This window comes from Rhyacophila brunnea, unplaced genomic scaffold, assembly GCF_057557595.1.
Source record: "Rhyacophila brunnea isolate RB1 unplaced genomic scaffold, BYU_Rbru_1.0 scaffold_21, whole genome shotgun sequence".
NCBI lineage: Eukaryota > Metazoa > Arthropoda > Insecta > Trichoptera > Rhyacophilidae > Rhyacophila > Rhyacophila brunnea.
This window is the reverse complement of record NW_028232871.1, coordinates 25665458-25732238: the sequence shown is the minus strand read 5'-3', so window position 1 is coordinate 25732238 and position 66781 is coordinate 25665458. Positions and strand designations below refer to the sequence as shown.

Genomic DNA, 66781 nt, shown 5'->3' with positions numbered 1-66781 from the left:
TCTGACAAAACAAAATTGTGTACCAATCATCTACACAAATATGAAAGACTAGCAGTATTACACATGTCTTATTATATTATTCAAACAATCGAAATTAGCTTGCGTCAACTGACGTAACGTTAATGCTTGCAATTCAATGAGTATTGTAGAAATACTATTGACACTTTTGCCTGTAGTGCGTCCATATAATATTCAATTAACCCCCGATAAATATTAACCATCAAATTATTCTTGTATGTAATATACCTACTTAATTATTCAATTATTATTTTGCAGTTTTCATATGTTAAAAAGATATAATAGTGACACATTATATTATAATGTGTCGCTGAAAACGACATTGACATGTTATTAATTATCTTCCTAAAATGTCATCTATGCATTAGGCCCTAAATCATTAATTCTTTTAATGCGTTAAAATGCCTTTAATCAGCATTCTTACCAAAGCTGAAATTTTAAATGATGTAAATTAATTAAGACTTCATTATTATAATAATTATATACATCATCATTTTACTTTAAAATTACAGCCACAAATATATAAATATGGAAATTTATAAAAATATCTTTCCTACCCAATTGGCCCCAAGTGTGATTTTTACGAAATTATTATGCGTGTTACGTGGACTATCGAACTAATGCGACCGATAAACATTCCGGTAATAATTTTATGAAATCACAGATGAAAACCTCACAAGTTGGACATATTGTCTCCCATAATTTATTCTGTGAATCATAATTTGTCCAAAAAGAACACTTTTCAGCTGTTTGACTGCATTGACTAAGGCTTTTATAGTTTTAGAAATTTCAAGTGTCATGAATAGACTCTCAACGTGAATTGCCTCTAAACGATACAATACTTTAGATTTGTACTTAACCTATTTTGAGCGTATATACAACACACTAGCTCTGAGGTACAGATATGTGATGTCCTTTGGTAGTTGTCAAATACAAGATTGTGTTCATTCATCTTAGTCAAGAACCATTCACACTCGAAGAAATATTCGATAGATTAATAAAAATCTTTAAAAACTGAGATCTTGAAGCATGTTTAAGTAAAAATAGTAGTGTAAATATTATTAATCATTATTATTGACATCACAGTTTTTTTATTACTATATTCTTTTTATATTGTATGGTATTTTATTATAAATCAAGTTAACAATGGTACACAGTAATACATGACATGGCGTTTTATTTAGTTTTTTTTTTTTTTATATATTTCATTATAAGTAAGCTTTTGGTAGATAGTATTATTTCGTAAACATTTATTTACGATTGTGGTGTTTTTAAAATGTTATATTGCGCCCTTGATGCAGGCCCGAATTATGGCTTAGGCAGACTAGGCAATTACCTCCTGCTCAGATTTTATAGGTCGCCTGACCTTAGACACAGTAAAAATAATAAAACACATTTTATTTAGTATTGAAAACAAAACACCTCTACCCATGAATTACAATTATACTACTTACTATATTTTTCTCAGAAACACTATCGGCGTAGAAATATCCAAAGAAATTATATTGTTAATAAATTGTACATGATATAAAACAATTCTTACGTCCGATTAATTAGTAATTTAATCGCTAAAGAAAAAAATTACAAGATGATCATTATTTTCTTATGAAAATATGGTCTCTAGAGTCTAAAGTATCGTTTCCATTTCTATGGTCATATCCATGGCCCCAAATTCTCTTAGTACGGCCCTGCCTTTGAAGACAAACAGGTTTCAGTGAGGTCACTACATATAATTTTTTGATAGTAAATTAACGTTAATTTTAAACTGCCTATGAAAGTAAAGTATTATTTTTATAAATAACAACAAAATAAATAATGTTGGGAATCATTGGACCTACATATACATATATATATATTCAAGATATTAGAATAAAGTGTTTTATTGCATCTGTGTGTAAAAATGTGTAAATTGTATTGTATAATATTATGAATGCATGCGCAGTCGCACATTGAAAATCGTCTTGACTGGGATAATAGTCATAAATGAAAATTGAGCGCAACATGAAACTTTCTTTTGCGCGGACAGTGACGTCACACGGCAAGCAAAATGAATGACGAAATGCGTCATTTCGGCATTAGTTGCATGTGACTCCGGCCGTTTTTTCAAACTAAAATGCCGCATTCCACCAATGTGCGTAGTTCCATTTGGCAGTCGGTGTTCGACACGTTGCAGATGAGACGAGCTTAGATGTGCGAGCCGGCTGATATTTAGATACAGACACAAGCTGAAAGCCTATATGAACATTTCTTGGCCTTACATAAATGTTTGTAATATTCAATGTATCTATATTTTACTGTGTAATATCCACAGTGCATGATGTGAAGAAACCTTATGTTTTAATTTAAAATCACAATACGTTTAAAATTATTTTTAAGTATATTTTTATACGTTATTTTATGCTTATTTTTAACTACTTATCGGTTACTTATTAAGTAATTTTACTAGTCAAGGAATAATTGTTTTGTCCGTTTCTTAAATAACCATAAATACAGCAAAACGGTGTTGGTGATTTTATACAGTCGATTATATAAAACTATTGAGCCATAACTGTAAGGAGACTGCATTTCTTATGAACATTGAAACGAGGCATAGGGCATCGTTAAGCAAAAGAGTTGAGAGCAGTAACATGATATTTGGTTTGCCTTTCGTAAAAATAGCCCACATGTCATTCTCCTTTATGTTATCAACTCGATGAATGATACAATGTTACCTTCATCTTTATTTTTTGATTTTTTAATGTTACCCTCTTCAAGCGTATACATACTTAACATAAATAATTATTAATGTTTGCTTAATTATTGTTGTAAATTAACTAAATAATTATTTAGCCATAAAAGTTGGAATATATGTAATTTTAAGCTGTGTGTAACTCATTTTTCAATTAAAAAGTTTTTATACAATAAACGCATTGTTTACTTGTGAAGTGGAGATTATGCTTAAAAATAAATAAATTTTTAAATAAATGTGATTTTTATTTCAAATTGACTCTTTCATCAGGAGCGTGACAACCCAGGGTGGGTTCTGGCTTCCTTCAACAACCCTCCATCTGTCCGTCTTTCCAGTTTAGTATCCCAAATATAAGGCAGTCATTCATAGTTCCATCTAGCCATTGAATTCTTAAGCCTGCCTCTCTGCATCCTGTTGGATTACATACTCATACTCGTGCATAAATTTACTGGTACTAATAGTCTGTAAATTAAACTATCACAATAATAACTGTTTACACGCAAGTGTTGACAGTCTCACCAATATCATTCTTCAAGCATAAGCGAGACACGTTGTTGTCACTGTATGGTTCTATTTGATAGGTTGTGAAAATAAGTAAACGTCAAAATGCTCTGCGCGGTGTAGTTTGTATTTTTTCCGGCAGATTCGCCACTAAGATTCTACTGTGCAGGTGCAGATATCACACAAGGTCCAACTATCACATGAAAATTCAAAAGGTGCTGACCTTTTTTGATCCAAACATGCAATCTTGCAACTTGCACGATGGTACTTGTTTACACGTGCATTTTTTTGTTATGTACTGTCAGCAGTAAATCCATGCACGTGTAAACAGGCTATTACTTTCTTTGCTGTTTCATTTTTGTTCATATCGTCGCTTAAGAAACAACACCGCGTAAGTCAATTAATTAAAATTTTCAGGGGAAACAAAAAACGTCTCAAAAAATTGAAAATTGATACCTTTTAACTTAATTTTTTTGTGTTAAGTTAAAAAAAAAAAATTTTCATTCAAAAAGAATTTTTCCGTAGAAGGAACACGGTGTAGGATTTTTTTACCTACCGAATGTTATTCAAAACTCAAAACCGCCAAATGGGGACTTACGCGGTGTTGTTTCTTAAACGACGATATGGTGTACCTATTAACAATGTTCATACAGAAAAAAGAGTAAGCATAAAAACTACATGGAAGTACACAAAATGAACTAAGTTTTAAAATGGCCATTTACACCTCACGCTAGAGGAATATATCAATATCTGAAGCAATTTAATTGAACACAATATGCTCTCCCAATTGGCATTACCAATGGCAGGTTAGTTCTGCATCTTACTAATTACTAATACTCAGGCCAACCGTCTGCCACAATCACCTCCGATTATGAAAAGTCACTTGAGTCGTACCCTGAAGTCTACTGTAGTTGTGACCGAATTGGAACAATTTCTATTTTTTTGGGCACAATCATGTCGTAGATTACCAAGAACGTATGAAAACATCTGAATTAACCTAGAGCTTCCAAAAGTGGCCGCACGAACGTGTACTGATTGCGTTTGATATAACAACACAAATTTGACTTTTACATATTGACAGCTGCCTGATTTTATTCACTATTTTAACAGACAATAATACCCCAGTACATACAATCAGCAACTCGTTATTACTTGTCTTAATTTCTTTTGTTACATACTTTACTTATAATTGTTTACACTAACAACTGAGCGTATATTATGAACCAATCAAATCAATCACCAACATGATTTCATTGGCAACTGAATCATTCCGTGTGATTGCTATTTAAAGTCGACGATCGTTGAATCTGGTTGGGTCTGCGAATTTGCATAGTTTAATGGCATAATTTAGGATATTTTATAATATAAGCGAATGTGTTTTTACTATTATCTACTATGGCTTGGATTACACAGGGTTTAATTGAATTTTAAAAAGTAACAAACACTATCTACTTATTGTAGTCTTTGTTCAATGAAAACAAATACGTTTGACTGATAAAGTTTAGTGTGCTCTACTTATGTCGGATCTTAACAGCCTACCTCCATCCTTCGTGACTGGCACTCGGCTGGTCGCGACCGGTGATGCAAGTCGATGCTACGAGGTACATCGAAAGTCTAAAAAGCTATTTTACTAGCATGATGACGTACGAAACCTTCAAATCAATTTTATAATAGTGTTTTGTATAAACAAGCCAAAAATATGCACCAAACTGATTTGAATGATTTTTTAATAAAAAAACAATTTAATTTTTTATTACCTACCCCATTTACATTTTTTTGCTATTTATGTTTTTTTTGTCAGCCCCTTTATCAATGTTATCAAAAAAGGGGTGTGTAGGTTCTTAATTTATAAGCAAGTGGACATTAAATAAAATGTATTATTTTTTCTTGTATTGCTTGTCTTATCTATATATTACTAGCTGAAGTACCCGGCTTCGCACAGGGTCGCTTCGTGGTTATATTTATCTTAGATATTTTAAAAATAATAAGAGGTAATTATTTTTTTAATATTAAAATATCTGTGTAATACAATATGGCAATATGAAAATAATTCTAATAGGAGTAAAGGTCAAACATAAGAACACTAAATTAAAATCGAATCCAAAATATGAAAACGTTATTAATGTTATTAATATGTAGTAAAAAAAAAAAACAAAATTGGATGGAACAAACAAACAACAAACTTTGTATTTTATATAATAATAATTTAGAAACCTTCGCAGGTGTGCGCACAACAACTGACAAAAGTTTCATCGCTATCGGATGAATAGTATAGGAACGCATACGAATAGTAGAAGAAGATGATTTTCTAAATCAGAAATCTTCGTGGGCATGCGCATGACAACTCACCAAAGTTTCATTGCAATCGGATTAATGGTATAGGAACGCATACGAATAGAAGAAGATGGTTGTACTAATTCAGAAACCTTCGCGGGCTTGCGCACAACAACTGGTCAAATTTTCATCGCCATTGGATGAATGGTATAAGAACGCATACGAATAGAAGAAGATAGAATAGAAGAAAAAGAAAATGGTTGTATCAATTCAGAAACCTTTGCGGGCGTGAACACAACACTTGATCAAATTTTTATTGCAATCGGATTAATGGTATAGGAACGCATACGAATAGAAGAAGAAGAAGATGGTTGTACTAATTCATAACCCTTCGCGGGCATGCTCACAACAACTGGTCAAAATTTCATCGCAATCGGATGAATGGTATAAGAACGCATACAAATAGAAGAAGATAGAATAAAAGAAAAAGAAAATAGTTGTATCAATTCAGAAACCTTTGCGGCGTGAGCACAACAACTGACGAAGGTTTTATTGCAATCGGATGAATGGTATAGGGACCATACGAATAAAAGAAGATAAAATGAAGAAGAAGAAGAAGATGGTTGTACTATTTCAGAAACCTTTGCTTGTGTTAACACAACAACTGACGAAGGTTTCATCGCAATCGGATGAATGGTATAGGAACCATACGAATAAAAGAAGATAGAATGAAGAAGAAGAAGAAGATGATAATTTTTCTAATCCAGAAACCTTCATGGATGTGCATACAACCACTTACCAAAATTTCATTGCAATCGGAGGAATGGTATAGGAACCATACGAATAAAAGAAAATAGAATGAAAAAGAAGAAGAAGATGATGATTTTTCTAATTCAGAAACCTTCATGGGTGTGCATACAACCACTTACCAAAATTTCATTGCAATCGGATGAATGGTATAGGAACGCATACGGGACAGACAGACAGACATTCATTTTTATATATTAGTATAGCCTATACTCTTCCCGCAAGTGCAAGCAATAAGTTTACAAAGTTTTATCGCAATCGGATGAACGGTATGGCTGCGCATTAAATACGAACAAAGAAACACACAAACACACAAATATTAATTTTTATATATTAGATATACTTTTTTATGTTTTTCTGTTTTTTTTAATGATTTTCAATAACCTGATCTAACTATGATCTAATTTAATTTGATTTATTATGCTTTTGGGTCCGCCTGTTATTGGGACCATCACATGTTATTTTTTTCTATATTATTTCTCATATCTATCCTCTGTGATTGTTCCTGTTGGTCGACGTAAAAAAAAAAAACAAATACCGGTATTCGATAGGAAGTACCGAAATACCCTTATTGGTATTTTCATTTGGTATTGCAATCCCTAAATATATGCCCTCAAAGTTATCAATAACATTATAACAATGTATTATTATTTATGTTAGAAACAAGATTGTTTTTTTATATTAATTAGAATATTATTATCATCAAAATAATAAGTTATTTTTTCAGTTTAATTGCGTCATTACAATAACTTATTTCTCTTATTCTTATCTTGTTACCAGTGAACACATATTTATTGTATATATAGAAAATCACTTCAACTTCGTTCCGATCGATAATTTAATGGTAACATAGTTAGTAACACCAGAATCAATAATAATTATATAGATTTTAGAATGTTAATATTCATATATCATTCTGTATTTTGATATTTAAATGTTACAATGATGACAAATCAGGGCTGTGCTCAACACAATATGAATTTAAATCATAATGTGCTGACAAAAATCAATGTTATTTATGCGAGGAAAGATAGAGAGTGGCAGAGGCTTTGTACTGCTTTTTCTCCAAAGAGAAAAACACCGCAAAAAGATAATTGATGTGTCTATTTTCAAATACCGATGATTCCGCAATTTAATATCTGTGGTAACAACTTATTAGTGTTATATTGTTGGTTTGTTTAGATCCATTGTGTTATATTTTCAAATTAAAACAATATACCCATTTATATTAGCAGATAAACCATTAATTATTGCAATAATAAGCAAAATAGATTTGGATATATCAGCATTTATTTGTTTCATTTTAAATACTTAATCCATTTTTAAATTTTAAATTTTCAAATCTTTTTTGCAAGATACAGATCATTACATAAATTATTACATGAAATTACACAATTTAATATTATGTATCTACATATTATATTTTATTTTAGATTTTGATTAAATGAGGTTGTATCGGTATCTAAAATAAATGCCTTAATTGTCTATCATTGAAGGAATGTTATTACATTGCACTAAGAGATGAACGATGAAACACAGCAAAAGTTTTGAGATGGGGATGTTGCCAAATGTTAACCTTACCCGTTCTGTGCTGTCAGGCCATGTTACACATTTTTTATTTTCTTGGAATTATTTGCAAAACAAATAACAATTAAGGGGTGAAGAAATATTAATAATTCTCTAGGTATATACTATCATATCGTGAAACCAGTTCCATAACTTGATTTGACAGTATAGAATTTATTGGCACATTAAAAAAAGTGTAGGTATACATTCAGTAGGTGGGTACCAAACTAAACATCAACCAGTGCTGAGGATGGATGATAGGTGGGTAGGAAGTGCAGATGCCTTGTTAGTAGACGTCATTGAATATTTTATTTTTAATATCTTCTATATTATTAGTTTTTAGATGGAGATGCCAATACAAAAAAAAAGTAATATGTAATCGACAATGTCATAAAGTTTCATCACATGTAGGGCACATTTATAATACGGGCATACCAACCCTTGATGTCATTTTTGTGTTATAATTTCTATTTTATCTAATCCTTCATACCTAGGCGATAAATAGGTGTCATTGTCAAGGAGTTTAGTTTCGTTTTACGCATAAATATGCAAATGGTATGAGATTTATAGTGGGACTCCTGTAAGAAATTTGATTTGCGTACAGACTGCTGACTTTATCAACTTGACCTGGAAAACACGTTATCAGTAACTAAACACAGTGTCTGTCTGTGATGACATTAAATCCTGTTTATGTTAATTTGATAATATTTTATAGTAAGTCAAGAAAAAAAATATTTGTTATGTTTATATATCAATGAGGTCATATCAGAGGGGGTGTAGGAAAGGTAGCCGCCGCTGCCTTACATTTTTAGTGGCATAAATGCCTCTAAAACTTGGACTCTTATTGTAAGAAAAATCGAAAAATTACAAGTAGTGCAACGTAGCATGGAATTGTGCATGTTGGGCATAACACGTAAATATCACATAAGAAACCAATGGATAAGGAAGCAGACAAGAGTGCGTGATGTGATAGAGATCGCTAAGCAGATGAATGGCAATGGGCTGGACATGTTGCTCGGCTAGTAGACAACCCCTGGACAAATGCCGTCATTACAGTGGTACCCAAGGGCCGCTAAACGCCCACAGGGACATCATAAAACCTGCTAGATAGATGAGCTCATAAAGTTCGGTGGATGTACGTGGCAACAAAGATTTAGGGACCGAGAAAAGTAAAGAGAGCTATGGGGAGGCCTTCATCCAGCATTGGATGAGCCCCGGCTGATAATGATGATGTTAACATTAAGAATACTTAATAAAAGAGTAAAGTAAAATACATGACAAAAGGTGTGAAATTACACGATATATGTGCATAACTACATATTATAATATATAAACCAATAAAATAATAATTATCAAAGTATTGATATATATACAGTACACTCTCAGTATTTCGCCACTCGATTATCTGACAACTACTATAATCCGCCGTTACTTTACTAGTTGAAAGCACAAAATCAAACTCTATAATTCGCCAGTATTCGATTGTCAAATTCAGTAGTCCGCCGCGTACAAGTAAGTATACAACACAGATGAGACGGGTTTATTTTGGAAACTTCTCCTTCGTAAAACGTACGTTCATCGTGAAGAAAGTAATTTACCAGGGAGGAAAGTGCCCAAAGACCGCATCACAATTATGCCGTGTTCCAATGCAACCAAGACACACAAACTGAAGTTTTTGGTCATAGGGAAAGCCAGGAATCCTAAGCCATTCAAGAATATCTGCCTCACTGAACAACTGGTTGTGTCAAGTGATTTACTCTTTAATATTTAGTTAATAAATATGTATACTTGATTTTAATTATAAATAAAACCGTAATTTGGTAGGAAAAATTTCTCGAAAAAACTATTTTTACGAAATACCTTTTTTAATTTTTAGCATATTTTGTATGTATGCAGTATAATCTACCGCTTTCACTAGTTGGACAGTTGTCTGGTTTTTGGGGTGGCAGATTACTGAGAGAGTACTGAACTAAGTTTCCCCAAGTACCCAAATTGCCTCCTCCAGTCCCTTGGATACGTCATAAATACCTAAAACAGCGACAGCATTACATATTTCGATTTCTATGCTTATTCGCTGTCTCCGATACTCAGTTGAACGGCACTTACCCGTTTTATCAGTAAAGCGACGACTGATCTCAGCCACCGTCTTCAAAAAAGACGGTCCCCAGGATCCAAATGTCTTGAAACCCAGGCAGTCATATTTTTTGGCTTCGTTAGACTCAACTAAAAGAGCCGCTGAACCTGACAATTGAACTGATTTATTCAAGTGAGATGCTACAAGTGTATCCACCAAAGTGGCTATATTAATTTTGTTTTTAATAATTATTATCGAAACCATTTTTTTATGTAAAAATATTTCTCCCCTACACTGCACATCTTATTTAAGCAACATTAATCCAATAAACATTTTCCGTTGTAATAATATTTTGTACAACAACAAAGTATCAAAGGTGATGCAATAAAAAATATTTAAAACATTATTTAAGGCTAGCACAAATTACATATCTCCAGTCTTCACTTTGCCGCGCTCAATATAACTTGAGACATATATCAGCTGTCATTAGATTCATTCACATTCAACAATGGCAGATGCCGTATTTCATAGCCGATCACTCGGTATCTCGGCCGAAGGTGTGAAGGACCAGTATGCTGATGGAAAGGCGGCCAAAGTGTGGGAAATCTTTATCGGAGACCGAAATTCCAGAACACAAAATTACAAGAATTTCTTGGTAGGCTTGCTAAAGGAAAGAAAATGCAAGAAAATTCTGGATATCGCCTGCGGTACAGGGTAAGAAAACATTATTATTTTTTATTCTTCTTCTCAAAGTGCCGTATTCTATCGAAGATATAGGTAGTCTATCACTTGAATACGTGTATTAAATAAGGCTCTAAGTACCAAAAAGTAGTATTGCCTGTAGTTACAAAATACCGAGTCATTGCAGTAAAATTTCATGAAGCAGACCTTTTGAAAAATGTAATTTTACAGTGTGAAGCAATCACGGCAGCTTCTATAATTTTAGGTATTAAGAACTCGCAAGTATCAACACACCATCGTCAGCTATTTTATATTGAATACCATTGACCACTGCAGTGCTACTTACACCATTATAAACAAAACACGCCTTCGGACTTACAACGTCGACAGGTTTAATTATTTTGCTGTATTTTTTTGACTTGCTTGAGGCACTTAGATTATAGTTGAAGTTATTGGCGTTGGTATGTAGAACATTTTTCTATAAAAATGTCAGTTTTTATGTTTTTGGTACTTAGCGCCTTAATTAATACAGGTATTCACTTAGTGACAGTAAGATTTATCCAACAACTAATAAAAATATTTTTCGCCAAGGTTGACTATATACAGGTTGTGGCACTGAATTGCGAATTACGATGGTCGTGCTAGTTATTGATTATCTTTAAAGGCAATGCGGTAACCTGTTTGCAATAAATAAAGATTTTTCATTGAATATTTCATTCAAATTATTACCATTTATTTTAATTTGCAACAATCGTCATTTTCTACAGACAGGTTACCATATTGCATTTGAAGTATGAGTAATAACTATCACTACGATCGAAGTTTACAATTTGGTGTCATGGCCTGACTATAGCGGAAACAAAATCGTCCTTTAGACACTACTTGTTGAAACACAGTTATCAATAAATTGATCCAATCAACGCAAGCACCTTAGCAAGCAATTATTGTAAGTAACCGACATGTTTTTTAACACCAGAAAATTCATATCTCAGACTAGTCATATTAATTCTCCAATATCCCCCAGGTTTAATCAGCTCCACAGATTCATTAGTCAATTAAACCCTTTTACCGCATTACTTATATGTTATTTTATAATTTAGAATTTATCCTAAATTCTTTCAATTTATGCCGGTTTAATTAGTATTACATCTGTTTTAATTGGTAATAATTACAAGATAAAAAGAACATTTTATGTAAGTACGTTTTTAAATTTTCTGTTGAATTATTATGCTCAATATGCTCAAACTTGTACTTGATATGAAGTAAATAAAAACAAACAAACAAATATAGAATACTGAAATGTCATTTTGATTTCCATAGTAACGCACGTATATATTAATAATTTTGTTGCTAGGACCACCCCCTTAGCAACCAATTATAGTCTTTTACTTTTTACGGATTTTCTGAAATAACTTTCCATACAAAACAGAATTAACTGAAAATGAATTCAATTCTGCTTAAAGATGTCTAAAAGTATTAAAAGAATGCATTGGCATCGTGTTCTGATATATTCTAAAAGTTTGAAATGTCCGGCTAGTAGGGAAGTTAGTTAAAAATCGATTGCAAGATTTGTACTGGAAAAAAACAACCACCGGACAAACAAGAATACGAGATAGAATAAAAACTTTCTAAAATAGATTGCCCTGAATACGATAGATATAGGCTCACTAAATATGGAACAAAATGTGATGTTCTTTTTTTCTATTATTACCTACCCTACTTGTTAAATCGCCTGACAATAAGTAATCTCTCCATTTTAAACAATATATTAGTGAGAAGACTTAATAATATTCCTTTTTTCCCTGACAGTGTGGACTCGATGTTATTACTTGAGGAAGGATTCGATGTAACCTCTGTCGATGCTTCAGACAAAATGTTGAAGTACGCTCTTAAATCCAGATGGAATCGCAGAAAGGACCCAAAGTACGATCAATGGAGTAAGTTATAGTTTCCATAATATCTACAAAGTTAATATATAACGAGGATACCTATTTTTCTTAGTTCCATAATTGCATCAGAGGAGCTTCCATCAAGATCTCCAGTGTGCTGAATTAGTTAAATTCGTGATACATATTAGAAATCATGCACACTCCTTAATTCAACATGTTTGTATGTTACTCCTGGCAAAATTTTAGCACAAACATTTATTCAAAGGTTTTTATTGATTCATTACTCCCAAAAAATTTGGACCATAAAATATAATAATAGAAGGAGTCTTATACATTATTGTAAAGTTGGTAAAGTCCAGAAATTTTATCATCGTTTAGTTGCAATTCCTATTCTTATACTCTATGTAAAATGGCTGTAATTTTTTATGTTCATTTACTCGAGTGCTATTATAAACGTTTTTATACAAATTTTTCAACTAAATAATAATGTCGAATTGTAGATTTTTGACTACTTATTTACTCACCGTAAAAGTTGGATCTTCTTCTTATTGTGCCATCCCCTAGCGGAGGTCGGCCACCATCAAGGCGATCTTATGTTTGTCGTCTGCTACCCGGAACAGTTCAGTAGAGCTGCACTCGTACCAATCACGGAGGTTCTTAAGCCACGAAATGCGGCGCCGTCCTCTGCTACGCTTCCCATTGATCTTTCCTTGAATGACAAGTTGGGGAATGCTGTATTTTTGTCTTCTCATAGTGTGGCCGAGGTACTGTAGTTTCCTGGTTTTGATACTACTTAGAACTTCTCGGTCCTTCCCCATTCGATTGAGAAATTCAACATTTGTCACCCGGTCAGTTCAAGGAATTTTGAGGATGCGCCTATACAGCCACATCTCGAAAGCTTCAAGTCTCCGTGACGTCTCTTGGTTTAGCGTCCATACTTCCATACCATAGAAAAGTATTGAGAGAACATAACAACATACCATACGCAGTCTCAGACCTAAGTTAAGATCTCGATTGCTAAGGAGGCGTCTCATTTTGAGAAAGGCACTCTGCAATCTCAATTCTAATCTAACAGTTGGATAATAAATGTTATTTATAACAAAAGTTTGAAATTCTCTGCAATGTGCAGTAATTTGTAGCCAACTTAACTAGTGGTAACCATGACTAATGGTTCTTCTTTTTGCTTCAATTTCATTCATTTAAGTGCCCATCTCTATAAAAGAAGGTTTTTTCAACATCTTTGATTATGCCAGAGTAAACATTATATCGTCACTGTTCTGGCAGAAGACACTAATTCGAAAACATGACATATTGAATTAGTTATACCAAAATGTACCTTATTTCAAACTTTACCATCTGGAAACTTTCTTAATAAATAAACAGTCCTTATTTTAAAGGCATCCTTTTTACGATTACTTAATAAACTCACATGATAGACCATTTCAAACATTTTAACAACTTCAAAGTCAAATTACTCAAAACTGGTATTCTCCAGTTAGTGTGTTCTGCCAGAACAGAGACGATATGTAGTATGTCAAGTAGTAGTAGAGGTCAAAGCGTTACCTCAAATTATACAGAACAGAATATATTTTAACTGATTTTAAATAACCTATTAATTTGTAATCAAATATTTTAAGATTGATAATAACTACCATTATAGAAAACTGGATTGAACTTCTTTAGTTGTATAAATAGAAATGGCCTTTGTGAATGACAGTTTTATCTTTGTTAATAATGAACTTTGATAAGAGATTTATTTTCATTATGAAAGTACACACATACTATTTTTCTACACGTGTGTAATATGCATGTTATTATTCAGATTTTTGTATACTATAAAAATAAAGAATTATATTAAAATAAACATAATACATATTATGAAGTAATTTAGAAGTAAAGTTTCTCATACTTAATGTGAATCTTTACATTAATAATAGAATATACAGGCAGTCCTCGACTTTTGCACATAATTGGTTCCTAAAAATGTGTTTGAATGTTGAATGTTTGAAATTAGAGGGATGTAAAAAAGAAACATCTAAAAGTGTATTTTATCAATGGGTAAGTAAAGTTAACAATTCATATTAACAATTAGGTTTTTTCTTTATAAACTTGTCAAGAGATAGTTAAATACCACCCTTTTACGTATTTGAGAAGGTGACAAGGAGCGGAGAAGAGAGGAGCGACTGCATAGAAGTGCACAATTTTTGCATTATATAATGTTTGAGACTTTCACGGTTGTTTTGTATCGTAAAAGATTTTTGCGTTTCCACCATGTGTACTTCCTCCTTCATTCCACGACGTTTCGGGCTCTTTGCAGAGGCCATTATATCATGTCTTGATAATGGCCTCTGCAACGAGCCCAAAATGTCGAGGAAAGAAGCAGAAAGTACACACGGTGGAAACCCAAAATTCTATTACAATAGTTTTTGCATTATCAACAAAAATCTAAATTTTAAGAAATGTACGAAATAGCGAATTGTGCGAAAGTAGTAAAATTCGAAAGTCGAGGGCCGCCTGTATATTTATAACTTTTTGAAACCCAATGACAATAGTGTAGTAGGTAGTTAAAGTGAAACAATCACATAAACACCCAGGTTTTAAGAAAATCATGTAAATGTATCGTGACCTCACCAGGAATTGAATCCCCGGAGCTTCTGGATGAGACCCCAGTGTCAAGCATTGCTTGCATTTAGCCTAAAGTTAACATAGGTCTTCTTTTCTCTGAATAATCCTCTTGTAGTGGTCGGTTTTTTCTTTTTTACCTTCTTTTTGTTGTTGGTAAAATCGATGCAAAGGTCTACCAGTTAATTATTGAAAGGTTGCGTGCTGTTTATGACAAACGAGGAATTATATATTATGTTCCTCCTGTTGTGGTAACCTTATTTAACCAGACAATGGAATGATAAGATTTCCCAAATACCACCGAATATATTAATGATACTATGCTTAATCTTCACATTTTTCTCTAATATCCATATATTTTTGCCTTCTCTTCAGTCATCGAAGAGGCCAACTGGCTGACCCTGTACGATGACATCAAACCGCTGCTTAAAGACGGTGGCTTCGACGCCGTTATCTGCCTGGGAAATTCCTTTGCCCATTTGTTGGACTCTTACGGAGACCAGAGAGAGCAGAAGCTGGCTCTGGCGAACTTCGAGAAGTGCGTAAGGCCCGGAGGTTTGCTGCTGATCGATCACAGGAACTATGATTTTATCACAAGCACCGGATCAACTCCCACTAAATGTATTTATTACAATGTAAGAAATCAACATATTTATTTAATAATATGACATTGGTAGTTTTAAAGTCGGTAACTTCTATATTCCATCATTTTGAGATAATCGCAAAGAACGGCCAACCTCATTAAATTTAGGACTGCAAATAGAATATTTTCTTTTTGAAAACATATAGGTAGTGAAATAAAATGTTTTTAACTTCATTAAAATTAATATAAAATCATGTTTAAAGTTAGTCGTAAAATATTAAATATGAATATAAATGATTTAGCAACCAACCTTCGGTTTAATTCTTTTTAACTGTGACAAATGGGGCTGGATTTTATAATATATGTACATTAGATGGAAAAGTACCTACTTATAGAATCAGAAACCAGGAAAATTGGAGGTTTACTGACTTTGAAAATAATAGTCGCATATGTCAATTACGCAATTTCTATGTTGCTACTTCCTAGTTACCTTGGAAATAATTAAATAAATATACATTTACTTTTATGTATAAAATAATCTGTTTATTGAAATGTGACATTGTAATCAATACAACAGAGTAATTAAATATAGCAACAAGGTATGCGCCGCTATATATAATATATTAATTAATTCTTACTACAGTGTGTTACTATCAAACGGTGCCTTAAGCGTCTGCCTATAGCATCGTAGGTCCCAGGTTCGAATCTTGAGTCTGGCAAGTAGGGAGGCCCATATAATCTTATTAGGATTGGACATGGTTGAAAAAAAAATCTTTTTACATAAGCTTGGTCTTATAGGGGCTAATCGGTCTTTGTGCTTGGCGAGAAAAATAACACAAGAACAAGAACAAAGTTAATGAGAAACTTGATTTATTATAATCAAAATGTATTCCTAGTTAATAGATATTGTAGGACGCTGCTTACACGCTCCAATCTGGAACAAAATTTGCTAGGAGCAAACATTTGATACTGTCCCTCCATGTTTAGTGAAATTGGTTACATGCGACAAGCAATGGACAAATTTGAGGTGTTGCAATCAAGACGAGTTTGTATGTGTGACCTGTCCTGTAGAATGAATATTTAGTCTATTCTAATCAGTCTCAATGTTTTTAAAATTGTCTTTAACCATTTCAGAGCCAACACACGACTGACATCAAAACATCTGTTCTAATGGTCAGCGGGGAATCTCGCTTAGTCACCCTGGAATATGCAATCGATACATCAGATCTTCGACATGGAGAAAATACTGAAAACGGAAGTGTGAGGTAAATATCTCTTGTCTCTGTTAAATATTTCGAGAAGCCCAGATTTTTTGATCTAGATATGTATTTGGGTTATCACTGTGAGCTCCTTCTTCTCTCAATACTTCGGGCTTGCTACAGAAGCCATTTTCAAGGGAAATATATAGTGAAATGTACGTGTGAGAATGCAATGAATCCCAAAACATCAAGATAGGAAGAATACACATAGACAACCTAGATACCACAAAGTTAAATCACTATTGAAATGCCTCAAAGCCGTGTCCACAAAAAACAAGTTGCTGGCAACCTTGTTAAATTTTGATAATTATCGTGAAATTTAATGGCCAGTGTGGACACGGCAATGGCAAGCCAAATTCAGATTACTTAGCTAGTAACTTAGTTTTAAAACAATTAACTATAAATTCTACGATTTTCAAGTTATAAATGTTGTATTGGGCTACAAATCCATACATACTATTATTTAACTATAAGTTCAGTAGATTAATTTGTAGCGTGAAACACCTGTCACTACAAAACAAAATATTGCAAAACGACAATGGAGCCGACCACATTAATACAAATTCAATTAATATTTATATTAGATTTGTCTTTAGAAAATTACAAAGATGTATTGTGACCTCACCGGGAATCGAACCCTGAATCCCGATTTGAGAAATCAATGCCTTATGCATTAGACTACGAGGGTCGTTATGGTCATAGATAGGGATGTAAAATTGAGATACTTCTCTCGTCTCTTTCAAAATCCTTAGATACTGATGTTTATCAATAGTTTCTTTCAATATGACATCCCAAACCATAATATTAATATTTATTTTATCAATTACTTTTACGAAGACAATTATTTCATTTCAGTGAATTCCGCCTGTCATATTACCCCCACAAATTCGAAACCTTCAAGAAGATGCTCCAAGAAACTTTTGGCAAGAAAGCCACCTTCGATGTGTACGGAGACTTCAAAGAACTGAAAGACATCAAAGACCCTGCATTTTATATCCATGTTGTTAAAAAGAATATGTAAATAAACCTTATTTATTAAATATATTTGGTTTTTCATTTCTTCCTAATTAAAGATAAAACAAGATATATCGTCAGTGTTTTGTAAAAAGGGCGAATTAATCAAAATGCTATTTTACAGGAGGATTTTTAATTTATGATATTTATTTATTAATTACCTGTGAATGATTATAAATGTCTAACAAGTTTATAATAAAGCTTAAAAAGAATACTGTCCTTATAATATGATATTTTAAAAGGCAAGGAATATGTCACGTTCGCTTTTTTAATTCCTGTGGAGATACAAATTTGCCATTTTTATACAACATAGCAGCATGCAAGTGAAATACATATTGATTTTCATTAAAATCTCGATTTCGCCATAATGGTTGATTCGCCCTTTTTACAAAACACCGACGATATCATAGTTGCTTTATTAGAAACAGTTGAAAAACAAAAGGTTCCTCATAAAACTAGTCTGTCAGGGTCAGTGGCAGCCGATAATTTTTTGGATTGTAATTTTTGAGGGTGCGCTGGAAACTTACCTTATTGAAAAATGAAATCAATTTGGCGTTGTTTCTGATTTGACAAAAGGTTATTGACATTTGGGAAATTACCTGTATATTGTATATTGTATATTTTTAAAAAAACATGATGCGAGTTACTTAAATATTTATTGGATTAGTTTTATGAAACGATTGTATCTCTTATAGTAGATAAATACCTCTTACTTTTAACGGAAGCCATCTTATTCTATATAAGTACATTAGGTATCTTTAGCAATTTGTACACTGTATAAATCAGTGGCGAAGGGTGGAGGTAGGCTGTTAAGATCCGCCATAAACAGTGCACATTAAACTTTTTCAGACATAGATATTTGTTTTCGTTGAAATAAGACTACAATTTACAGATAATGTTGGTTAGTTTTTAAAATTCAATTAAACCCTGAGAAACCAAGCCATAATAGATAATAGTCAAAAAATACATGTATATCTATAAAATATCTAAAATTATGCAATTAAATCATACATAACTTTGAATATTTTATAAATAGAATAATATTTTATATATATTATAGTTTGGCGTAGGCAGGGCTTAATGAATTTAAAAAAAATAACCAAGAATATGTGCAATATGTATTTTTAATCCAACAAAAACAAATAACTATGAATGAAAAAGTGTGCACAATTTTGTCGTATTGCCCAAATTAGACTAAAACTATTATGGTTTCGTTTAGGCAGGGTTTGGTTGATTTTTAAAAACTAACTAACACCATCTGTAAATTGTAGTCTTAGTTCAATAAAAACGAATACATATGACTAAAAAAGTTTAGTGAGCACTATTTATAGCGAATCTTAACAGCCTACCTCCACCCTTCGCCACTGGTATGAATAATGATTATTATGAAACTGCACTTTGTGAAATAGTATTAAGATTTATTAGCTCATCACTAGAATTCATGAATTAATAATTTTCTATATTATAAATAACCGACATCATTTCGCGTTTAGTCAACACACAAGATAATGAAATATTATTTACACAGGATAATGAAATATTATTTTTCCAGAAATGCGGTAGGTAGCAAAATTATTTTTATCTTCACTGATTTAAATTGGTGTACACATAAATCAAAATATCTTACCGACATTGTATTTCTTACCAATTTTAAATTTATAAAATAATGAATTCTATTGTTTTTAGTTTTATAGGCATTTTACATACGAGATTGCTAAATATGATACTAAACATAATTTGACCGTGAACAGTAAGCTATGGCGTCTATAATAACAAATCATAATTCAAATCTGTAATTGCTCTCTACTCAGACCAATATGATGTCATTTCACCCGGTCGGCGCACGATATTCTGGAACTTACGCATGGCGAAAACTATTAGCACGTTGTTTTTTTATGGCTTTAGTTCATACTAAGCTTTGGGTTCATTTTAAGTAAACTAAATATATTGCCCGGGCGCAAATGATTTCAGTGAGGATGACGTATACGGTGCATAGTGACTGTATTATCACCTATTGACAATATGGGCACATCGGTTTATGGTTTGCATTACAATAAGTGAGCGATAATATTAAAAACCTATGAAGAAAAAATATGATTTACGATGTTGAACGATGTTTCATAGCAATGCAAGCAGTGCAGTGCACTTGTATGATGTTAGACCAGCCGCCGCTGGTCAGGGTACACTCACACAAATGTCCTTCTTTTGCAAACAAGTGAATGTGGTCAAAAAATTAAGTCAATATAATATTATCCTATTCTGCTGCTGACTGAATGCTTCTGTAAAAATGTATATAAGTACATACTGACACCTCGGAAAGGGGGTGGGAGCTTTAGGTACCCCCTCTCGCTTAATGTGCCTATCTGACGTTTGCTGTTTGTGTACTTCGGAGATAAAAAAAACATCGGATAACGCTTAGAAAACTGCGAGATTTGAGATTTAAAATTAAAAGTTGTCTGGGCTAGAAATTGCTGTCTCATAATCAACCCTGCTTATATTCCTATTAGTCAGCCAGTTAATGATCCTGGCCTCTTTAGAGTTCTGGAGATTTCCCTAAATGATAACACTTTTGGAAAGTGTCAATATACATATGTATTTGTGACCGCCCACTGTGTGAAAAGCATAAAATGTTTAACCATCATACACCATCAGGGCTGACAAATACGCATGTGAAACATAAGGGCAACAAAATTAACTAACAGGTAGGAAAGCAAATAGGACTACACAATCTAACAGTGGCGAAGACTCTATATTAATCCTTACAGCGCGAACGCCACAGCTGTTGTGTCCTGATTAGGGGGCCATTAGATATAATTAGCATGTTATTTAAATGTGGTAATTAAAAAGTAATTAAATGCTCCGCAGTGAATTGGTTAAACTATTACGGGACATTGAAAATATAAAAAAAATCATACAAATTGGTTTGGAGCATAATGTTGTGTCAACGTGTTCTTTCATTTTTCGAAATGTATCTTTCCTCTTGAAGTGACAATGTTTCAACTGGTATAAACAAAATGACAAAATAATTTTTTTATAATTATTGCTTTGTGTAGCCTTGGTCTTCGGCACTGCAGACATGTCAATAAATAGAAACACATGCGTCCAGAATTCATATAAATTGGATTTTTAATTTCAATACGTAATCTTAATTGATTTTGAATATTTCATGTTATGTAAATTATTGCATTAAATTAAAACGTAACTCCGGGAATATAATATTGTACTGTAATCAAACAGGGCAGCAAAAACTGTATAGTGGAAAATGGGGAATGGGACAATTGGACACCGCACTGTCGTAGACACGTATACAGAACGTAGACGAGGAATTTTAATCAATTTCTATCTACTACTTAGTAGTTTTAATTCATTTTACTCTTAACATAATGTTTTTTTCTATTGCGGATTAAAAATTACCATGCCAAAGGCTTTATATAAAATAAAAAAACCCTTTTTTCGTTGGAACTTAAACATACGCACGATTAAATCATTATTTACGTGTGCATATTTAAATTCTCAACAACTATTAAATCATAATATAATAATTTAAATATAAATAATAATATTAAATATTTTTTTAAAAGTACCTATAAGTACCTGACGTCTATTTTCAAATTGCGTGGCGTCCAGTTGTCCCGGTGCCAAATCGTCCTAGACCCTGGAAAATGTGAATTCCGGGCAAGTAAAATCGTGACACTGAGAAGATTAAATACTATGAAAATTTTTGCTACAAAGTCTACAGATTATCTAGACCAGTGGTGGCATGCGAGATGATTTTGGATGGCACGCGTTTAAAGAGAAAAAATACCTATAATAATAAATGACGAATAAAAGATCGCATTGTATAAAAAAATAGTAGGAAAATACTCTTCAAGAAGAAGCATTACGTTTAATGAAAATATATAATTGCAGAGGTCGGTCCTTGGGCTTTATGCATCACATATATCCTAACCTAACCTCATCAGGCGGCATTGGATGCCGCGCCACGAACCTCTAAATTTAATTGATTTACAATGCTTGAGACCACTGTAATGACAGAATGCCTCATCTGATCGGAGCAATTCTGATGTCAATTTGTGCGTAAAGAACCGAACTTATTAATACATTAACAAAAAAATCATTATAATAAAATAAGAAACGAAGCTAGTAGTAGTAATTCAGGCAAACAGTATCAAAATTGGTGAACCGAAATGTATGGCGTAGTTGAAATATGTGTGCTAATAGTATTTTTAAAAACTATTTTCCCCATGAAAAACTGCTTGGCACGTCAGACAGTCGAAAAATAATATTTGGGAAATTTTGGCACGCGTAGGTACGTAAAAAGGTTCGCCAACCCTGATCTAGACTAAGCTTGTAAAGATACCCCAATTCTTCATTTTCGACCCTCACACAGCACTCCTGCTCTAAATGAAGAGTTGAGTGTATAATAAATGGATGGATAGTTTGAAAGAAAAAAAACAATTTAAATTTTCATCGTAATATTAATTTAATTGAAACATAGTGTACACAAAAAATATACTGTTTTTTTTTATAATTATAATGTAATTTAACATAAATATAATTAACTAAGAGAGGATGAACGAGGGGTGGGGCGAAGGTTGTCTATGAGCCGACGATGATATTGTTGATAGGGATGTGAATCAGTTTTACGAAGAATCCAATGAAGCCCATGATACAGAATCCAATTGCGGTAGCGATGGCGATCTTCTGGAATTCTGGAAAACACAACAAACAACAAATCAGTAAAAGAGAAAGACATACAGTTAGAGATCAACAAAGTAGGTTTTTTAAAAGTTGAACGCATTATAATTGGAGCGTATCGATTAAGTAACTCATCCAAAAATAAGAGTTATAAATGACAAGAAACCATCAAAATAAATATGAAAGGTTGTTAATTAATTTAGGTTGGTTTAACTTTGGGTTGATTGCATAAACCCTTAATTATTCCAGGTGTGAGTTATACGTTCATAAAATAAACAAGTTTTCTAACTGATATTCAAAAATCAGAAGATTTACAAACAAACAAATTCCCGTGCTCTATTGGCACGTAAGTCAACCGATCTACAACAGTCTTCAGACTTTTTTCCGCATGGAGCACCCAAATTTGCGGATTTTTAAGTCCACAGACCAGGTTCGTTGGATTTCAAGCATGTTTGATATTTTACTGTCTGAGATGCCAGAATTCGTCCGTCAATCACTACGTAAATAATTCGATTTGACATTAATACGCAATCATTCAGACTGAAAATACCTGTAATTGTTCTAAACATTTTTATTGAATTATATGTTAATTTACACATTAGAAAATGAGAATTATTTTTATATTTCAATTTATGCAATTCTTCAGCTGGGGCACGGTCTAAAACGATCGTGACTACGCGACGCGAAGATTGTGCAAACAAAACGTGCAGAACAAAACATAATTTGTCATAAAAATTCAACATGCCTCCATTTAATGTTATGTTTATTGTTCTATTAGTAATAATAATAATATATTCATTTACATGTTTTCTTCTTCTCATCTTTACACGATTTAAGAATTAATTCCCCTGACGCCATCACAAAACAAATTGACGTGTACACAGCTTGACTTTCGCTCTCCGATTGGCAGAGATTCCGAAATTTCGTCGCACCTATAGTTGAAAATTATTTGCTGTTTCACTGAAGTATGCTCTTAAAGAAAAAGTAAAATTTGTGTTGTTTTCACTCCTATATTATTTTATGCAAATCTCAATGTAAATAACAATACATTTCAGGATTATCGGAAGACAAACTGCCAAAGCTCGACTTTTTTACTTGTTCGTTGATCGTCTGTTGGTCAGCAGCAGAGCATAGACAAATCGGACAATTTATTATCCTCAGATTGTTGGCTTGTCAATGGAGGGCCTGCATTATAGATTTTCCCAACAGATTTGTAAAATAACAGTCTGCATTAAAAACATCAATTATGTTCGAATTATTAGTATTTTTCGTGCTTGTTCTCCCTATCAGTGATTCAGATAATCGAGGATAATAGTATACTACAGGCTTATACAAAGCGTCAATTGCGGGATAGATTATGGTCGATCGCACCATATTAATTGAGTAATTAAAATGTAAAAGGCAAGTACATTCACTAATTGTAATATATATGATTTCATTGAGATTTTGAAAGGGAAGCATTAGCCATTCCTATTTTTGCTTCCTTAACTAGCTAACGTGAACGTAATTTATAAATTAACGGTGATGAAGTCTGTGTGAATTCGTCGCAGGAGTGAGAGAAAATGACAATTTCCACACTTTAAACTAAGGCATAGTTTCCTCATATTGTCACGGAACATGCTCTTTGCCCAGTGGGAGAATAGTTTGACGTTAAGTGTAATCAGTGTCCAAAAGAAGACCACCAAAACTTCAAATATCACAACAGACGGAACTATTTCTTTCAGATGGTGACAGACAAGTGTCTTCAGCCAAATACAATACGTATATTTAAGTTGAAGAATAATAGTGGCAGAGTGTGGTAGGTACTTAAATATTACTAAACTTTTAACTACTTAAACAGAAGTAGGTATATTATAAATGCAGGAATCCGTATTTACAAAATACTACAACTTAAATTCATTAATTTTAATTTAGAAACCAAATTGATAGTATGTCGCATAAATTTATACATGGGACAGACCTTGTGTACCATAAATAAGCATATCAGTAAATACACGGGCATATCGAGTCAATTATACGTCAATTCGAGACCCGTTTTTGGATAATGCTGAAATAAGTCTGAACAAGACCACTTGTCATGTATGGCTCGAAGACCTGGTGCATGAACAAAAACATGGAAAGAGTGTTGGATTCATTTGAGTGGAGCCATCGAACCCATCAATGACACACAGTCGGGGTGAAGATGAAGATCTGATAACGAGCTGTACGCTTTGCATGGGGGTCCGCACATCATGCAGTTCATAAAATTGGGCGGCCTAAGATGACTGGGCCATGTACACAGGATGGACAAGACACGCATGACAAAGAAACTGACATTCAGGAAACCGGAAGGCAAACGAAGGGCTGGTCAACCTCGTATAAGTTGGAGGGATACTGTCGAGTACGATTGAAAGACCTTAGGCGTCCTTAAACCAAAAAATATTTATTGATCATCTTGGTCCAATTTCCAATTCAAATCCCCCCCCCCCCGCAAACTATTGGAGATTATAGCGTAACAAGTTTGTGATTGTATTTCGTGTAATTTATTATCTGTCAAAATAATGAATAAAAATCCAGCAGTAGTTATAAAGGTAGACGTCAACATGACAGCATTGGGAAGAGATGGAACCTAATGCCTTCAAGACATTCACTTTGATCATCGTGTTATATCAGATTATATTAGAAATGTTTCTATTTCAACCACAACTAGACTAAAGAATTTTGTCTGACAAATTAATGGAAACCGTTGAAGATTCAATTAAATAATTATTAAAATAAGTGATAACAAAAGAAAATGGCAGAATGTATGTTGTAAGTCATTAGAAAGTTTCAAATTTCAATTTGATAGAAAATAAAAAGGTAGGTAACATACATGAAAGTATGCAGTCAGCTGGCATCTACCAATGAATAATTATCTTTGGAATAATTTGACACTCTCCTAAGATATTTTTTAATGAAGAGATAGGAAAGTATAATATTTATGTAATTATGAAAGAAATACTCAGTAATATAGATGTTAAATCTTTACAGTTATGCCATTATAGGTTACCTTAATAATTGACCTAAGTTTTTAGGCCAAATTCCAACAGGTATTAACAGCTGCCAATAATTCATATGCAAATGAAATAAGCAAAAGTTATGACAGAAAAGACGAGGAGAAGTAAATAATAATTGCAAAGCGTATGTCTTACAGTCTAGAATGGCAAAAAATCTGGCAGTAAATTACTTGACAAAATAATGAAATCTCACCTTTCCTGTCGGGTTTTGTGCAGCGTTTAACCAATCTGATTGAATTTTTAGAGAACTGCCTTCCAGGTTCGATGAATTTCACGATCTGATCCATTGTTTGTGAGGTAAATTAAACTTTCTGTCAGATAAATTACAATTTATTATTTGGCAAACGGCCACTGGGTACTGCGCGTACACTGTTCAGATCAAAAGTAAGTCTCAAGATTTCGTATTTACCGACACGTTCAGCGGCCACGTACAAACATTCGCTGTCACGTCAAACATAATGTTGCCACTACATTTAATGCTTCTAAAAATATCAATAAAATATCTATTGTCTGGGAATACATAAACATACGGTATACTACGTATTTCCAATATATAAAAAAAAACTTCTATTTTAATTACACTATATTAATTATATTTAATTTATAGATACGAAAAATTAAAAGAAGTTATAAAATACCTTTAAAAATCGGATTTGCCTCTGCCTATAAACGTGCCTATAAATGAGAGATTACTGCTATTAGATACAATACGTAAAATTAATGTTTTATTATTTTAAAAAAATCAGCTAATTGACAATAGATGTCTCTATATACAGCATTTATTTTATACATTAATTATAATAAAATTAAAGAACATAGGTACCTATATTTTTGTTGAATAATAATCTTGAACCTACTCATATATTTTTTTTAATTTGTAAGATAAGTATTAAAACTTTTTTGTCGTTTTTACATAAGTGCTCACCTACATAATATTGATTTATTCATGACGGTGTTAAAAAATCTTCAAAAATATACATAGGTATGTACTGTCATTTCCCTCCATTTTCGAGTTGTGAAAACACGCTGTCACTTTTATTTTTGTATGGTTTTTCATCTGGATTCGGGATTTGGAGGTGGACAATTAACACACCCGAATTGTGGTGGAAACGACGAGGTTTATTTGACTTAATATATATTAATGGTTACATTTGTTCACAGTTACAATTTCTTTTATATGAAGCACGAGTCAGCGATGTTTACTATTTGGCCGTCTGGCGCGTATTACCCGCCATCTTGTGTTTCGCTTTCAGCGAGAAGCGTTGTCGAAAAACGGCGACAATTGCGATGTTGCCGATATTTTTAAACGGCCGTGATTTACAGCATTGCCGGCTCTATTATTATTTATTTTCGTAATTAACCCTTACTATTTGTCGATTTGGTATCGATTTGGGCCTCTCCAGATTCACAGAGACATCCTCAAATGTGGACCATTCGGGGGTGTAACAGTACCTATATCAATATAAATTGTTCATACAAAAGGTACCTAGGTACTTACTTTTATTTCCCTAACAATTATGATTTTTTTCGTTTATCCCGATTTATCACTATCTGGACTACCTTCATCTCCAATAATGAAAGGAGTAAAGTTTTACCTGCCAATAAAACTCTTATTATTCATGTTGACTTTGAAGTCCTTGAGATAGTGTTTGCGCTTCCTTTATTGCGTGAGGAGTTATTTTACTAATTTATCACATTTCTAGTCGTTGGTCATTCCTTTTTCTGGCAATACCCAAACCCGCGTCCCAATCAACTTTTTATACCTACATAGATTTGGCAGGCTGCTTTGTTTCATTATGATATGGCTCAAGGAACCAGGTAGAAGTTACCTGGACTTCAAAGTAAACATGAATAATAAGAGTTTTATTGGTAGGTAAAACTCCTTTCATTATTCGAATTTGACTTGAAGTCCTTGAGATATAAATGTTTGTTATCACCTGGTGCTGGGTATGCCAAATTCCTGTATGTGACCATGATTCATTTTCACATTTCCTTCCTGTTGGAATGCTAATAGGTCCTGTTTCCACATACCTGATAAGTGGTGTTCGTCCAGTTGGGCTCCCCCGCCTGTATCGGCTGCGTCTGTCGTCAGGAAGTGATTGAATGTCGGTCTGTGTATCAGCTCTGAGGATCCTACCGCCTGGAGCCACCACATGATGTTCTGCTGGGCCTGTGGTGGGATTGTCGCCAATTGGCGAGGATGGGACCTCGAGAATTAATGACTGGAGCGTTGTAGCCGTCGGCAATGCAACCTTCCTTGTGGAGTGACATAGGATGCAAAGTTGAGTCGCCCCAGAATGGATCGAGCCTGTCTGAGGGACCAACTGCCTTTTTGTAACTGCGTTAGTAGATGGTGACGGAGTGCTACACACTTCTCCGGCGATAGAAATCTCCGATTGTTGTGTGTGTCCCACGAGATACCCAAGAACTCTCGTTGTTGGCTTGGCATCAGACACGATTTTTCATGTTTATTATTCACCCTAATGACTGTAGGAAGGTTATCGTGTATTCCACCTGAACCGAGACTGTTTCTTGGGATTGGTTGGATACTAAAAAGTCGCTTAGGTAAGTAACTATTCTCAAGCCATTCTTTCGTAGGCGATCGGCGACCCAATTGGTCAGGAACGCAAACATAATCGGAGCGGCTGACAGCCCGAACGGGAGACACGTGCATTATAGGAGCTCCCCTTGGTAGGCTAGTCGAAGAAATCGACAGTGTTGAGAAGCTATGGGTACATGAAGGTACGCCTGGCTTAGGTCTATTTTTACTAGCCAGTCTTCTTTTTGCAAGAAGGCTGGAACCTTGTAATGGTGAAATAATTTGAATGGCTTTGGTTGTAGGAACGCATTCAAACGCTTTAGGTTGAATACAGGGCTTAGGGCCCCGTCTTGTTTCCTGATCAGAAACAGGGTTGAGAAAAAACTGGGGGTAGGGTCCGCTTTCTCTACAACCCCTGAGTTTTCCAATTCCTCGATCTGAAGAGTGACATCTGCTGATCGTCGCGTTTGAAACTGTTTTCTTAAAAGTAAGGAAGGACTTACCAATGGTGGTTTCCGTATAAAGGGTATGCGGGCTCCGGCTATCATCTTCACCAACGTTGGGGGGGCCCCTTCCGCCATCCAGACTCCCCGAAAGTCTCTCAGGCGGCCCCCAATGTTGTTGGTCGTCTGGATGCGGTCACCTCCGCTTGGAGTACGGACCCCTGATGGAGCCCCTACCTCCTCTGGAGAACTCCCTTCCCACAGGACGTCGCCCCTTGAGAGTACCTACCTCGGCCATAGTGCGAGGTCGAGTGCTTTCCGGGACGAAGCTCCCCTGGAAAGAGCGCCTTCTGAGCTCCCCCGGATGTTCCCGCTTGTCTAGATGAGGACTCTTTTGGTTTCAACCCGAAGAGTTTCTCCGGTCCACCCCCCTTCTGGAGGAAGGTGGCCAGTTGGTCCTTATTAAAAAGAGACTCCGAATCTTTGACAGTGCCTCTCGAGTCAAGGTCACAATAATCAATCCTACTCGTAATCGATCCTAGTCACATAGTAATTAATCCTACGTCACATAGGTACCACTTCACGATCAGATCAAATTGCCGACCCAAATTACGTAATACCAAGATAGATTACTTCGGCCTACGAAGGAATGGACGTTCGTTGTAAGTGAAGCTAGCCGTCAGTTAGACCCTTTTACCCTCGGTTCGTTTCGGGCGCCTCTGATATTACTGCCCATGGAAAACTACACCTCCTGGAAAGAGGAGTTGCAGTCGACGCCGATGGCCTTCAATTAGATTTATTTATATTTACGTTTCATTTTTAAATATTGTGAAATAATGTGAAAATGAAGGCGCCGAGCCTGTATAATTTCAGCGCATTTCCCAATGAGGCTTTGGGTAATGTCCTCACAAATTTTATTATGGGCGGACTTGTCCCCAAAACCCTCTTCGATCTTTTGGTACAAGCCCGCGGCAGTTATGGTGGTTTGAGAATCGATTGCCCAATCCACCAACCCTTGCATAGCCTTCCAGAAGCTGTCCCGTTGGGAAAACATCGCATTCTGGAGGGCCGCTATCGTCCTCTCCGTCATATGGTTATTTGACGACGAGCGGTCGTATCGACGCAACTCGTCATTCAGCCCTAGCTCTACAAACGTAGGAGCCGCCAAAAATTGTTTTTGGGCGTCGTTGTACCTTACACCGGCCCAATCAACGGTGTCGAAATCTTGGAATCCAGTCAATTCCAAGAATCGAGCCGGGTATGGCTTGGGGGACATCGGTTCCTTTACAGTAGTTTTAATTACTGGTACTTTGACTCCCAAGGTTGTGTGGGGGCCGGCGCCTGGCGGCGGGCGTAAAAGATTCGTCACCAAGGTGTACTCCGCCTCGAGGGTCGGGGGTGGTTGTGCCACTCCTTGTCTGTCCCCCTACTGAAATAAGGCACGTAGTTAAGATACCTCAAACATTAGCGTCCTGATTGACGCTCTGACATCTAACTCTTCCTCCTGAAGAAGTTCCGTTTCGCCGTCTGAAGTGTCCATCGATTGTAAATTTTCCTCCTCACGGTCCTCCAGGTGTTGCGCCATATTCACTGATCACTTAATGTTCACTGAACGATAACTTAATGTACGACAAGATTATTTTGTTAGATAATTACAAACGAAATAATATACGCTGCACCCAGACAATATGGAAGCTAAATTCTTAAGGTGATTCATCAGTGAAACAGCAAATAATTTTCAACCATAGGCGCGACAAAATTTTGCACTCGCTCCCATTCGGAGAGAGAATGTAGAGCTGGAAACACGTCATTTTGCTTCGTGATGGCGACGGCCGTAATAATTCTTAAATCGTGTAAAGATGACTTAAAACGTTACCCATTTACTTTAAAAAGAAAACATGTCAATGAATTTATTATTATTATTGTTACTGATAAAACAATAAACAGAACATTAAATGGACACATGTTGGATTTATAAGACAAATTATATTTGGTTTGACATGCCTCATTTGCACCCGCGACCCGCAATCCGCGCATCGCCTAGCGACGATCTTTTTAGACCGTGTCTCAACTGAGGTATGGCCTTAATGAAACAAAGGAGCCTCCCAAATATATGTATAAAAAGTTGTTTGGGACGCGGGTTTGGGTATTGCCAGAAAAAGGAATGACCAACGACAAGAAATGGGATAAATTAGTAAAATAACTCCTCACGCGATAAAGGAAGAGCAAACTCTATCTCAAGGACTTCAAAGTCAAATTCGAATAATAATCAATTATTAGTCCGGACAACCGAGCTTCTACTGTATTGCAATTTTAATAATATGTATGTATGTCCACAGTTTCATAAAGTACTTTGTAAATCTAAAAAGAAATTACCTCCTCTTATGTACCTTATTATTAGGTATTTTTTTTTATATAAAAATCGATGTTTTTTAAAATACATATTAAAAAACCTTAATACTATGAATTTACCAAAAATATTTTCTATACAGAAAACGCAATATGTACATACACCAAATTTTAATTACGATTGTATTTTTAATTTTTAATTATTTTTTAATTAAGTGATGACGCATATTACATTGCCTAAATACTTTGATAACCTTACCCACATATGCAGGGCCGGTCCTAGAAGTGCGAGGCCCCTATTGGAGCATCTGCGCGAGGCTGCGTCCATGTCACGATTTTTACTAATTTACTTGAAACCACTATTTTTTTTTAATCTTCATTAACGGCCCACGTGCTCGTCGTAGGTCGAAATTGAGTTTTTATTGTATTTTTAAACCATGATTCTGGACACTCCTTAAACGTTGTAAATAATCTATTTATATAATTTTGAAATTTATTATTCTTTATAGTTATTTTAAACATTTGATGACTGCATGAAGTATTTTTATTACATAAAATAGTATTCTTTTAAACCTCTCGCTCTAATGTTTCAGAATATAGTCATATTTCGGTACATAACTGTGCAATGGTCTTAAGATTTTTTACATTTATTAATTTTTAAACGCATTTATAAAACCATTAGTATAATTTATTACGAGATAATTTTTGTAAAATATTAACGATAAAAAATTATATTGATAATCACTGTGATCCCAAATTTGACAAGAATTAGGCATTTTATTATTCAAAAAATCGGCAAGATTAACACATTTGAAGATGATTCTAAAGATATTTATTATAAGCTATGTTTTTGAACATTCAAGTGTGATAAACATCTTATGAATAATGATTGCTTTATAATAATTATTGACCTAAGAATAAGGTAGTGTTTTTTTTAAATACGCCATTTCTTTTGTCATTCCCCAGTGGTTAAGCTACAACATACGGCCGTAGCCATAAATTGACAAACTATAATTAAAGTAGGGAGTAAAATTATGTTAACGCGCGTGTTTGAACATGTACCTAACCGAATTTTTTTTTATTTTTTTTTAAACGGTACATGTTCAAACACGCGCGTCAATATCATTTTACTCCCTACTTTAATTATAGTTTGTCAATCCACTAGGGAATGACAAAAGAAATGGCGTATTTCAAAAAAACACTAGCTTATTCTTAGGTCAATAATTATTATAAAGCAATCATTATTCATAAGCTGTTTATCACACTTGAATGGTCAAAGACATAGCTTATAATAAGTATCTTTAGAATCATCTTTAAATGTGTTAATCTTGCCGATTTTTTGAATAATAAAATGCCTAATTCTTGTCAAATTTGGGATCACAGAGATTATCAATATAATTTTTTATCGTTAATATTTTACAAAAATTATCTCGTAATAAATTATACTAATGGTTTTATAAATGCGTTTAAAAATTAATAAATGTAAAAAATCTTAACACCACTGCACAGTTATGTACCGAAATATGACTATATTCTAAAACATTAGAGCGAGAGGTTTAAAAGAATACTATTTTATGTAACAAAATACTTTATGCAGTCATCAAATGTTTAAAATAACTATAAAGGATAATAAGGCTTCAAAATTATATAAATAGATTATCTACAACGTTTAAGGAGTGTCCAGGATCATGGTTTGAAAATACAATAAAAACTCAATTTTGACCTTCGACGAGCATGTCCCCCCTTAACAACATTTTATTATACATCTACCTATAACAAAATAACTACTTACCTAATCCAGATGATATTTTTTTACTATTTTTTTGAAAATTAGCAATTACACCTAATTATAATAAAATTTAAACTTTCAACAGTTTTATTTTTTACTGCTTCTTTGATGATAGGTACGATAATAATTTAGAATGTATTTTTAGAAACATTAAACATTTTTTTATTAAGTTCTTAAATAGCTTTATTACAAAACCAAGTTACCAAGATGGCGTCGTTTTTCCCAACGTGCCAGAGTGACACCCGGCAAATTTTTAATTTGCTAAAAAACTGAACCAGAGACAGTCAAAAAACCTTTGTCTTTCGACAATACAAGGTTATACTACGTTCATGCGCATCTATTCTATACACAAGACTGCTATCGGCAGCTATCGAGGGTTGTTTTTCATATGTTTGTATCGAAGTATTTAAAATTCTTACAATAAGTCCTACAGTGACGTCCCTAGACAAAATGCCGCCCCTAAGCAGAACCAAAATGCCGCCCCATTTTTTATACAGTATTTTTTATCATCCTTGCATAATTCCAATATCTAATAAATGTATCGTATGGATATTGTACATTCCTAACAAAATATATATCATTAAATCTCATTTAAATGCCATCTCTACTTCAATAGACAATATTGCGAGTCTACGGTTTCAGATACATTTAAAAATACACCTGAAAACTTTCAAAACTCGCAAGTGACTGGTAAAAAAAATATGTTGGTAAGTATGTACCTACCTACCTGCCTACCTATAATTCAAATATATACCTAATACAAAATATTGCTGGTCATCGAGGATGTGACGTCCAAATACAATGAAAGTAAACTAGACACCGCGACCCCGACCAAAAAAAATATAGTCCTGTTAAACCTTTTATGTTAATTAATACATTTTGTTTCCAACCAGTGAGCTGAACCTTTTAATTGAAAGATATAAGTTTAGGTACATATTTCTATATACTTATACCTAATGATTATTCTTGATTTATCGCCCTTCGAGTAACTGCCTCCCCCAAGCGACGCTCAATCTGCCAACCCCCACGGGACGTCACTGAAGTCATAATACTTCGATACAAAACTACCCTCGTTAGGTGCCGATAGCAGTCTTGGGTATAGAATTGTTATTAATAGATGCAATGGACTCGCGAGTCGCGACCAGACTATTTTACGTACTTACATATTAGTCATAATAATTGTGTTTCATCGCAGGGACTCAATGTGTTAATATTATAAACATTATATTTTTAAACGTATTTTTTTCCCCAAAATCAGTTGTTTATCGACTGCTGAACGTTGATATTGGGTAAGTGATTTTAAAAAAATATGTCCAAAACATATTATTCATTTGATTTTTTTTTAAATTAAAAATACAAGTAGGTACTTTATAAAATCATAAAAAATCAAGCCATTTCGAAACATTCATTAAACATCGAAGGTCTCCTTCTAAATCAAAAATTACATATTCAATCAAGTTAATGTCCGGTGTCGAGATAGACCTAAAGACCCGACGCACTGAGATTTGGTTGCAAAAATTTTCTTATGCTTTCCGTAATATTTTACTCGATTTGTGAGAATATATTTTTAATATTTAGGAATAATTTAATAACAGCACCACTTGTTTTAACTGTTTCGAGGTCCCTTTTAAATCTTCTAACGAATCTATTGCGTCATCTGCGTCAATGAAAATCATCGCTGATTAGTGATATCATTCCTATAAATAGTATCAAACTTTTATATATGTAGGTACCGTGAGTCCAGTACCCAACAGATACTATTGCACAATAAAATAGATTCTCAAGCTTATTCAAAAATTTATAACCTACCTAGTGTCATATTGTACAAAATTAATAACCATCGTGACATGACAGAACAATAATAATTATTATGTATTGGTGACACAGAACAGATAACATTGATAAATAGAATTGCCGATACCAATACAGTAAAATTTGATACAGGGTGTTGAATGTGTGAGTGTCCTACGAAAATGAACCACGTATTATAGACGTGCAATAGTGTGTGTATTACATCAATATTAAATGAGCGTCAATGCATAAACCGAGAGCAGTGGTTAGTATTCGACGTATGACGTATTCTTGACACGGTGTTTAAATTTATCCCGTATTCTTCCTTACTCGAGATCGGTTACCTGCTTCTCCTTACCCGTTAGGTATTTCAGTTCCCATTGTTTCTGAGTTCCCTGATTGATGACTTCTTTTCACCACATATAACGTACAAAATAATATTGGATGATGATTATGTTTTTCATATTCTGTGTTGGTACGCGTCTCTGTATTCTGTGCCAAATGTGTATCGTATATCATTAGTAGCAGGCATGCACACAGTAAATAGTTTGGGGGGGTCCATTTCGAAAAAATATCCATAATAATTTATTATTTATTTTTTGTTGGGTGGGGTCAACGAAATATAACCGGTACCATTTATTTCCATATTTACCCCGTCTACTACTTATTATTTCTCGTCGCTTCCACCGTGGACCCCGCACTTTTCCTGGCACATTCCACATACCCAGACACTCCGCACTTTGAGTCTAGCGATAAACACCTGGCCTCACGATCATAATTATTAGGGTCGTTTGCATGGCCCCCCACAAGGGGGGGGGGGGCTGACAGGGCTCTAGCCTGGGGGCCCGGGCTCAGGAGGGGCCCGGCGAGGCGGATCGATCTGATAAGTGAGATAAACACACACCACAAATTTGCTTTAATAGTAAAAAAGTTCTTTCAGTGGCTACAGCTAAATATTCCGGGTTCCTCAGTCAAGAGGTCCTGATGAAGAGATGGAAAAAGTAATATTCCATTCACATGTAAATTCATATGTAGGATTTCCATTTGTATTGTTTTTCGTATTTGTGTTCGAAAATATTCATGTTCCATGAAACATTCCATGACATCCCAAACAGATGAGGTATCCATATTAAAATTTATTATTTGAATGACTTTATTTTAATATCGCATTCAAGATGAGTAAAACAAATCTGAACATAATTAATTATATTAGTACTGAATTACACGATTCCGTCTGAAATCAAAGAAGTAAGAAAGGTTATCAAACTTGGACTGATAAAAATGTATGTAGGTGATTAGGTATTTGGCATACGAAAAAGGGAAAATTTCTCAATATTATTTACCATGATAAGAATATTATAAGACACCAGACGCGTACACAAAAAAAATGGTGGGAGGAGTCATTTCGAAAAATTATCTATAATAAATTGTTATTGATTTTAAACGCGGCAGGGTTGAGAGGGGTTGATTTGGGTTACCCCATCTACACCCGTCATGTATATTATGCAGCCGCGATTTGTGCACGGCCACCTTACATGACGCTATAAACGTGTTAGAATGAAAGGATTTTAGTGCCATAGAAGCTTAGAAGCTGCACGGGACTGATGTAGCAACCATACACCTTGGTGCTTAAAGTAAGAGATTAGAAAATAAATGCGAGGGGGGTTAAAAAAAATCTAGAAGGTGCCAATAATTTCCGCATTTACCCCGCGGACCCTATTTCCGGGTATATACCCCATACTCAGACACTCCGCATTTTTAATCTAGATATGAGCACCCGGTCTGCAGATATAATTATGGGGATTTTTTGCGACCTGTCCCATCCACAAGTGATTATCGAATGCGCGTGGCCATTGATATGCGTTATAATAATTATTAGGACCGTTAGTGTCTGTTTCGGTCGAATATAGGTTCAAGTCCTGTTCGGTGTAATTTTTTTCAAGATTTTGTCTAATAGGTACGTCTTAGGTATGTATGTTTTTGAGGTATTTCCAAATTATTTATGTTCAATACAGCATTGTGTTGTTAACACTACCTACTTATAAGCCGATTTTACCATATTAAAGGCCTCAAGATTGTTTTGTCCTTAGCCCAAGGCTGACTATTATTCAGGCTGTAATACTAAATTGCGGATTAGGATGGTAGTGCTAGTTATTGATTATTTTAGAATGCAATGCGGTATTGCGGTAACCTGTTCCAGTGACGTCCCGTGGTGGTAGGCAGATTGAGCGTCACTTGGGGGCGGCAGTCACCCGAAGGGCGGTAAATCGAGGAGAATCATTAGGTATACTTATATAGAAATAGCTACCTAAACTTAGTAATAACGAAAATATCTTTGCATTAAAAAATCAGCTCACTGGTTGGAAACAAAGTGTATTAATTACTATAACAGGCTTAACAGGACTGTATTTTTTTGTCGGGTTCACGATGTCTAGTTTACTTCCGTTGTCCTTGAACGTCGCGTCCTTGGTGGTCAGCAATGACATGCGCAGATTTGCGAATCACATTTGAATTATAGGTAGGTACATACTTACGTAATTTAAAATTTATCCAAATATTTTTTCGGTCACTCGCGAGTTTTGGAAGTTGTTACATGTATTTTAAAATTCACCTATCTGAAACCGTGGACTCGCAATATTTGTCTATTGAAGCAGAGATGGCATTTAAATTAGAATATAGGTCTTGTTAGTAATGTATCCATTTCTTAGATATTGGTGTCATGAAAGGATGATAAAAAATACGCTAAGTATAAAAAATGGGGCGGCATTTTGGCGCTGCCTAGGGGCGGCATTTTGTCTTGGGACGTCACTGGTCCTGTACGCAATACATGAAGATTTCCGATTGCATATTTCGTTAAAATTATTACCCTTTATTTAAATATCAACATTTTCTACAAACAGTTAACCATATTGCATTCGAAGTATGAGCAATAATTGGCACTACCATCAAAAATTACAGTTCCGTGTCACGCCTGACCATACTGGGCCTTGGCATCGCCCTACAAGTATCTTAAATCATCTTTCATCGATCGTTAAAATCTATTTCACGGTAGGTAGATAGTAGATAATATGTATTTTGGTTCATCAAACTGAAATCACGCTTGATTGATTCATTCATTTGTAAACCTGGACAGTTAATTCCCTGCCGTTTTTATGAGCCAATTAGGGACGGCCTGAATTGAAGGAAAAGATTCAATACTGAGCTATACGGTCTGTACCTAGGGGCGGTAGGTTATATGAAAGTATGGTGAGGCAGGCTGCCAATCAAGTTGCGGCAAAACTTCCACCCTAACATTATATTATGTTAGTACGTCATAATGACTGTCAAAAGGCCAAAGTAAATCCTCCATGATGCCCTGCATTTTTTTTAAGTTGTCGGCCATTGTTGGCCTGCTTCATTCAGTTGCATGAGAAAGCTGATGTCTTGCCCCTCTTTTTATTTAATACCTCTAAGATCTGTACGAAGATAGTAACACACTAGAATTAATTAAGATTGGAAGACTGCGCTGGCTAGGTCATCTAATGACAATGAACCGGCAAAGAGTGTAATCTAATCGCAAATAGACGCAAAAAAAATAATAATAAGACGCAAAAAGGGCCGTTTAATAATTCTATGACATTGAGTAGATGGGTCCAAGGATAGATCACCCGTAACCGTAGCAGCGGACGTCACCGCATTTCGTGGATTAATTTATCCGGATTGGTACGAGTGCAACAGAAAGTCTAAATCCACCGCAGGTGTTCGTACTCCTAAAGATGATGATGATGTATATTATTTTGCGAAAAAATGAAAAAAAAATATATATTTATATCATGCGTTTAATTATTTTTTTTAAAAAGAAGCAACCTGAAGTGAATGTGTTAATATAATAATTATTATCTTACTTTGACATATTGAACTCGTATACTATAGCATGTAGGTATATCATAGCAATTGCCAATGTGAACCAGTGACTATACAGTTATTTTTAAACATAATGTTTTGATAAATTTGACATTTCGGTTGTGTCTCTGTTAAAATTTGATAACACTTTCCAAGTCCTGAACAAAACCTAAGAACACGTAGTATAAAGTAGGTACTAGTCGACATAAAATATACGTTAGAGCAGTGCTTCTCAACCGGGTCAAGGGGCAAAAATTCACTTTTGAAAGGCAAATTCTATAATAATTATTTAATAAAATGCAACAGTGTATTTGATAAGGAAATTTTCCCTGAGAATTTTGAAGCTATTAAACGGAGTATTATAATATAACATATATTTTTGTTTCTTTTTGATAAGTAAGATTTTGGTAAGGTGTAGGTAATCCGGTGACAGAGAAACACGACAGACACCACTATATCGTCGTTGTTTTGTAAAAAGGGCGAATTAACCAAAATGCTATTTTACTAGAGAAGGATTTTTACCTTTTGACATTTTTATTAATCACCTGTGGTCTCCTGTGGATGATTAAATATGTATAACAAGTTTATAATAAAGCTTAGAAAGAATACTGTCTCTATAATAGGCTTTATAATATAATATTTTAAAAGGTCTAATATGTCACATTCCCTTATTATCCGTAACATCAAGTGGATATTCGCCCTTACGATTATCGTTTTTAAGTATTATTTTTTTAAGTGGAGATACAAATTCGCCGATTTCACAACAAAGCTAGTGAGGTACATATTGTTTTTTCATTAAAATATAAATTTCACCAAAATGGTATGTTTCCATGCAGTAGTTGTATGTATCTGTTGCCGAATTCTGGCTTAACTGACACATCACTGGTGCATTAATAATATTGTGACTTTTTTACTTTTCCAGAAGCTGCACAATTATACAACATGGGTGTTCCTCAAGTGAAGACATGCTGCTGTGGATGCACTTTGGAGACAGGCGCGTTGATAATTGGATGGTTAAATATTGTAAGTACCCATCTGTGTTACATTAGTTGCATTAATTTGGAACCAAGAGGCTGTGTAACAATTCAATTTGAGTTCGTTTGATTTGAAAATCAACACAAAGAAAACCAACGTTTTGTGCTGTGAGGGTCAATAACCACAGGCCGTGTCAGTAAATGCTCCGTGATAATCAGCGAATCGCATATCACTGTATCTACGGTCAGCACATTCTGCAAGTATGAGATACGTCGGTGAGGGTCGACAATGTCAAGCCTTGTCATCGAAATGCTGCGAGGTAGCAGTAAGGCGACAGTCAGCATGTTACCCAATTGCGACCTACATTAATAATTGCTTGCCGCAATTTACATATGCGCATATTGTATAACTGCCATGTTCTTTTGCGCACACTGGTCAGAGTTTGGGTAGCTTACCGGATAAGCAGCCCAACTAACGACGCCGTAAACTTTTTTAGTAAAAAATCAATTCCCAGATACCTACACCAACATGCTACGAATGCCTCGAGAGAGTTTTAACCTGACTTGCCTTTTCTTCAAACCATCCAAGTCCGGTATCCTGGAAGACCACTCTTACCATTCACGCGGTATGGCAAATGGGAAGTTGCAAGAATACCGACGAGTGACAGAGATCCTTAAAGGCGTCTCGTGGTGGAAGTAAATAATATTATGTTCTAATAATTAAGAAATACTTGAATGGAGAAATTTCTGCATTTTAAAACCTAAATGTCTGGATATTGCAAACCTTGGTTACACGTAAAGTGTACGTATTACATTTTAGCATACTGACGTACAGAAAAGAGATGGCCTTATAGCATTGGAATAAAAAATCATGACGCATAGCTCATGGTTCATTGCAAACAGTCATTTTCCGATTTTATTAGATCAAATAATTTATAATAACACTTTCCTCGTTATCAGATATTTCATACTTGATATTTACGAGCACCTACTTGCTAAACAACTTTTGAAACATTGAGAATTTTATATAAATATATACGATATGATTGTATCTATTTAAGATCTATTTCTAATTTAGTTACCTACGTATTTTCTTCCATCTTTCTCTTGTATTCTGGTGGTTTTGTTACGTATTTTTAAGTGTTTTAATTAATTGATCTCAGTTATATACCGCCATCGGTTTCCGATACAATATCTCACATTAAACTGTAATACGGCCAACTACATACGTACAAATTTACGGATATGGAGGTACTCATTAATAGGCAGCATTCTATTGGTGTTGTTTCCACATAGTAACTATTTATTTCTCTCTATTATGTATATATTTTGTTGAAATGACTGAAGAATAGTTGTATCAGTTTAGTCATAGTAAAAACTGTTGTTCATATTTTTTCTAGATTGGTGGACTCATTTACATAGGGTCGGCCATTTTCAGTATAGTGAATATCCACAGCGATGATGATGGCTTATCGACAAATTCAGCAGTCTATATCATAGAAATCATCAGTGGCATAATCGGAGTCATCATATCTGCTTGCCTAATCGCTGGAGTCAATAAGGTTTGTAATTATATCATATTCATTTGATCCGCCATCTTTTATCTTATTAACTATTATGTAATCGTGGCCAGTTCCAGTGCTCGAAATGGATAATTTTACGAACAGGAACGCTCGATAATTGCCCAAAAATGATATATATAATAATATCTGTAATATAAAAATAACTCTTAGTTTTACATAATGTACCTACTTTTTTATCATCAGTAGTAACATACAAATATATAATCGTTTTCTAAAAAATACATTCTTAATAGGTATTAACATGAATAATTATACAAATATAAATACCTAAATTTATATGAATCTAATTGGGGTGGGAAACATTATTAAAAGACATGAAATAATAAACAAACTAATCACAATTTCTAATTGGTTTCATTATGAGTTTGAATAAAAATATGCAACTAAGAGTGGATACAAATATGAGTGAAGATACCTTGGTTAAAACAAAATACATGCCGCTTCATTCAAAGCTCGGATTTTTCGTAAATTCAAGTAAACTATTTTTAATCAAATTAAAATCCATCGAATACGAAAAAGCAAGGGCATGGTTTTTAATAAATTAATTTAAAAAATATGTAACACGCAAGATTTCCGAATGAAGCATTATTTATTAAATATGAATCATTTTAAACAACCTCAGAAGTGTAGGTACATATTATTTGAAAAAATCGGTGTGTACTTATGTACGCGCGTTATAATTTATACTTCTTTCGTAATAAAACAAAATAAGCCGTTACCTGAGTCTATTAATATAACAGTGGATTAGGTTGATGAAAACGTACGCGATTCATCCGTGTCTCATATAGCACATGATAATTGTAATTTAATTATTGTATTGGACGATAACTCATCTTTGGCATACAGCGATTATAATCGATTCAGAAGTGATGAATTAATAAAAAATCAAATTTTAATATATTTTTTGAATTATTTACCAACTCAACATTCACAAAATTTATTTATTTATTGATATATAATTTTACTCATAAATAATACTTACATAAATATAGCCTCAAATCTTGATACACATTTTTTACAATGAAAAATAAATATCCAGATCCAAATCCAAGATCCAAAATAAAACGGTGTAAGTCCGTATACAAAGCGGTTATCAGTGACGTCCCTAGGCAAAGTGCTACCGTTAAGCAGACTTAGAATGCGGGCCACTTCAATTTTTAGTTTGAAATCAGGGCTCGAAATGAACCGGAACGCAACGGAGCGCCGTTCCGGTTCATAAAATCCCCATAATTATCGCTCCGTCTCGTGGAAATATTAATTTGACCGTCTGAGCTAGATATGTCATATAATAAAAATCTAACACCCGTGTTTTTATAAAATAAACTTACTTACAATAATTTGGATACCTAACAATGTTAATATTTTCGTAAACTTATGGAGCACTCCGGTTCGTAAAATTTCGCTTTAACTTTTAAATTCTGGTTTTACACCGAGTAGTTGCCTCATGCAGAGGTATTCGTCTCGCTGTCTATATAATGTATTTCCATCTACGTTTTCACTTTTTCGGTGTACTTTGCATTACATGAATGATAAATATTCTTGTATGAATTAATATTCATCCCCGTAAACGTAATCTGTCAAAATAAAACTTCACGAACAACCCGTACCTTATCTGAAAAAATACTAGAAGTTGCTGGAGTGTTGAACAGAAATCTAAACCTGTCGTATCTACCTGCGCTAGTGCTTTCATCACAAATAACTGACATTTTGATACCGGTTTGCGGCACGCAATGCGCAGACTACGCATGCACTGTGATGACCGTATGTGGTATTGTACTGTATTATATTATTCTATATTTTTACAGAGGTCTCACAAACTACTCCGCTTCTGGGTAATCATCACGACTATTGGTACGGTGTTCTACTTCTTATCTAACATAATTGTGATCATCCAGGTGATTGTAGCTGGACTCGTTGGTTTGGGACTAACAAGTTTCATTGCTCTTGCCGTTGGAACTGGTGAGTGACATTATTATATATTACTTAAATTTAATTTAAACTATTGCATTACAATTTCGGCCAGTGCGCCACATAGTTTCAGAGATGAGCATTCAACACAGTTTAGGTACTACACCATTGGCTTTCGTCTTATTTCTGAGGATGGTGATCACTTAAATTACAGGCTTTACCAATAATCATATTAATCCATCTGCTGATCGGATTGTTTCAACAATTGTTAGTTCGATAGCTTTTTTTATTATGTCGTTCCACTTGGAAGTTTTATACCATCACGATGACTTTCCTTCGGGATCACCAGTGATTACTTTCTATTCTGCTTGGACATCTTTTAACAATGTAACAGAATAATTGATTGATAAATGTATCTCGATTGAATTTGCAGTCGTTAACCAGCTTCAAAATTCGTGGTTGGGTTTTCGTTAATGCCAACCTCATGTTAATCTCAACATTTAATCTGTTTCTTGTTTTGGTTTTCACTCTAAATTGTAGATAGAGTATAGAGCAGGGGCGACGAACCTTTTTCTGTCAGAAGGCCGCATTCATTTATCTTAAATCAAATAAGGCAGCGTTTAAGAAACATACATAAAAATGCATGTACAGCCATCCCTCAATTTACGCGGTAGATAGGTTCTAAAAAAAAATTAGTTATTTTTTTCAAAAAAAAAAATGCGTTTTTTGTTTTTTCTCGACCGCGTAAAAGTGAACCGCGTAAATCGAGTCCAGCGTACGCGCGTTCGGCGGAGCGTTGAGCGGAGCGCGCAACTCAAACGTATAATCGTGTGTGAAAATGTTCGCAGACAATGTCTTTTTTTGGTTATACGTTTGAGTTGCGTGCGCCGCTCAACGCTTAAGGAAAACAATGAAATGTATTAATTTATTTATTTACAGGTATATCCTTTCAAATGTATACATACATTATAATATAGGTACATATATTTACAAGGATGTAAATATTTTAAATTAATGAAAACTATCTATTAATTTGACAGCTTTTAATATCAAGCATGCAATGACTGGGTTGTGTCTGCTTTTTCTTGGAAAGCATTGAGATATTTGTTGCAGCGTAGAGGTCCGCAGTTTCAGTTGATTTTCTAAATGGGTATCTGTCAATAATTGTGACCTTAATCGTGTCTTGATTAGGGTTAGATAGGAGAATGTAGATCCACAGCCACAGAACAGATAATAAATAGAATACCGATAGTCTATATTCAATACGCCGCATCTTGATGCATTGTTTTGAATGTGTGAGTGTCCTACGAAAATGAAGCACGCATTATGCACGTACAATAGTGTGTGTAATACACCAACATTAAATGAGCGTAAATGCATAAACCGAGAGCAGTTTTAGTATTCGACGTAAAACGTATTCTTAACACGTGTGTAAGTTTAACCCGGATTCTTCCTTACTCGAGTAGGTTACCTGCTTCGCCTTACCCGTTATGTATTTCAGTTCCCATTATTTCTGAGTTCCCTGTTCACAGCAATATGTGGTTGAAAAGCAGGAAAGCATGTTGCCGAAGGCGTTTGAATTCCACGGCATTTTTCCATATTTCAATTGGATCTTTCTTAGCATCAAACAATGACGTGAAAATATCATCTACTAGGTCACTAGGAGATCAATCAATTCCATATGTAGCTCTTTACTTTATGACATCAACTAGGTGAGGCTGAAATGCTAATTTCAGTGCGATTTCATGAGTCTCAAAAAACGCACTAAAAATGATATGAAAAAAATATACCTAATAAATAAAAAGTTATATAAAAATAAAAAGACTTATTTTCTAAAATTTGTAACATGTATCGTGATATCTCGACTTATTCCAAAGTGCTTATTTTTTCTTTTGTTTTCAGCCCTCACGTGCTACTTCATAATAGTCGTCAACAGCCTGTATCGAGAAATCCTCGGAGAAACACAGCCTAACATGGCGTAGAACCAATAATTTTCCTCAAACATTTTGGAGATTGAAGAAAAACAATATATGTTAGATTTTTATTCCACGAATGCGCACCCCCAGTCAACCGATCGAGTACCTACGCAGATCAATTCAAATCAATTCTCGTTTGAATTTGTTTAGTAAAATTGATGTGTGAAGACAAATGACGATACAGCAGCGTCATTGTCAAATCTAAAAAATAACATCGTTTTATTACATGTTTGTTTATGGTCGGTTTTAACAAAAAAATACTGTCATCCAAATCATGTTAATTTATGCACCATGTGATTTTCGGGTGATGGAGAATACTCTCATGTTCTTTTTACACCCAAGCAGGGCTCGAAATGGACCGGAACGCACCGGAGCGCCGTTCCGGGTCGTAAAATCGGCAACATTGTCGTTCCGTCCCATGGAAAAAATAATTTTACCATTTGAGCTAGAATGGCCACAATATAACAAAAAATCACACACTTATTTTTTATAAAACACATAAAATTAGATAACTTTGTTAATATTTTCATAAAATTACCGAGCGCTCCGGTTCGTAAGATTCTCCATTTCGAGTGCTGCACCCAAGCTTCATTATTATTCTCCACTTTAATGAAGACCGTGTCCACTGTGGTACACCTCAAAATTCTGCCTAAACTGTCTCCATTTTAGTTCATCTTTTCTATGACTTGAGTCAGATATTATCTGACGTTATCAACCTCATTTTATCTGAATCACAATCGATTCTAATCTGCGAAAACTTTTTGGTAGCTTAGCTTTAGCTTTTAAACTGTTAAAAATATTAATATAGTAAAAGCCTCAAATTGTAAAAATACGCATTTTTTCAAATATTTAAATATTCTAAGAAAGTAAGCATCTTCTTCACTAACTAAACGAATACCGTCATTGATTTATACACGTGCCTTTTTGACCCATGCCATGCCGTTACATCAACCCTTTTTTTCTTCGCACCCCCTTAGCTTGTTTGTAAAACATCTATGAAAGATCACCACATCATTTTACTCATAAGTTTTTATTTTAGGGAAGACACACTAATTTATCATAAACTACAATCTACAAATGATTTTTAATGTTAATAATAATTATGTATAAAAATTATTATAATTGACACTTCATAATATCATAATAAAAGTACCACAGTTTTGTAATAAATTAGTAGGTATGTGTATAGATTATAAAAGCCCGTTTGTTAAACTGTAATTAAGTATATTATTATTGCATGTCATCTTTCACCCGAGCAACTGTTTAATTTTGAATAAATCAAATCTCACCAAAATATGTATTTTTCAATTAAAAGAAAAATATATCACCCGATTCCCGCCATTACAAAATGAATTTAAAAATAATTATGTTTCGATTCTACTTACTACCAGTTTTAGTTGGTATGTTAGGATTGTCAGGGAAGCAAAATCGAGGCCCATTATATATTTTTCTTTTTATCACATAACCATATTACATTACAGTGGCAAAGACTCCATACTTGGCGATTATTTAAAGCCTATCTTCTTAAGAAAAATATTTTTTAATTGCATATTGACATATTTATATAATCACTTGATTATTTTATATTCTATAAAAATAATTTAATTTACCAACGACAGATGTCATATAATATGTTGAAATGTATTATTACAGATTATACAGATTGCAAATAAATAATCAGCAAAAATTTAAAACTAAAAACTACTTCTTGTCGTACTTTAATAAATGTCGGATTATTTCTCAAGGAATTGTGATATTTTTTCGTATGGACTTTACGTCACGTAACCTCATTCAGTTTATCGAATTGTAAGAAATATGGTAGGATCCTATTGCAAAGCCTAAAATCTACGCGCATAATATTGTTGTCATGACTGCACTTTGTCCAAAATAACGAATAATTAGATAAATTAAAAAAAAAAATTTGCTATGGCGTTTAATCGCATATTAATAAATAGATTGTTTTTAAAAATAAAAATAAAATTTATCTAATGATTTTTGATGTGTATAAATGTTTTCAAAAATACCTAATTTAAGCTCATCGCTCAATTTTATTCGTCCGTGAATTTTTGAAGTTTCATTGAATTTGTGTGTCGTCGTCATTAGTGTGTACGTATTCATTAGTAAGTAGTACCTATATTGTGCTCTTTTTCAAAGATCTTCACAGCCTACCTCTTTCCAAAAGTCACCCTTTGTCACTGACTGTTAAATTATTATAAATAATCAGTGATGTCCCTAGATAAAATGCCGCCCCTAGCCAGCGCCAAAATGCCGCCTCATTTTTTTATACAGTATTTTTATCATCCTTTCATGAGTCCAATATCTAAGAAATGTGTTGTATGGATACATTACTAACAAAATATCAGACTGTAATTATTCGCAAATCTGCACGTGTCGTTTCTGGTCACCAAAGATATTGAAGGGCAACGGAAGTAAACGAGATATCGCAAACCCGATAAAACCAGTGAGCAGATTGTTTTAATGGAAAGATATTTTCGTTATAGGTAGCTATTTCTATATATTCCAAATGATTCTCCTCGCTTTGCCGCCCTTCGAGTAACTGCCGCCCCCAAGCGACGCTCAATCTGCCTACCCCCACGGGACGTCACTGTAAATAATGATGTAAAGATAATAAAAAGGGTCTCTGCAGTTTTAATATATATTTTTTTAATAATTAATGCTAGATGTTAATAAAAAAAATATTGTCTACAAATATTGAAAAAAAAAAAAATGTATAGATAAATCTACTTGTCAAAATAATAATATGCTGCGAAAGAAAATATATACCTAACAAGGAAATAATTATTGTGAAAATTAAAATAGAATAACTTGGCAAACCAAAAATCTGGTACAGCATGCTTGTTTCTGCAAAATATATACTTATTTTGAAAAAAAGGCACACCTCAGTGGTGCATATTTCCATAATATATAGCGAAGTGGAGTGTGATTGGAGAATTGTGGGCGAAGAATCTCCCGGACTCGTCGTCATGGTGCAGAGCGACTCCATGAAATATTTTGCATCGGCCCCGGACACAGGGTTTGTTGGTTTGTCACACAGACCTATTATATGTACCTCCATGAATATTCAGACTGGTTAACTAATTGTTTCTATTTATCATACGATTACATATATACGCCAGGAGAGTGCTAACATTTTTTTTACAATGGGGGTTAAAAGTTTTGATACAAAAATTAAGTCCATGAGTTTGGTAAATTAAATATGCATAGAATTCAAATAACAGAAGGGGCCCATTGTATCTGATACCATGGATTATATTTTTCATACATATTTTGTAAATGTTTGCTCGATTCAGAGCAAGGAACTATTTTGTAAAGGGAATAGTTAATAGGCATTCCTGGTAAAATACTGTTCACTTAACCAAGGCAGCAGCAAAGGTGGCTACCGCCCGGGTATCACTTCCGTAAAATAGGCACCGGGCACGTGCATCGTATTCGTTTACATTATATGACATACGTAGTTTATTTTGAAATTCGTTTAACTGAAACCATAGTATAGGTACACGAAAAGTCATGTTGCCATGCCAAGAATTCGTCGTGGTTCTCACTCTTCACCTCCATAACTTAGTACATAATGGGCCTCGGATTCATTTGCATAATATTAATACACGATTAATTTTGTGATTCCTTTAGCATGACGATAGTATTATCCGGAAAAGCATGGTGGCAGCACCGGAAGTGGTTATGGATCCAACTCCGCACTCCTGCAATCTATCCCCTATTTGTTTTCTCAAGAATAAAAAAAATAGTTTTTTGATTTCTCAAGATCGTCAAGAAATTGACAATATTATGAAATTACCTCTTCTTGCCGATTTTTTAAGATTCTTTTACCAACAATTCTTTTCCGCCCATAAATAGTCAATTCTGATTGAAAATCGATACACTTTCTTCGCTCTTCTAGGAAAAAATCTGAATTTTTAAGATATTATTCTGTTTTTAATGAAAGTTAAGATACATTATTCTCAAAACACTCATGAGAAAATATAGCCAACAAAAAAAAACTTTTTTGAAAAAAGTAAGACACCCGGCAGGAATCAATCGAACCTGCGTCTTTTTGGGTATCGCGCCCTTGTGCATTACCACTATGCTACGACTGCCATGGTTAATTGCGACACATTTTAACTATTGGCCTTTTTAATACCTGCTCTAGCGCTCTCCATATTTGTGTTTTCAGAATTATGTATGTTCAATAATTAGGATGGTACATTCTTAAAATCTAGTGAATTATTCGTTGAATAAAAGACATAATTAGTGAAAGTTAAGATATTTCATTCAGTTGTTTTTAATTCTCGTTGCAGTCGGAAATTTAGCCAAATTCTCAAGATTCTCAATGATATTTTCTCAAGAAATGAGAATACTCGAAAATTTTATAATATTAATTTAGATTTCTCGATCACAACCTTTATTTAATATTGATTACATAACCGATATAATAATAAGTCGATTCGGATTGAATGGTTTTCAGCCACCGTCTTGTAAATCGACCTGTCAAATAAACCTGAAAAAACACTATTTTGCTGATTTGGTGATAAAATTTCCCCCTATTGTTTAAAAGCAACGCAGCCACTGGTGCATTTTACATCATTATTAGAACTGTCGCTAATTATTACATGTAGATCTAAATCACATATAGATTACTAATATGACTAGAAATTCTAGAAGGTTATTATCATTTCAAAACCGCCCCAAGTATCAAAACAATGATAAGCGAGTACTATTCAAAACAATACTTAATAGATTTAGGAAGTATCTCTTCTCAAATTAGGAACTCTTTTCTAATGGACTGTGTTGCCATATATAAGAAGAGTTATTTTTTTAAATCTATATTCAGTGTTATTTCAGTATCTTTCAGTTACACTTCTTCTTTATTTGACAGCAGAGCACAAAAAACAAACAAAATGAAATTTTTCGTAAGTACTACCATTATTCATTTTTTTTATTTATTTGAATATAATAATGTGTTTAGCAATAATATGTTGTGTTTCGATGTAGGTTTGACTGAGATCAAGGACCCAGTGGCAATACAATGCTCAATAGCAAAAAATAGATAACTATTTTTCATAAAAAAACTGATATAACCTCCACTCCGTCGAACCCCATATTATACTCTGCTTATTAGCTTAAACGTGGTAATTTACCTTTTACAATAAAACAAATATGAATAAAATGTACTTAGAAACCCTTTCAAAAGTGATCTATCCCAATCTCATTTATTTAAATAAGTTAATTGGGCAATAAAAACATTTTTATTAAGATGGCAGTCTTCCAACTGATATCTGAACTTGAATCCCAATGTTATTTGTAGTGTCTGCATTTCCATTTTCGTAGCGTGGCCAAAAGTGTGTATTACTTTAACAAAATTGCTGACTACGCAAATATAATATGATAGAGCTCAGAGTTATACTAATTATTAGTTCATAGAAGTCATTTTCTATGGTTTAATAACAATCTTATTTTACATACATACGTAATGAAAATTGGAATATGAATAAGAATTTTAACAGCGATATACAATGTGCAGTATTTATTGACTAATTTTTAAATAATTTTCACAGATTTTCTTCTGCCTTTCTTCATTCTTCTCGGCCTCATTGGCCGCCGTGATCCCTGAGAAGATCATCGAGCCAATCAACGCCCCGATCATCAACCACATCAACACCAAACGCGATATCCTCACCGTTGAGACTCCAACAGTAGTCGAGAAGGAGATCGTCAGAGAAGAACCAATCATCAGAGAGCAAGTTATCGAGGTGGCAAACCCAACTCTCAAGAAAGAAGTCATCGTGGAGAACCTTCCTCTTATCGACAACCTCAGAAGAGAAAATCCTGTCGTCCTCGAGAGGGAAGTCATCAGGTTTGAAGAACCACTCATGAACGAGAGGATCAACTTTTTCCCCAGGAGATACATGCCATACGTTGCTGATTCAATGCGGGTAAGTTGACTCAAATACTATACTAACTGCCTGCCCTTTTTGGAAAATTATATTCAAATACATATTATCAAGTATTCATTGAGTGGAAACAACGAGGACCAGTGCATTTATTCCATTGTACCCACAGCCTGTGGATTGTCTTACGACGGGATTATTCAGCTATTATGCCTTGAACAGACATAACTAGAAAACACCTCAGATATATACTAGAAAAGAATATATTTGAAAAAAATACGAAAGTCGACGGGATTTGAACGCGTATAACCAACCATTGGTGTCGCACCTATCTCTTCATTAACCAATTATGCTACGAGCTTGCTAGCAAGTTCAAGTAGACGTTTTAACTAAAAATATTTGGCGAGAGATATTCCTTGATTTAATACACAACAATATATAGTCAATAATAACGCAATTTGATAAGCATTTCATGTATGACTTACTAGAGTCTAAATTGTTGTCATTATATAGGAGGTGAGATAGGAGAAATGGTTTATTAAAAATATTATACCTTGGTTACAATAGGCAATTATAATAGATAGAGTAACCAAGGTAATAATAACTCATTAATCCCGGCGCGACACATTCCACTCACAATAGGCACCAGGGAACACAAAATGTATAAAATTATTAACTAAATTGCACCCTTTTCTACTATTAAAGACACAAAATTGCTAGATAATAGTATGAAAATGTAAATGACAATAAAAAGAGAACTCCCCTGGACCCGCCTATAGATATTACTCTAATTTTTTAAATGTATTATTTAATAATTTGTTCATTCTGCATTAAATTTACAGCCTCTGTACGAAAGGGAGGTTCTGCCCATGCGCATGAGGATCGAACGCCCTGAAATGCGATTCATGAACAACCGCGCGATGTGGGAACACGAGTTGGATTTGAACAGGGAACTATTGACTTCTGACACCCTGGAGCCACTCGAGATGTTCGTTGAAACACTCCCCCTTAGGTCATCCTTAATCAAACCAGTTGTTGAATTATTGTAAGAACATTGGTCCAAAACGCTATCAATGCTAAACGGTACTGAGATATATTAAGGGGGGACATGCTCGTCGAAGGTCAAAATTGAGTTTTTATCGTATTTTCAAACCATGATCCTGGACACTCCTTAAACGTTGTAGATAATCTATTTATATAATTTTGAAGCCTTATTATCCTTTATAGTTATTTTAAACATTTGATGACTGCATAAAGTATTTTTGTTACATAAAATAGTATTCTTTTAAACCTCTCGCTCTAATGTTTTAGAATATAGTCATATTTCGGTACATAACTGTGCAGTGGTGTTAAGATTTTTTACATTTATTAATTTTTAAACGCATTTATAAAACCATTAGTATAATTTATTACGAGATAATTTTTGTAAAATATTCACGATAAAAAATTATATTGATAATCTCTGTGATCCCAAATTTGACAAGAATTAGGCATTTTATTATTAAAAAAATCGGCAAGATTAACACATTTCAAGATGATTCTAAAGATACTTATTATAAGCTATGTCTTTGACCATTCAAGTGTGATAAACATCTTATGAATAATGATTGCTTTATAATAATTATTGACCTAAGAATAAGGTAGTGTTTTTTTGAAATACGCCATTTCTTTTGGCATTCCCCAGTGGTTAAGCTACAACATACGGCCATAGCCATAAATTGACAAACTATAATTAAAGTAGGGAGTAAAATTATGTTAACGCGCGTGTTTGAACATGTACTTATCCGAATTTTTTTTAATTTTTTTTTTAACGATACATGTTCAAACACGCGCGTCAATATCATTTTACTCTCTATTTCAATTATAGTTTGTCAATTTATGGCTACGGCCGTATGTTGTAGCTTAACCACTGGGGAATGACAAAAGAAATGGCGTATTTCAAAAAAACACTACCTTATTCTTAGGTCAATAATTATTATAAAGCAATCATTATTCATAAGATGTTTATCACACTTGAATGGTCAAAGACATAGCTTATAATAAGTATCTTTAGAATCATCTTGAAATGTGTTAATCTTGCCGATTTTTTTTATAATAAAATGCCTAATTCTTGTCAAATTTGGGATCACAGAGATTATCAATATAATTTTTTATCGTGAATATTTTACAAAAATTATCTCGTAATAAATTATACTAATGGTTTTATAAATGCGTTTAAAAATTAATAAATGTAAAAAATCTTAACACCACTGCACAGTTATGTACCGAAATATGACTATATTCTAAAACATTAGAGCGAGAGGTTTAAAAGAATACTATTTTATGTAACAAAAATACTTTATGCAGTCATCAAATGTTTAAAATAACTATAAAGGATAATAAGGCTTCAAAATTATATAAATAGATTATCTACAACGTTTAAGGAGTGTCCAGGATCATGGTTTGAAAATACGATAAAAACTCAATTTTGACCTTCGACGAGCATGTCCCCCCTTAATATTAATTGATTTGTGTTATTATAATATTATTGTCACGTATTATATGTTTATTTTGAGTTACTGTGTTAATAAAAATATATATTTATAAACAAATTATATTTTTTGAGCTTATCAACACAGTACTAAGTAAACCTGCGACATTTTTTTATGAATTCGCACTTGGGCATCATGCTTGAAGTGCGATTTTGCCAACCACCCCTTTCTCATACGATTCTGCAGCATAAATGTTTGAATATATTGTAAGAATCGTACATCAGTTGAGGCACGGTCTAAAAAGAACGTTGCTAGGCGATGCGCAAACGAAATATTATTTGTCATATAAATCCAACATACGTCCATTTTATGTTCTGTTTATTGTTCTATTAGTAACAATAATAATATATTCATTGACATGTTTTCTTTTTAAAGTAAATGGGTAACGTTTTTAGTCATCTTTACACGATTTAAGAATTAATTGGCCCGTCGCCATCACGAAGCAAAGTAACGTGTTTATAGCTCGACGTTCTCTCACTGAATGCGAGCGAGTCCAAAATTTCGTCGCGTCTACAGTTGAAAATTATTTGCCGTTTCACTGATGCGTCACCTTAAGTGCATGACGCCTACATGTCGCCTACTGTCACGCTGTCGCGGCGACAAATTGAGTCTATGGTTTGTCATTTTGCAGAATTTTTTGAACGATCTCCATCTCTGTAAATTCACTGAAGAATAACACCGACGAAGATTGTGTAACTGTATTGTATTAGTAATTTGAATTATAATTAATTAGGTACCTACCCATGCTAATTTCAATTAATTTTTACAGTTTCTACGTGTGCGTACGTTAAAATTACTTGCGACATGACATCCATAGATAATATTTTGGCCAGAACCCAACCAGCAGACCATAGCTGATAATAGACAACATTCTTATAGAAAATACATAGTGCCAAAAAAACGTGATTTTGACATGACAGCGAAAAGTATAGGCATGTAGAAGATGATAAAAACGTTCATTGAGTCATGCAGGTGTCGATGCAGTGCAGCTCAACGCGAGGTGACCTCATTGTTGTTCTGGTGATTTCGGCAGATTTTGCTAACTGACAATGTTCGTTTAAAGGTTCAAAATGTGCTACATGATGAGAGCATTAGTCTGATAACATTTTAAACACCAATAAAAACGACATTACACATTTTTTTCCTGTAGCGGCAGCTTTCTGTGACGTCACGTGATAGTAGGCGACATGCACCTCAATTTGATCAGAACTTTAGAGTCACGGTGTGAGTAATTATAATGGGTGAACACACTGTCACTCTTTTAATGATAGATCCAGTTTTAGCGTGTCCTATAAGATTGCATTTCTTATCATATTCCATGTATATTTTATTTATTATGACGTAACCTTACTAACACCTCCAAAAATGTCATCACATAAGGAAATCTCCTCCAAAACTCTGAAGAGGCCGGAATTATTATTGAGCTGACTTATAGAGGGTTGATTGCGAGATAAGGCAATTTTATAGCCACCCTTTGGCAACTTTTACATCAAAAGTTGCAGAGAATCGTGTTCAGCCCTTAATGTATATTATGAATTCCTACCCGTTTCCCATACATTAAATTAAGTCTAGAAACAAGCGTACTAAAACCTAGCATGACTATAATTTATGATTAATAAAATTGTAGACATTCAGCAAGGATCAATTCTGTAATTTCTAATTAATGGCAAAGGATCAGCATAACGCCTTAATACTAATCATTTTTTTATGATTATCAGCCATCAGCAAAGTTTTCCAGTATTAATATCTTTACCTAATTAATAGAAGCAACCTAAATTTGAGGCTGCAGTATTAATTATTCTAAGTTTAATGCCCTTTCCCACTTTCTAGCAAAGTATTGAGCTGTGAAAATTACATTTACCTTCGCTTTTCAAACAAGTCTTTCGTTTCACCGTCCGATATATTTTGTTCGTGGATCGATACGACATCTCCTTCTATTAGGGGTGTGTTTCTTGTACACAATATTTGAATCGAAAAATCATCTTGTGAGCTGTTGTGTAAAAACCATGATTGAAAGCACACAGTAATATGTCGGCCAAATTCTCGACCCGGCGATAGAAAATATTTATGAGACGAAGAGAGCCTCTCGGACTTCATGTTGCGGCATTAAAGTTAATCCCTCCAAACCAAAACCCGCCACGCACCACACCCGGTCTTAATCGAGCGTATCACGTGGCCCTACATTGGCGATGTGAAGCATCTACTTCAGTTTTAGGCCGGGAAAACCCTAGGAGAAGATACCCAGGACTAGGGAATCCAATCCCGAGCCAAAATTCTGATCCCGGGATTTCGGGATTACAATTTGACAATCCCGGGATCCCGGGACTGGTCCCGGGATTGGGATTTTTTTCCATTGTTAATATAAAATTTTTATATTTACAAATAACATTGATAAAATCGGTCAACAATAAATCTAGTATAATTTATACTATTTAAGACATTTATTGTTAATATTGTATACGTTAAATCTTGGAAATACACAAGTTTAATGGAGTAAATAATATTGTAATATAAATAATAATGTGAATTTAATATGAGATTGCTATTTCTGATAGTAAAGACATAATGAATAGATCAGCGAGATTTAAAATAGTAAAGCAAATAATCATGGCGTACTTATGGCCTTTCCGCTTCATAAATCTAATTAGTCAGCCAAATATGAAACTGCCGTAAAACGTATGATATCATGGTAGAATTACTTTGTTAAAAGTGCGAAGCATTGTTTTTTTACCAATCTTTCTCATTTTTAATAATCTATGTGAAAAAATAAAATGAATCGGCAACCTACACATCAAACTTCATTCAAACTCAGTTTATTTCTAATGTAGTTATTTTGTATTAAAAGTATTTTTTCTGTTATATTTTCCATAAAAATTGATAAAAAAATCAATCCCGAAATTCCGGGATTATGTTTATCAATCCCGGGATTCATAGGTATCGAAAATAGCTCGGGATCCCGGGATTGGATTCCCTACCCAGGACTAAGGTTGCTACGCTCAAAGTGAGCTCTGACTGAGTATAGATAGAGATACCTGGCTTTCATGTTGCGGCAGTCGCACAGACCGCAAGAATTTATACATTTTATAACGCTAGGTATATCATAATGACGTAATAACCTGTAATCTTTCTTGGCTAAATCTCGCCGTTCTACTCAACCATCCGATGTTCTCTATAAACACACGAAGTTCCATAACCTCAGACGATGTTCTCAGCCAGCCCACCAAGCGATAGGGAATACCTAACGCTCCTTATCTTCCCTTCGAAGGTGATACTACCTATTATTTTATCGTATCAATCGACTCTGGAACGGAAAAAGGGCATAATCCACACAAATCAAATTTTACAGGAGACACAAAAACGTTTTGGTTATGGTTTTCGGTAAAAATTAAAAAACAAAACAGACAACTTTGAAAAGATATTTAATGACTCCTTTTTTATATCCCTAATCTGATATTAATTATTGAGTTAATTAAAAAAAATAACAAAAATGATGGTTAAGTCGTTTTTCCAACTTCACTTTCCAGTTTTGTTTTTTAAACTGTTAGCTAAATTTACATAATAAATCGGCATTTGCAGCTTACATCCTTTGGACACAACGTATATTTTAGTCGTGTGATAAAACCTATTTTGAAAAATCGATCGAAGAGTCGATATGATAATGTATACAGGTGACAGGTGTCATTTTGTTTGAATGCATTGTTTTAACGCGGAGATGTAGATTTTTATTTATAATAAAGCATAAGGGTGGCGTATTGGTGTATGTAATACTAGTTTGTAATATTTGACCCTTCTTCTTCTTTTTCTTTCGACCATGTCCGATCCTAATAGGATCATATGGGCCCCCACAGAGTGAAGGTTTGTTTAGGAGAAATGGATGTCAGCCATTTGCTCAACCTATTAGGTCCATACTCTAACTCATACACAAATTGAAAAAACAATATGTGTCCTTGCCAGACCCAGGATTCGAACCTGGAACCCAAGAAGCTATAATGCGCGACCATCGTGGTAGTATATTTGACCCTACCATCTGAAAAGTGCTAGAGTTGCCACTGCAGGCATATCCAACTTCAAGTATGATATGATCTATTGTCCAGGATCAAAACTGGCAGCGATCTATCACAATTTCCCATTTTCATTCATCAAATTGAACGAACGTGTTATATTTGAATGAAGACACTATAAATTAAACAACAACACTGTCTTGTTCATGTTGATACATCCATTCAACGTTGACACAATCGAGCTGTCACGATTTAAAAGATGACCTCGAAACAGTTAAAGTATAAAATAATACTATTATTTTTAGAAGATACATGGTTTTTACAAATTGACTTATATAATATTACCCGAAGGGACCAGTAACATAACCATTCAAATATATAGGTACGCACTTGTACAGATAACAATAAAATCACTATTATTATTATAAATGCTATCACTGCGTCTTCAATAATAATAATTTTTAGTTACAGGTCACAGGGTGTGGTCTCAGGAAAGAAATAAATTATGCTCATTGATATTTTTACACTGGTCAGGTGTTAGTAGGTATATTTTTAATTTATAAAAAAGTAGCATCGGCCTATAGCGTCGTGGGCCCCAGGTTCGAATCCTGGGTCTGGCAAGTACATGTTTTTCAATTTGTGTATGAGTCAGATTATGGACCTAATAGGTTGAGCAAGTGGCTGACACACATTTCTCGTAAAAACAAAATCTGTTAATACAAACCTCCACTCTGTGGAGACCCATATTATGATCCTATTAGGATCGGGCATGGTCGGGAAAAAGGCTTATGCAGTGGCGAGGGGATGAGGTTCATTAGGGATTAAGGTTTGACATAAATAGTGCATACTACATTTTTTCAGTCATACCTATTTGTTTTCATTGAACTAAGAATAATTCTTAGACCCATCCGTCTCCAGTCATACGACCAACTCTCTGGAAGACCGTCCCGACCTTGTCGGCCGCGGTTTTGACATGACGATCGAATTTTAACGTACTTACCTATTACTAGTTCAACGCCGAGATAGGTGATTTTATTGGATACCTTAATGCTGGTATCTCTGTGGAGGCCCATAAAATCTTATTAGGATCGGACATGGTCGGAAAATATCTTTTTACGAAAAAGAAATATAATACTATCAAATTCATTGTCATGTAAATTAAATATAAGATTGTTGGAATCAATTGTTTTTATTTTCTATCATTGGTACGAGTGCGTCGGGCCTCCACACTCTTAAGCCCGCCGTTTTGTTCATTAGTTATTCAGGGAAATGCCTCGGAAATGTATAAAATTAGATATATAATAATATTTAGACTTAGCTTTTTATGACAGTCATGTAAACGTATTAAACATGCGTGTATGGTAAATACATAATTTGTTAGATTCGATACGTCATGTTAAAGCATAAATTTAGTTTAAATTGAAATAAAAAATAAACGGATAAATTATTTTTTATATTTTGTAACTTTTTTATATTTTTGAACTACATTTTCTACATAAAATTAAATTTGCTATAACATTGGTAAACAGTTTTTAAAAACAGATAACATAAAAAAATAAATCAACAATTTTATTGGCGTTTGCATCACTCAAAGTTTTGGCTTTTGAATTTGCTGTACTAAAAATTACAACTTCTCGTTACCAATGAAAGTGAGACTTCTCTATTCTTTTTGCAATAATTACAAGAACAGTTTTTTTTCTAATGGTATCGAGGATTCTAAAAGGTTAGAAAAGGGAGTAAGTACTAATTTGAAACATTACAAGAGGGCAATTATTTGAATTTAGAATCTTATTACTTTTGTCATATTTCACTAATTATACTACAAAAAAATACTTGTAGCTTCGTCAGTTGAAATTCAGTACGTGTAACATGCCATTCTAATCAATCTGAATTCACAACATTGTCTTACGCCCTTAATGTATTATATACGTATACATAAGCTCTCTGTCCTTTCCCATTCGTTTGAGAACGTCAGAAATGGTCAAACTTAATCAATACAGTTTTGTACAGCCACACGTTAAATGCCTCAATTACGTTACTTACTAAATTTAGTTGAATTGAATAAACATTGACTTAAGAATAAAAAAAAAACTTTGAGAGACGTTTATCTACATTATAATACTATTCTTAAATGAAAATTTACAAGACTTTAGGGAACAAATGGGGCGCTCTGTAAAGCGATTCCTCGAGTAGTGGCTCGAACGAGGAAATTTGTGGCCGACGCACAATTAGTGGACGATCAACATTGACCAACACTCTTCTGTTCTCAAGTGGGATGAATTCGGTGTCGATCAGGTTCCTGCGGCCCTGGAACATGAAGAAAGGACATGGTATTAAAAATTACTCACATCGAATTACTGAGCCGAAACAGTGATAGGAAAGATCAGCAGTAAGCGTAGCAGAGGACGACGCTGCATTTATAGGCTTAAGAACCTCCGTGATTGATACGAGTGCAGCTCCACCGAACTGTTCCGGGTAACAGATGATAAAGCAAAGATCGCCATGATGGTGGACGATCTCCATAAGGGAATGGCACGATAATAATATGGTATATTTTTTACTACTACCCTACTAACAATAGTTATGTTATAACTTTGTAATAGAATTACTGACGTACTTTTGGTACACTAAAAATAAAATTATAAACAATATCCCCATAAATAACTCACTTTCGCACAAAATGCCACTTACGCCCTTTTAACAGAACAACTCAATATAATTGTATATTTTTGTTGTGTATGTAGTATCTAGTAATTTTTGATAAATTTTACTGCAACATATTCAAATATCCATACGCTGGAATCTAAAAAAAATGACTCTGGCCAACATTTATCCCAGTACGAAAATAATGATTAGTTTAGATTTAGTACACAAAGCATCATTTTATTAATTTAAAAACTTTTACGTATGCGGAGGATTAAATAAATTATGACACAAGTCATATTATAACTTAATCATTTCTCATTAAAAAAACAGTTAGTTTCTTGAAATTACAAACTTTAATTACCCAATTTATTAGGTTTTATTTATTAGATATCATCATGATTTTGATTACTGATAATTTTTAATATTACTATAATGGACTATCATTAAATTGGTAGGTAACTATTTAATTAATAGCTATTGAATACCTACCTACTTAATAAACTAACGATTTAAATGTAATTAATTTAATGTCAATAAGGCAATTAGACTGAAAATACCATTGTTTAATTAATGTGATACAAAATAAATGTTTGTCGAATAAAAATGAGAGATGAATTTGGTTGGGTTCTATTTATTTGCGTTAAAAAACTTCGTCGCATGCTCAACAGGTGGACCTATTAAATTCTATAGTGTGAATGTCTGCCTAGCTCTAAATTTAATGTAAAACATACATTGCATAATAACAATAATATAAAACAGTACATATTATTGTTATTAAACATATTTACATATTTTTCATAATGTAAGTATACCTAATTGAAATAACGTAGGTACCTATATAAAATATGTGAAATATGACCACAATGCAATTTTAAATTGAAAACACCTAAGAAAAATATAATTATTATAAGAACTAGAAAAAATACGACACCCAGCAAGAATCGCGCCCATGTACTCTGACCGTTAAGCTATGCGTGTCCCATCAAATTGTGTCGAAACTAACTAGCAGTTCACACAATTATTTTCACTGAAGAGCTTTCTAAATTGCGTTATTGTTTTGGAAATCGACTTTGTATTTTAAATTAAAGTATTAATAGTTTATCTTAATGATTTCTAACCGATGTCAGGAAGCCTACAAAAAAAATATTACAACGTACTAACACTTGCTAATAAGTAATTTAATAAACTATTTTTTTTTAAATTTGAAAACATCTGTGAGAAATATACAATGAAAAAATACTACTTTAAGCGGAATTGGAACCCGCACCCCCTGGAATACAAAAGATTTTTTTTTTCAATAAAGAATGTTATAAACTTAAATCTTGTAAATTATACATTGAATAAAAAAATAGTTAAGCAATTTAAAAATATCTTACCAATGTCGGCTGAACAGCGAATGACCTAACCCTGTTATCGAAAACATTCCAGTTCTGACGTAGCAGATGCTCTCTGTTCCTCAAAGGCAGAAATTCTACTTCAGTCCTTAAATCGTCACGGTAAAGAGGCTCTTCCACTAAGATCTCCCGGTCCAAGAGAGGGCGTTCAACGTTGATGATATTTCTATCGAGAAGAGGCCGCTCCAAGTCAATAATCCTCTTTTCAAGGAGTGCCCTTTCAACGTCAACAATTCTTCTTTCATGCAGCGGTCTCTCAATATCCACGATCGTTTCTTCCAGCAATGGTCGCTCGATATCTACAAGTCTCGGTCTTTGTACGTTGATCAGTTCGCGGTCCAGTGTCGGCCTTTCTATTTCCACTATCTTCTCTTCTATGATTGGTCTTTCCAATTCAACAATCTTCCTATTTAGGAAAGGTTCCTCAACAATGATTTCTTTTTGGACTACATTTGGTGTCTCCACTGTTATGATGTCGCGTTTATTTTGGGTATGGTCATCGGTAGCTGTGGTGGTGGGCTTCTCAGGAACCGGAGTGGCCAGCGAGGCGGCGAAGAAAAATGAGACGAAGAAGATCTGAAAACGATATATTATATCGTATTTAAATGGCAATTGTAATTAGGAACACAGAACAGCATTGTCAATGTAATTATAGATAAAACGACTTATCGCAAAATAAGTTGTGAATAATAACTAGTGATAAAAACTATAAATTTATTAATAATAACAACTCATAAGGCCGACATTATTGAACGTCAAAACAAGTAGATTGGATATCTAAATTTTTAAAAAGCGTCTGACTGACGCATAATAAATTACACAACTGCGTCGAAATTAGATTAAGTATTTCCAGCCAAATCTAAAGGTTTAATTGATTTACAGCAAAAAATTTATAACTATTTTATTTATTTAAACGAATAATTGATGCCTATATACGAGTTACATATCAAACACACACCTAAGTATATAAATTATACATATAAAAAAATATTTACGTACAGGGAACACAAAAATAAGGTAAATGGGTTTCCTTCTGGGTGTGTTTGTAAGAACCTTCAATTCTCGAGTGTGATGAAATATGGGATAAACTTGATTGTTAAAGAATATGTTATGTTTGTAATTTTATAGACCTACTAGAAAAAATCTTTAAAAAAAGATGCGCCCAGCGAGACTCGAATCCGCATCCACCGGATTCGTGACGATGTACTTTACCAGATCTAACAGATTGCGTTTATTTTTGGCAAAAAAATAACGAAATTTGTTGGCTCAATTGGTAAGGCACGTTGGCGCGAATCTAGTGGATGCGTGTTCGAGACCCAAAGGCTTCGTAATTTTTATCAAAGCTTTTTCTAGTAAGTATTTATCGGAGGTGATTTTAAATTATGTAAGTGTGTTCGATAAAATAATGTTAAGTAGGTACATTCTCAAACCGTGCGAATTATTCGTTTAATAAAAAAAAATAGTTTATTAAGTTACGTTAAAGTTTGTCACGTAAACTAACACACACATTAGATATTGGTAATATTTGAGGATATTTCAGAGGCTAAATCTTTAGTTAAAGTCTTGGTCTATGGCAACTGGTTTCACATTATTTCTACCTTATTAATCCGTTTTGTGGACACATAGTTGAGTCGAGTGAATGAAAATTGATCATTAATCTCGTCATTAGCAACAAGATTTCACAATGGATACAATTATGCAAGTGGTCAGAATGTCAACAATAAAAAATCACAAACATTTATCACTTTTTAAAAAAAGCACACTCAACTATAAATTCAAGTAGGTATTTTTTTAATTATGAACTAAATAATGACATCAAATGCTGCATTCATTTGGTTGGAAAAAATTGCCAAGCAGACGTAGCAAAAATGTATTTTAAAATTGGAATATCCGGAATGGCATAAAATGATCGCAAAATTCTTCGTATGATTTTTATATATTTGATATTTATAATAAAATGGTGGTATTTTTCAAAATATAGAAAATAATAAAGTATACATATTAAATACTTACAAAGAACTTCATGTTTAATTGAGTATCTTGTTACTATAAACTGAAACACTGATGAAGTGATATCAAATTTAAAATATCGAATGTATTTATACAAACAGTGTATCCACCAAAATGTCATTAGATGCATAGATTGATTTTCTTATAAAGTCATTATTAATGCATATTAAATAAATGCCTACAATATTACATCATTTTCTTATCAATAAAATTATTTCAATTGTCATTATCGTATTAAACGGTGTTAAAGATCAAAAATATATTTTTTAAATTATTATTTAGATATGACAATATTGCCTATTTGATAAATAAAATAGTGTGTTTAAAAACTTGCTTTATCCACCACCAATAGCCGCCATCCATTTATTTAAGTACTGAGAGTATCTCAGGAGCAACATTAACCTATTGTAAATACGTCACCTTAATAGATGAGTGCGTTTTTTGCGCGTTGTATCAGTGTTGATTTAACATAAGTTGGAGCATTTTTGATGAATTCGAACTAGAATAAAAGTGTTTCAATTATGTCAACTTGACTCTGGTGTAAAGCGTAAATATATTATGCCGACCCTCCTTCGCGGGTTCTACCGTCCTGTCTAGATAGTGACCAAGTTTATATACTAAGGTGCCACAGTATTTTCAGTAAACTTGGGTGTGGCGGGTCTGCAATCAGCCAATTTGTCGCGTGAAGGTCAAAATAATATTCTCTGACGATCAAACGTCATTTGTTCATGGCATGAAGCCTAGTTGTGCTCCTGTAAGACATGGCATCTTATCAGGCTCGGAAGGTCTCCAGTTTTGAATCTAACCATCGAAAACTGGTACAATCGGGTTATAAATTGTCGAGTTCGTGAATGGATACGATAGCTAGAAGTAATTACAAAAAGACACTTCACGTGGCTGGGACAAGACAAGTATTCCATATGCCACCGAGAGTGTGACATTCCGTACCCTTATGGCACAGTATCAAGGATTTCATCGCAGCGGCCAACCCTCCCTCACTTTTCAGCGGTGCTACAAAAGCGATCTACGCACTGCGTGTCTCTCATGGAGGAAGGCGCGAGACGAGGTGATGGGCCGAAGGAAATGGCGCGAACTTGTGATTGCTCTATGTCCCAATACTGAGGCGTAAAGGGGTGAAGTTAACTATATTATATTTTTATTTTCTTTATTATTTATATTTCCAAATTAATATGAATTATTGTGTATTAGTCATCTGATAATAGGTAGGTATAGTATATAAAATATAACTTACCTAATATATTTTCTGAATACATAACTATGTTTGCAATCACCCTGTCACAATAAAAATTCTATCTTAATATAATAATAATATCAGTGTTGTGCCTCTAAATATATTTTTAATGTTCTATAAATGGGAGAGTATATCGATGATAACTTTCGTGTGTAGGTATATTTTGATAAAATATTCATAAAATACATTTTTGACTAAAAAATATTTAATATTAAGTAATTGTCAGCTATCAGTCATGTATACCAACTAAAAATAAAAATAATAATTTTGTTACATATTAATATATGGCAGATGAGAGATAATTATTTTTTAATATATTTGATTATTGTGGTAAACAAATGAATCATGAATGAATGCCATTCAATGATGAAGGACGATTATTATTCTGCAATCGTGTCAAAATAAACCGCAAATCAGCCTATTTCTATCTACTGCTAGATGAAGGAATATCAAGATTGATTGCACTGGTACATAGTTACGCAGAAAATAAATGAACTTAACGTCGATCCAGTTATTTATAGGCTTACCTTTTAGATGTTTTCTGACTCTGTCATCATAACAACTGTCATAGTGTCGTAAACTTTTAAGTACAACAAAAAAACGATTAAAATTATTGTACAATAATATTTACTCCAATTTGAAGATTAAATGAGTAATATTTCTTAAAATAAATAACGACTGAATAATATCTTCAAAAGTAACCTCGCATTGTGTCTTAAGCGTAAAGTGTTCAACAACATGCTCTTGATGTAAGAGAAATGATGTAAGCGAAACGTGGCATGGAAAGGTGCATAACGCGGAAAGATCACAATATAAACCAATGGATAAGGAAGCATACACGTGTTTGCGGTCTGATAGAGGTCGTTCGGAGTGGACAACCACTGGATAAGTGGTACCCATGGGGCACTAAACGTTCATTAAAGCTGCTGGCTTGACGAGCTCATAAAGTTCGGTGGATGTACGGCGCAGTGAAAAACTAAGGCCTTGAGCAGACAAAGAGCGGTCAGGCGTTCTGCGTTCCGCGTTCAGAGTTCAGCGTTCTTTGTACTTTATGGACTTCATCAAAACTGTGCACACAGCAAGCAGTCAGACCGCTTGCGTTCTAGAGTTATATTTCCGGAATTACAAAGAACTCCGCACCTCTCAACCGTTGCAGTGTCGAGATCAGAAAAATGGACGATGTACATCTCTTCTTTTTGAGCTACGCTAAAACTTAAAAAAAATCCACGTAGAATGCAAACTACGCTGAAACTGTAAATAGCGAAATTATTTTCCCGGTTAGAAAATCAACAATATACCGATACTGACGCTAGTATACAACAATATTGGAATACATCGGACTGTCTTCTATCTCTGTCTCATCAACCGAAATACAGCCGAGTACCTCAATGACTACCTTTTATCAGACGGTATCAAAATAGCAAAAATGTACACTCCCAGTCATTCTTTTGCAGACATAGCCTTTCTCCGATTGGCATCTTCTTTTTATATTATGTCAATTTAATTAGATTATATAATTCATCGAAGCTTTGTATTGACATGCGAAAGTAAATAAAAAATCGTTTTTCATCTTGAAGCAATTGCGGAAAAAACATTAAATTTTCCTTCTTATTCTTACTTCGTATTTATTGGATGCACTCAGTGCTTCAAGCTTAAAGCTCCACAAAAGCAATGCTTGGTCTTCGGAAGATGAGCTGTCAAACGAAATGTTACACTACAACGTTTGTTTACAGATGGAACGCGTTATTGTTGACCGCCACCTGTCTGCTGTCGGAACTTGTATTGAACGCTACCGGTCATCGGTCGGTTGAACGCAGAACGCCGACCGCTCTCTGTCTGTTCAAGCCCTAAGGACCCAGAAGAGTGGAGAAAGCTATGGGACGTCTTCATTCGCCATTGGATCGACCGCGGCTAATGAAGATGTTAATAATTCATTAAAATAATAATTCTTCGTGAATCGATTTGTCGAGAAGATGTCCTAATCGTTGTAATTTGACATAAATACATACTAATCTTACTGTACAACTATTGTTTTATTGAAATTTATAAAAAGTATAGTTT

General features: G+C 34.0%; 5 protein-coding genes across 6 annotated transcripts; 3 read left to right on the top strand and 2 right to left on the bottom strand.

Moving 5' to 3' along the window:
* The first annotated feature begins 10403 nt into the window (after positions 1-10403).
* Positions 10404-18046, top strand: Gnmt (Glycine N-methyltransferase). Its single transcript, XM_085948703.1, has 5 exons — positions 10404-10682; positions 12459-12586; positions 15536-15795; positions 16878-17008; positions 17858-18046. The coding sequence occupies exons 1-5, from the start codon at positions 10477-10479 to the stop codon at positions 18021-18023; spliced, it is 891 nt and encodes a 296-aa protein (XP_085804829.1). The 5' UTR covers positions 10404-10476; the 3' UTR covers positions 18024-18046.
* A 4428-nt stretch (positions 18047-22474) lies between these two features.
* LOC147070908 (protein transport protein Sec61 subunit gamma) lies at positions 22475-26135 on the bottom strand. Its single transcript, XM_085949017.1, has 2 exons — positions 25943-26135; positions 22475-22728 (listed from the first exon to the last, which is right to left on the bottom strand). Exons 1-2 carry the CDS (start codon positions 26034-26036, stop codon positions 22616-22618), a joined length of 207 nt encoding a protein of 68 aa, XP_085805143.1. The 5' UTR covers positions 26037-26135; the 3' UTR covers positions 22475-22615.
* Positions 26136-34125: 7990 nt separating this feature from the next.
* LOC147070907 (uncharacterized) lies at positions 34126-46277 on the top strand. Of its 2 annotated transcripts, none has more exons than XM_085948722.1 (5): positions 34126-34158; positions 39465-39565; positions 40917-41078; positions 42905-43058; positions 44910-46277. In XM_085948722.1, exons 2-5 carry the CDS (start codon positions 39485-39487, stop codon positions 44987-44989), a joined length of 477 nt encoding a protein of 158 aa, XP_085804848.1. In that variant the 5' UTR covers positions 34126-34158; positions 39465-39484; the 3' UTR covers positions 44990-46277. The 2 variants fall into 2 exon arrangements, with proteins under 2 accessions (XP_085804848.1, XP_085804849.1); XM_085948723.1 differs by lacking the exon at positions 34126-34158 and adding an exon at positions 38604-38731.
* A 389-nt stretch (positions 46278-46666) lies between these two features.
* On the top strand, positions 46667-51980 carry LOC147070906 (uncharacterized). Its single transcript, XM_085948721.1, has 3 exons — positions 46667-49908; positions 50554-50931; positions 51729-51980. The coding sequence occupies exons 1-3, from the start codon at positions 49699-49701 to the stop codon at positions 51933-51935; spliced, it is 795 nt and encodes a 264-aa protein (XP_085804847.1). The 5' UTR covers positions 46667-49698; the 3' UTR covers positions 51936-51980.
* Positions 51981-58862: 6882 nt separating this feature from the next.
* LOC147070905 (uncharacterized) lies at positions 58863-63598 on the bottom strand. The gene is made up of 3 exons (XM_085948905.1): positions 63472-63598; positions 61441-62034; positions 58863-59725 (listed from the first exon to the last, which is right to left on the bottom strand). The coding sequence occupies exons 1-3, from the start codon at positions 63481-63483 to the stop codon at positions 59558-59560; spliced, it is 774 nt and encodes a 257-aa protein (XP_085805031.1). The 5' UTR covers positions 63484-63598; the 3' UTR covers positions 58863-59557.
* Positions 63599-66781: the final 3183 nt, after the last annotated feature.

What these genes read in the sequence shown, in the direction of transcription:
- LOC147070906 (XM_085948721.1), top strand. Translation starts at nt 49,699, where the DNA reads ATGATAAGCGAGTACTATTCAAAACAATACTTAATAGATTTAGGAAGT. An exon ending in CAAACAAAATGAAATTTTTC is followed by an intron (nt 49,909 to 50,553) that starts GTAAGTACTACC and finishes TAATTTTCACAG; the next exon opens with ATTTTCTTCTGCCTTTCTTC. An exon ending in ACGTTGCTGATTCAATGCGG is followed by an intron (nt 50,932 to 51,728) that starts GTAAGTTGACTC and finishes TTAAATTTACAG; the next exon opens with CCTCTGTACGAAAGGGAGGT.
- LOC147070905 (XM_085948905.1), bottom strand. An exon ending in TCGCTGTTCAGCCGACATTG is followed by an intron (nt 59,726 to 61,440) that starts GTAAGATATTTT and finishes TTCATGTTCCAG; the next exon opens with GGCCGCAGGAACCTGATCGA.
- LOC147070907 (XM_085948722.1), top strand. Translation starts at nt 39,485, where the DNA reads ATGGGTGTTCCTCAAGTGAAGACATGCTGCTGTGGATGCACTTTGGAG. An exon ending in TAATTGGATGGTTAAATATT is followed by an intron (nt 39,566 to 40,916) that starts GTAAGTACCCAT and finishes TATTTTTTCTAG; the next exon opens with ATTGGTGGACTCATTTACAT. An exon ending in TAATCGCTGGAGTCAATAAG is followed by an intron (nt 41,079 to 42,904) that starts GTTTGTAATTAT and finishes ATATTTTTACAG; the next exon opens with AGGTCTCACAAACTACTCCG.
- LOC147070908 (XM_085949017.1), bottom strand. Translation starts at nt 26,036, where the DNA reads ATGGATCAGATCGTGAAATTCATCGAACCTGGAAGGCAGTTCTCTAAA. An exon ending in CACAAAACCCGACAGGAAAG is followed by an intron (nt 22,729 to 25,942) that starts GTGAGATTTCAT and finishes TGTGTTTTCCAG; the next exon opens with AATTCCAGAAGATCGCCATC.
- Gnmt (XM_085948703.1), top strand. Translation starts at nt 10,477, where the DNA reads ATGGCAGATGCCGTATTTCATAGCCGATCACTCGGTATCTCGGCCGAA. An exon ending in CCCAAAGTACGATCAATGGA is followed by an intron (nt 12,587 to 15,535) that starts GTAAGTTATAGT and finishes CCTTCTCTTCAG; the next exon opens with TCATCGAAGAGGCCAACTGG. An exon ending in CTAAATGTATTTATTACAAT is followed by an intron (nt 15,796 to 16,877) that starts GTAAGAAATCAA and finishes TAACCATTTCAG; the next exon opens with AGCCAACACACGACTGACAT.